Raw genomic sequence first — 66559 nt, 5'->3', positions numbered from 1 at the left:
TCATAACAACTTCAAAAAAGAAAAGCCTAAACTCAACAATTAGAGATGCTTTATTCCAAAGAAGGAAAGACTTTAAAATTACAAATATTAGACAATTGCATTAGTAGTGTAAGTTGATATAGCTCACTCTCTCTTAAAATTACCCATTAAGACAATTATCAGACATTGGAAGTTGAACTTCATGGCCATAAAATGAAGCTTTTAAAAAGCTTAAAAGGGATGTATTATAAATTGTTACGCATTGATAACACGATCAATAGTGTCACAAAAGTTTTCCTTTTAGAGGGTTGCATGTATCATAACGGTTTTAGTTTTTAGTGGAGGAAGGCGGACTAGTTATACACTTATATTACATAATTGTAATTTTCTTGCAATAATATTACTAGACCGTAACATAAGGGTAATTTATAACTTACGCAACTTTCCCAACTGTCACATATTGATTGGTTAATTATCACATTTCTCTTTCACAAGAAATAAAATAAAACACCAAAACAGAGTAAAGAATAACACACAAAACAGAGCAAAAACAGAGGAGAGAAAAGAAAACTTACCGGCGGAAGGCAACAGGGACAATGCCGGCACGATATTCAGCAATCTTAAGAAACATGGGCATAGCGAGGTCAAAATGTGGGCGAGGAGGGTTACACCAACCACCATTATCACTCGGCAGCGCGTAATTTGGCGGGCAAAAATTGGTGGCAGTGATAAGGATGGAAGGACTTCCCGGATGACACCAGCGCGGGTCATCAGCGCACTTAAGCTCGAAGCACGCCCCGCAACTCTGGCCACTGTTGAACAGGGCAGTACTAAGTGCAGCCGTATTCACACCGTACCCTTGACTATACAAGTTACCGTACCCACAAGCACCCCCTACAACACCAAAAAAAAACCAAATAATCCAGTTAGCAATTATGGTTCCATTAAAACAATACTAGTGGTCCGTATGTTCTGGTTTGGAATGTCCCGGTGTTCCCAAACCAAATAGTTAAAAAGAACATACGGACCACTAGCACCCGGGACATAACACTAATAGAGTAATAGGCTAATAGTGTACATACCCATGGTTCCGGAGGCATCAGAGCCACCATAAAAGGTAGCATGAGCGCTTTGCCAACCGCCCCCGGTAAAGACACCAGGGATCCTAGCATGGACGAAAGCAAAATAAGAACATAGAGAGAAAATCAAAGGCAGGATAATAGAGGCCATTAGGAAGAAATAAAGGGGGAGTAGTGGGAAAGTAGTTTGTGTTGTGTTAGAGAGTATGAGGTGGTGGGAGCAAAGGAGTGGCAAGACTACTTATAAAGAGGGAAAAAGGAGTTGATTTTCTTCCGTAATTAATGCTGGTTGGTCACTCTATTTTGTGTAATGTGTAATTTTTATTAATACTTGTAGATTTTTCTTTGCTTTTTTCGATTTTTTTGACTTTTTTTTTAAGATATGAAAGGGCGTAATTTATGGGTGGTTTATATCAATCACACAGCTCCCTCGTACTGAATTGTGACTGTCTGTTTGCCAATAGAGTATACTACCTTTTTTTTTAAAAAAAAAAAAAAATTGCATTTATTAAGCATTTAAAATTGATTACAGTTGCTATTTTTACTTTACTTATTAATTGTTTTGGGCTGAAGTTAGGGTTTTGCTTTTTACGGTGAAGTACTATTCCGTATAGTTTAGAGGACTGTGTCACTTGAATCATTGAATGTCATTTCCACTCATTTGTCAAAAAGTAAACTAGCTTGTAGAGTGCTTTTGCTAACCAAAATTCCTGTGACAATGTTAAAAATTACTCTGTAAAGTAAAAAATTGCTCGGTTACTCCATGTCTTCTTAAACAATTCTTCATTTCGGCCATGAATTCCTGTGACAATATTAAAAATTACGCACTCTGTAAAATAAATAATTGCTCGATTGCTCCATGTCTTCTTAAACAATTCTTCATTTCGGCTATGAATAATGATATGTTCTCTTGAAATTTTAACCAATGTAATTTGGGTTGAAATTCTCTATATGTGAATTATGAATCTATCAGATTTAATCTAACTTTAAAATCTTGTTTAATTCTTTTAATGAAAAAATTTACAAAGTCGGAAGTAAAATAAATAATGAATTGGGATTAGAATTTCAACTTTGAATTTTAATATTTTGGTCATCAATCATGATATGAATTAAATTAAATATTTTTGGTGTGTTTTTCACAATAGTTTAATAATTACTTCGAATTTAAGTGAAAAAAACACATTAAGGGTTTGTTCTCATTGACTGAACTCAGCTAAACTGAACTGATCTGAGTTGAGCTGAACTGAACTGAAATGAATATTTTATAAGAGAAGGAAATTAGGAGCTGAACTGAACTGAACTGAAAATAAACATATGAGAACATGCCCTAAATCCCGTAAAATGTAGGACCATAGCCTATAGGGGTACATGATAAAATCTACTCTATTTAAAATCGCACAAGTTAAGATTGGAGTTAACCATTAATACTTACTCTAGTTTAATATAAACTAGTGAGTAGCCCGGGCGTTGCCCCTGGTTACTACTTTTATAGTTGTACAACTGTTAATTTTAAGAGCATCTAATAGTGTGTATGTGTCTTCATTACTTTATAGTACAATATTATTCATTGTGCAAGGTTAAAACATAATTGACAATTAGTTTAGATGGTTGAACAATAACCTTTCTTTTAAGAGGTCACGTGTTTGAACCTTCTCATCTATATACTTTTTTTCAATATAGTTGAGACAACATGGTGTATTGTTGTTTGTGTGGATGACGTGGCATATTAAGGTATTGAGTGGATGACGTGGCATACTAAGAAATAGAGTAAGTGACGTGGCGAAATAAGGGAGTCTACGTGGCGCATAGATGTTTTTAGTAACGCCTTTTAATAGATTAGTATAGATTTATTGTTAAGGCATAGTAATAGTGGCATAGTGCTAATGTGCTATAGTGGTATGGTGCAATTCTTACGCAATGAAGAATCTATAAAATTACTATGCAAGATCTTCAACGTTCCATTTTAGTTTGATGGCAATTTATCTTTTAGGATGATTCTATTGGCCTTTAATGAAAAACAAAGGTTAGATATGAAATAGAAAGAGATGTATGAAGATAATTGGTTAGGAAGTTTAGTACCAAAAAATGAAAGGGCGTTACCAAAAAGAAGGTAATGTGAATAAGCCTTTGCTTCAGTTACAAGTTGTGCCATGAATGGCAATCGTTACTTGACTTTTCACTTTCCTAGCTAGCTATTTGCCCTTTCCTTTGAATCTTCTTTCAGTAAAAGTTGCAATCCAGGTTTAATTGCAACTGTAAATCGTTCTTTTTTAACCTTTTTCTTAGTTGCCTTCAGGAATCTTTATCATCAACAATAATCTAGTGGTCAAACTCTAGAATGAACACAAAAATGGTGCTCCGATCCCTAATCACACAATTTTTTTAAAAAAATAAAAAATAAAAAGCTAGGAAAAATTCATACTTTGGATTTGATGAAATGTTATGGATTTTAATTTCATACACTATTATTGTCTTCAACACACTTTGTCAACTTGTGTTCTTTTTTTTATTACATAGGAGTATATGATTTATTTATTACATCAAAACAGATACATACGCTACTTCTATGTGTATGAATATGACATGAAAATGATGAATAATGTACACATTATTATATATGGAATAATAAGTTGATATATTCGAAAACGTGTGTCATTATTCGATTACTCCGTATTTGATTTATGCTACCCAAACTCAGCTCATTAACTCTCTTTATATATAGGTGAAATTGTTATTGATGAAACACCTTGAACTAGTCTCTATCCAACTAAGGGTCTGTTCTCTTACGTTGAAATTCAGTTCAGTTCAGTTCAGATGAGTTCAGTTCAGTTCAGCTCCTAATTTCCTTCTCTTATAAAATATTCAGTTCAGTTCAGTTCAGCTGAGTTCAGTTCAGTTCAGCTAAGCTCAGCTCAGTTCAGTTCAGTTCAGTTCAGTTCAGTTCGGTCAATGAGAACAGGCCCTAATAATTGACAAAAGAGAGATGATATGGAGAGACAAGGACCTTACCAGGCCGCCATCAATGAATGGTATAAAAATTAATTAGATTAAAGAGTTCGTTGATGGTAATTTGAGCTACTTAGGATTTAGGGCATAATCATCAATTAGTGACACGTTAACTCCCAGGTTGTCACAAAAGACAAAGCTCTAATCTTTTTTTCACAACATTCAAAAGAGTGAATATGTACTTCACTTGCTTCGTCCAAATAAAGCTAAGTTTTGAAATTGCACTTACGCACCACAAATCTAGAATATAAAGAGACAATTACAAGGGGAAGTCTAACCCTAATAATCAATAAATCTAAACAACTCAACACAAAATATTTGAGTATTTTTTTTCCAATTACTCGGGGGGTGCTTTGTAATCTTTATGTTTCCAAGTACTTATGACGACCTAAGTTGGCTAGCTTAGTGAAAATTAGAGATAGATTATTGCAACTCTAATTTGGCATGCATGATTTAATTTACAGTGCGTCTTGTGTGCGGCTGGCCACATCATGTGACCACTTGTTAAATAACAAAGTAACCCTTATAACATTGACCTGATAATCCCTTGTGATACTGACAAAGTAACCCCTAAGTAACCCCTATAACACTAACGAAGTAACCCCTGTAAAATTAATCGAGTAACCCCTATAACACTAACGAAGTAACCCTCATAATGGATGGCCACACCGTGTGGCCAGCCACATATAAGACTTTGTGTTTAATCTAACATTTCTCCATAAAAACCAAAAGTAAAATTTGAATTTCAACTAAATTTTGGTAAACTAAGGGAACTTTTTCAGCTCAATTAAAGTAATTCTTGATTTGAACATAATATTATATTACATGTGGAATTGATAAAAATAAACACTCACATTAATTATCAAATAATTTTTAGATTTTTGGTAAATTTATACCTTAAGATCGACTTGTTTGGAAGACTAATATAACAATTCACATCAATAGATCTTGTTAGAATTTTGCCATTATAGATTACCTTTTACTACGTAATAATATAACAATTTGATGTCATCAAATACGAAATATCTCATTTATTAATTATTTAAATATCAAAAGAAGAAAACTCAATACGATGTAAAATCAAAGAATCTTATCTCTAGTCATGGAATATATGGTCAATATTATGTTGATCTCTTCAAAATTTTCATGCAACCTCAAGGTGATATTTGCATGGAGGTACCTTCAAAGTGCAAAGTTGTCACTATTAGGGGAAAAAAAAATAGATATGGAGATAAGGATAAGCAAATAAGGTTCCAAATATTTCTTTAGGATAAAAGAAGAAAAATTAAAGAAAAAAATTCTCATGGTTCTTTTTGGTGAGTGAAAAATAAGGTGTTGATTTTATGCCACTTCAAATGAATTTTACCCGCCAAAAATGAGCAAAGAATACCAAAAAGGAACGGTTATTGGTTAAAACTTAAAAATGCTTGTGATTCTAGATAATAGTCGGCTGGGCTTGAGATGGCCCAATATGATATCCTGGCCCACTTTATTTCTCCGCATTCATCGCTCCACGTATTACGCCGTGCATCTACCGTACGTTTCCTACCTTGCTCTTCTCACGTTTTGACATGTCAAAGTTGGTAAGGTTAGTTTGGGATTGTTTCACATTATTTTCCAATTGGTTTTGTAGTTGAATTATTAAAAGTTATTTATAGTCAAATTCAATAATTTATCATATGATATAAAAAAATATATATATATTTGTGTAATTTCAATAAGACATATACTTAGAACAAGAAATCGATTAACTTTTCTTAAATCACAAGAAGGTCAACAAATAGTGAATAAAGTATTATGGAGAAATAACACCATGCAAAGTATCATATTATTATAATGGTTTAGCTAATGAAACAAAAGGATTTGGCTTTCCAATATTAGCTTAGCTTCACTTTAATTTAGACATGACTCATCTTAGTAATCTTGTAATTTTCTTTAAGTTTGACTTCAATACAACAATAATTATATTAGGCCTTTTTTTGAACTAATTTTCAATTTAATTTAGTTCAGTTCAGCTTAATTCATTATCCTATTTTAATTTTTTCCTAGTCAGGCCACTTATTAAACTTAATTTAGTTCATTTTAATTTAACGTACTAGGGCCTAATACTTGACATATAGTCATATACATATTATCCTAATACTTGACATATAGTCATATACATATTATCCTAATACTTGACATATAGTCATATACATATTATCATATATCTTTATCCAACGTGACCATTATTTCCTAACGACAAACTGGGAAATTAAAGTTATACTTTGGATGTATAATTTGTCCCCATATAACTTCATAATATGTATGTGTAATATTACATACATTCCATTGTTGTTAAAGCAAATTGAAAATGAAAGTTCAATATGAAATATGCAAAAACTAACGTGTACTCCATATATTATTCTAAGCATTGCATTCCTCTAAAAGCAACCAACAATAACGGACAACAACTTATCTAAGGTATATTGTCTTCAAAAAAAAAAAAAAAAAAAAAAAAAAAACTTATCTAAGGTATATATCATTTTTTCCAAAAAAAAAAAAAAAAAAAAACAACAAATTCATGGTTCAATGTCTAATAAATATTTGATGCAATGTAAACACCGGTGTTAGGCCCTGTTCTCTTCACCTTAAAAAAATAATATTAAGTAAAAATAATTTCAATTCAGTAAAAATAAGTTCAGTTCAGTAAAAATAATTTCAGTTCAGTAAAAATAAGTTCAGTTCAGTAAAATTCAGTTTTCTTAAAGAAGAATTATAATAGAAAATCAGTAAAAATAATTTTAGTTCAGTAAAAATAATTTCAGTTCAGTATAATTAAGTTCAGTTCAGTAAAAATAAGTTCAGTTCAGTAAAAATAATTTCAGTTCAGCAAAAATAAAATGAATCAAACAGGGCCTTAGTAGAAATGACCTATAATTAGTACTTTAAACTTTCAAAGAAATATAATTCTTTCCAAATATGCTAGAGAACCTAATTAGTACTTCTCTAATGGAAATTTGAAGGCAAGTACAAATATTAATTATATCGTTCATATTATTTTTCAAGTCAGGTAAATACATATTTCAATCGAACACACACAAACTCCTAATCATCACAATTAAATTAAGGAAAATTTACCCAAATTATATCAAGAAACTTCTTTAGTTTATGTATGGGGTGAGAGGAGGTGGCAATTTGAATTAAATTATAAGGGGATGAAAACAGTTGGAGATTATTTAGGTTGGTGTATGATTCTCAAAACTTCAAGTATAGTGAGTACGTGGGAAGTCCTGATACAAAGACAAGTGTCCAATTTTATTAATCTTATCAACCAAATCTAGAAGAAATCATATGATAGGAAGACCAAAATATTATACTCCAAATTTATACTAGTATTTCAACTACAAATTGCCAGCCTCTTTACTTGTTTCATCATCTAACACTTCCACCTTAGCTTCCGGGGATTCTGGGGCTCCCATGACTTAATTTATTATTTAATTTTTTATATTAAAATTGTGGCATGTGAAGTTTCACCCAACATTTTTTGTATAAAATAAATAAATTATCAAAAGTCAATCAGTTGACCCTTTGTTCTTGGTTGTTATTGGAAAGGAAGAGATTGAGATCGGAAAGTAGGCAATTAAGTTTGGATTTAGGTTGTTTTTTCTACTGGTTAATATTTATTTTCTACCTACCAAAAATTAACAAAATAGTTTATAGTTGGAACGTTAATGTATGTAATAGACTAAAATTAGGGTTCAAATAAGTTCAATTCAATAATTATTCTTAACCTTAAAATTAGGGTTGTACACAGTTTGGTTTGAATCGTAACCAAACCAAACTAAACCGCATTTTAGCGGTTTGGTTTGGTTTACGGTTTGTAAAAATACGGTTTGATTTCGATTTTTTGGTAAATAGTTAAAATGGTCCGATTATTTCCAAATTTCCATCCATGATTGGTACGTTAATGTATGTAATAAACTAGTGTGAATAATGTGTGATAAAATAAGTGTATGTGGCTTAGATGCGCTCAAGCACACAACCCATATAAACTTTCATCGACCATATGTCCATATGCTTGTCGAAGCCTTACACGACGACCTTTCTCGTTTTGGTAAGCGGTTGCTTGTTTCCACTCTCATTTAGCCAATTTGAGCAATCTATAATATAATAAGCAATATTGCTATTATTAGTGATTTAATGATAATAGTTTCGTTAGTTTGCTGCATCTAGCTTGTTTTACAAAGTGTTGCTTTGGAACAAAGTATGTATATCTTCTATTACTACTTCGTATTACAAAAGCTTTTCAAGTTGGCAATAACAATTCTTGATCAATTTTCGCATATATGATGTTGGGGATTTTCTAATAAACAAGGGTCACAAAGAAATGGAAATGAAATTATTGGTAAAACCTTCGAGGCGTGAACGGGATCACTTTCCCAAAAGTATAATTCCGACCCTATACTACAACCGGGTATCACGGAAATTACTCAGGAGATACAACGAAGAACAATTACTATCACTTGTAGGATGATAGCAATTCAATGTATAAAAGTGTTTGTGATTTTGTGAAAATGAACAACTGATAATAACTCCCTATGCCAAAGTGATAAGATAGAAATTATATTTCATCTCACAACCTTAATCCATCATATGAGTAGTTTCTCATATATATAAAATAGTAGTATGTCACTACATTTTCCAAACGTAGCAATGCATAAAGTTATGCATTAAACAATGTATTAAGTACATTAAATAATGCATTAAGACATGCATAATGTAACAATGCATTGACTTCCAAATGTTATCAAGAGATATTAAACTGAAACAATGTATCAATACATGTCTTAAACAATGTATTAAGACATGCATTAAACAATGCATTAGTCATCAATTGAAACATAAGCTATTATGCATTAAGTAACGTAATTTCCACACTAATACAAGAGATATCAAATCCTTATGTAGCGGTTGCAACATAATTAGTGACGAATAAGCCACTATTTTCCTTTCTCTTGATTAGTTAAACACTACCACCTTAATCATATGTTGTCTAAGTCATGACACCTTAACCAAATGACTTAAACTTAACATAACATGAATAATAATCAACTAAATACTCTAAAATCTCCAACAATCCTCCCCCATTTAGAGTATTAACAACGATTTATTGCATAAAAACATCATCATCACAAAAACAATCTTATGCATACATGAAAGTGTACAAAGACTTGAACTTCCACTTAGTGCAACATACAATCCAAGAATCCGTATCCATTTAGTATCGTAAAACGTTTGAACCAAAAGCAATACATATTGGATACTTGAAGATATTACACACACAAGATTAATTACTTAAATACATATTAACTTGACACTTAAGCCATGTGTCCATATCTATTCATAAGTACATCAAAGCTATGCCCCAATAGCTTCTTGAAGCGGCTAAACTTCGTACTTATATAGGTAGACTTCCATAACATGCTCCTGTGACCGAGCACTATATCAGAAATTTTATTAAGTTAAAACAACCTCTTTTCATCACAGTAAAACCGGAACTTAATCTTGGATGATTAAACAAGTTCCCAATCATCAAATAAGAGAATTGATCTCATTGAACTTAAGACCCAACGTCTTATTAGGCGTTAAGTTGAGATTCTCCTAATTGTGAATACAATAAGGCTCCAATCTTAAATGATTGCCATCCTTTTATTAACTTCTCTTACCCATGCTTTTGAAGCAACCGGTGAGATCAAACTTCGTACGAAAATAAACAATAGATTTACACTATCCTTGTTAAGTCATTGGATGTAACTATACCTTACACCAATATACCTTAACTCATTATCTTACAATCTCACACTTGGCTATATGCCTTAGCCAAAATTACATTGTTATCCCAATTCATCATTATTAGTGATATTGGCTTTTACAACAAAGGAATCTCATCATGCATTAAAACCCTTAACCACTCTGCTTTTTACTAGCGGAATGTTATGCAATGAACTCCAATGTCTTATAGAATCCGCAATGCAAGTTAACTTTCTTCTTAGATACCCATGAAATCGCACCTCCCCCATGTGAGAATACCCATCTACTTGTGGAGGAATGATCTCTATTCGAGATCCAACTTGCATCCAAATATCCTTCAACAATCAAAGAATACCCACTATAAAACACACCATAACCCATGGTTTCCTTCAAGTACTTATACAAACAATGAACCGTTTAATGTAGCATTCTAGGATTACTAGTAAACCTACTCATTTGACCAATCACATAAGCGATATCTGGCCTAGTACTCGTCATGGCATACAACAAAACATCCTATAACTCTAGCAAATTCTAGTTGTGAAAACTGCATTAACATTACTAGGTAATAACTTTATGCTAGTATCCATAGGTGTTGAATAAAGAAAGGTCGAACTTTTTATTAACATTGAACTTCTTGAGCACTTTCTCAATATAATGAGATTGTGACAAGATGAACTTCTCTTTTTCTTTCTTTATTCTAAAGCCCAAGATGACATCTGATTCTCTCATGTCTTTCATGGAAAACTGTGAACTAAGGAAGGATTTTGTCATTATAACTTGTGACAAATCCATTCCATCCAAAGATCTACATGTCATCTACATATAAACAAATTATGACAGCTTAACCGTTGTCATAAAATAAGCTATACATACACTTGTCTGAGTTGTTCAACTTGAAATCATTAGACAACACAACCTCATCAAACTTTTGATGACATTGCTTAGGTGCTTGTTTTAGCCCATACAAAGATTTAATCAACTTGCAAATTTTTTTTTCTTCTAGACATTTCACAACAAACCCTCTCGGTTGTTGCATGGAAACCTCTTCCCCTATATCTCAATTCAAGAACGTTGTCTTGACATCCAAAACATGAATCATAAGATTATAAATAGCTACAATAGCCACATATAATTTATAATGGAGATTATATCATTAAGTGCATGCCATTAACCAGGCTATATATTAACCATTTTCAAGTTTCTTGAAAATTCATTCACGCTTAATTAATGTACACTCAAGAGGTAAGTTAACTATAAACCAAAATAATTTCCGCATGATAAATTTCTTATTATAAATTTCCACATTCCAATTGGAACACGTTAATAACTTAAGTCCTCAATCAAACTCAAAGAATCATCCTCCACATTGAACACATGTGGAAACACAGTCATACAGTTATTTGATCCTTTAATCAAACATACATGATCATTCGAGCCAACATTTGTTCACCAGCTCCAGTTTTCCTAGGTTGTGACGATATGAAAACTTTTCTCTAATTGAGATTCAGCATCTAGGCCTTGATCAAATATACTTTGACCAATTATGCAAACAATGGTACTTGGAGTTACATTCCTTGATCTAGAAACTCATGAGTGTATATTCTCATCACTTATTGCATCAACCAACCAATACTTTTGTGTTTTATGGCTTAAAACCTATAGGATTTGTTATGAACCACATATCCTATATAGATGCATTCAACTTCCCTTTTACCCAACTTCACAATCGGGTTTTGGCATTTCAACTATTGCCTTACCTTCCCCAAACCTTGAGAAAACTCAAGTTTGATTTTCTTTAGTACCATAAACATGAGGTCATCATTCCAACTTAGTTGAAATTATATTAGAATAAATCAAGTTGTTAAAACAACTCTTCCCCAAATTCATCACTTCAACCTAAATAGAGTATCATGGATTTAACCACTCTTAGAAATTTCTATTCTTCAAACTTTCAGTTATACCATTGTGACATAGCATATACAAGCTTTAAACATTTCATGTATAAATTCTATAGATTGGAAATTTCTTGGTTCATAGTACTCACTACCATTAAAGTTTAAATCTTTAACTTGTCATGTATAACTTTAGACTACATCATGAAAATGTACGTCACAAAGTCCTTGTCTTAAGCATACATAACTTTTGTCTAATACATGCATACCCTTTTATAACCAAGAGTATAAACTCATAATCACAATTATCACATTCAAATAACTTGAATAAATTTCACGAACAATATCAACAAACACTTCATTACACTATACCAAAGAGGCATAGAATAACATCAATAATTAAATTAAACATTGACGTAATTCATTATAATAATAATTTCAATACAAAATCCTTATGTCATAGACCATGACACTCATTGCATACCTTCACTCTATAAAACCGTAGAAAATTCTTTATTGTAAATTAAACACCAATTCTTGACATATAACTCATAAACCTCTAAACCAAGGAATTATATATTCATAATTATTTCACTATAACTGCAACACAATTTGTTCTTGCAATTTTATTATTCTATTTTACCATAGAATAATAAATTGAATCAAATTAATCATTAACATATGTCAACATTACTTTATATCAAGACAACAAGGCATTAATAAACCTGATAATTATAACAAGGCTGAATATTCTACACACATATTAATCAAAAGATTATACTTTGCCATGAAAAACAATACCGTCAAACCACAAAGTGACATATAACAACTGTCGGCATACATGCACATACACCTTTGTCAAAAATAACTGACTACTTGAATTAATTCATGCATATAAACTTACAATCCCAAAAACGAAAACAAGGCCATTCAACCTTTCATGGATAAGTACTACAAATCGGAGTATGACATTATAATACAGCCAATAGCCTTATAGCCACATCGCTTAAAGGAACATAATCATCATACATGAGTAATCGCCATACATGAAACGACATCAATAATTAGGCCGTACAAATTAAAGTACAAGCTATCAACTATAAGCGCATGTAACAAGATGAGATAATACATACTTTGTATAACAAATAATCATGGCTATTAAACAGTCCATACATAGCAAGCATTAACCATCTAGAAAATGTATTAACTATACCCAGAAAAACATCTAAACTATTATGCTTCATAAACTATAATACCAATGTAAAACAAACAGTGATTCAATTCACACCCATTTCATGAACTATAATAATTAGTTCATTCATTAACAATGCTAAATTACATGGTTTTAACCAACCATCTTTAATGGGCATAATTACATGACAACTTATCTCTAATACTAATCAAGACACAAACAATAAACTTAGAATAAACATGTCAAGAATTAACCATAGAGATAAATAATCAGATATATAAAACACAAATAAGAAACCTCTTACTTGAATGGAGTGACTTTCATGATATAACTCACTAGAGAAATTCTTACATCAAACTCTCTTTCTTGTAGTCCCTCAAGAAACACCATCTTCGTTTCCATCTCCATACAAGATCTACACCCTCGAACTTGTCCAATTTCTGAAAATTCGTCATTATTGTTTTCACATTTGCCATCTTTGTAGAGATTATACTTTTGGACTGTTGGGGATTTTCTAATAAACAAGGGTCACAAAGAAATGGAAATGAAATTATTGGTAAAACCTTCGAGGCGTGAATGGGATCACTTTCCCAAAAGTATAATTCCGACCCTATACTACAACCGGGTATCACGGAAATTACTCAAGAGATACAACGAAGAACAATTACTATCACTTGTAGGATGATAGCAATTCAATGTATAAAAGTGTTTGTGATTTTGTGAAAATGAACAACTGATAATAACTCCCTATGCCAAAGTGATAAGATAGAAATTATATTTCATCTCACAACCTTAATCCATCATATGAGTAGTTTCTCATATATATAAAATAGTAGTATGTCACTACATTTTCCAAACGTAGCAATGCATAAAGTTATGCATTAAACAATGTATTAAGTACATTAAGTAATGCATTAAGACATGCATAATGTAACAATGCATTGACTTCCAAATGTTATCAAGAGATATTAAACTGAAACAATGTATCAATACATGTCTTAAACAATGTATTAAGACATGCATTAAACAATGCATTAGTCATCAATTGAAACATAAGCTATTATGCATTAAGTAACGTAATTGCCACACTAATACAAGAGATATCAAATCCTTATGTAGCGGTTGCAACATAATTAGTGACGAATAAGCCACTATTTTCCTTTCTCTTGATTAGTTAAACACTACCACCTTAATCATATGTTGTCTAAGTCATGACACCTTAACCAAATGACTTAAACTTAACATAACATGAATAATAATCAACTAAATACTCTAAAATCTCCAACATATGATGCGTACGTAACGCTATTATGAGTTCATAAATGATGAAAAGAACACGAACTAGTTAATATTCCATATTGCCTACTTTATGATACATAATTAATGTAAGCATCAATAAAATTGCTAGACTTGTACGCAACGTATAAATTGTCATGTATGTTGAAAATCATATTCCATCATCAATAATTTGCCATAGGGCTTAACAATTATAATAACCTTACAATGCATGGTCTTGTACTTATAGAGTATATGATTGTATTTATTGTCATTAATTGCTTGAATTTCTCTGAGATACAATAGTTTATTGGGGTATTATTTATTACTCTGTATTTGTCAATGTTATACTTATAGTAAGAATAAAAACTATATAGGTCTTTTGGTCCAATACTTACAGGCCAAATATATACTTTAAAAAGTGGGTACGAAGGAGGTAATTGTAAAAGGATTTCCAAACTAGTGGGATTTGTGATAAAAAGTCTTATCAAGTGAGTCAAGTCTTATCATTTAATAGGGGAAAAATAGTTTAAAAAATTAAATCAACAAAACTTCTACGTGCTTCGTATACAAGCTTTAATTTCTTGGTTTTTTTTTTTTTTAAAAAAAAACTCGGTAGACTGTAGTACATTATCTACCATAGTACCATATACAATAATACAAGTAATTGTTTAGATGCCAACTAAATTTTAGATGATAAAGTCTAAGTCACTTGAATTTGTGGTTCTTGATCTTTACACCGCACAAAAAATGTACATATATACAAAGTATATTATTTTCAATGATAGAGTTTTAATACATGTGTAAGATAAAAAACCGTGAGGGTTGAGTTCTGATCAGGTCTTTCTCCCTACCTTTAAAAAAAAAAAAAAATACGTGTGTATAGATGTATTGATATATAGAAGGATTTTTTCCTTCAGAGTTTCTTCAAAGTGACAAAAGATTCAACTTGCCAACATATGATAGCCAAGATGAAGTTATTGCTTAACAGACGCATTTTATACATGTCTCATAACTTTCTTCACAATTTGAGCAAAGTATGTCTTATTACCCTCAATTATTAATGTCACCATTAGTAAAATTAAGCTCTTTTCTACTATCTCTCTCTTCTTCTTCTTCTTCTCCATCATTTTTTTTTTTAAAATTAGCTAACAAAAATTTTAATCCAAACATAATATAAGCAGACATGTTACATGATTGCCTTGTCAAAAGGGATCATTTAATACACGCATGTTTCCCCTTTTACTATAATCTATTCTCTCTAATAATTTACACTATAGCAATCACTAATCATTAAAAAATATTGGTTCCAAGTTTCTTAAACAAGCAATTATGGAATCATATCTTCAGATTTTCTACCCACTTTTATTTTTTCCTATGTATGGATTATTGGACGGACCAAACGGGTCCACATGATCCATATAACTCTCCCCATTTCATCCAGACCAAACACAAAATATTATGTAGTCTATTATAATATAAGTGGGGTTTTTTGAAAAATTATAAATTCTATACTATAAGAAGTGAGTTAATAATTTATTAAATAATAAAGGTTGTGAAAGAATGGAAATGGATAATTATAGGAGTAGGTCTCATTATAGAAAATAAATTAATACTTAGAAATGTAATACGTATAATATATACCAAGGATGGAGAAGAGAGGTATAATTAAAAACAGTAGAAAGTTCAGAAAAAGATCAAAATATTAGAGGAACAAAAACCTAACATAGCCAAGTTAAGATTTGAACAATATCGGGTCAGGCCAATGAATTAAGATACGGAGGGTAAGAAAAACAAGTTTCGTTGATATATGATAGTAACTTGTAGTTTCGTTGATATCCTAAGTGTGGGTAGTATAATTGTAGGAGAAAAAATAAAAATCAGACTTTGTATCTTCACCTTCATAAAACCTTTTGATTGAGCCGATAACATTTTGGTACTGTAAAAATTAGGAGTCTTTGATTTATAAACAATTAAGGTTGAGTTATTACCAATCAACAACATCTAATCACCCAAATCATCAACCTTCGTAACACTTCTCATTGCCACTACGATCAAGTTTATAGACCTTTAAATGACTAGTAAAAATATAAACTTTAATCTTCGTCACCCTCTAGCATCATCCTCATCAGTCATCACCCCAATCGATAAAAACATCCCCGCCTTATTTCTTTCTCTGGTTTTAAGAGCATCATCCTCATCAGTCATCACCCCAATCGATAAAAACATCCCCATATCTAATGTAGTACGAAGTATGTCGTAGTACCAATACTAAATCGCCGGCTAACTACACCATATAACATTCAACTAGCATTTCGGACGACATGGAGTGCTAAGGCTTGGCCTACACAGGTGAATATGGGCTACATTTACAAATTGTATTAACATCACAACAAATGAGCAATTGTGTTATGATGCAAAAACAACACTAATTGTATGGGATGATATCTGGGTATGACCGATATCTTGTAAAAGCACGTGACTAAACTTTGAACAATTGTGAGAAGGCGCCGATATGAGCCAGAAAGCAGACATATCGGCTTGTCGGAATTCGGCACGTGGCAACAGAAGCTCGACACTTGGCACAGGAGGCTTTGCATGGATGAGAGCCACCTGTCAAGGTGGATCATTATAAATAGTAGGTAAGACCTCATTAATAAGGGCATTAATTACTCTCTCTCTCTACTTTCTCTCTCTTACTTATCTTCTTCTCTTAAACATTTTCTAACTTTGTCATCGGAGTGGCTATCCCCGGTCCACCCCGGGGTTAGCTAATTTCTTCTTATTGTGTAGGTTCTCAGCTTGCCGATAGGAGTATCAGGATCTCAGGTCCGAGTTCTTGGGGGAATCAGATTCAGACAGAAACAATTTGGCGCTAGAAGGAGGGGCCATTGATCACTTCTATCGCCTAAGAACCTCACACAAAACATATATCTAACAACGATAATCATGGCCGGAAACAATGAAATACCAGTAGAACAACCTCAGGTGGAAATAGTGGATGAAACCCATGCCTTAGAGGGTAACCAGTTTCACATGCCGATAACCTCCTCCGCAGGTGGAGGGGAGGCGGAAGATCCTATGGCGGCATTCACGCCAGATGAATTGGAAACGGCAGCAAGGGTGATGAGTGCAATGAGTAGGAAGAGAAAGGAGGCTGAGGCGGCACAGGCTGAAAGGGGGGCCGCTCAGGCCGATAGAGGAGCACCGCACCGTAACTAGGAGGAGAAACACAATCAGCTGATGAACTCGCCGAGGAGATCCCGACATGAATCGTCGATAAGATCGCACACAATGTCACGGCGGGTTGAACAATCCTCAAGTCGCACCGTGAGTACCAGAACCCAACAGCAGAGAAGTTCGCAGGTAGATGGGCAGGCAGTGCGAACAGTGGTACAGTTAAGGGCGTCCCCGTTTGCCCAGCATATTTTGGACCAGCCAATGGAAAAGGTGAAAATGCCGACTTGTAGGTATGATGGAAGAGGGGATCCGGCAAGATTCATAACGTCCTATGAGGGGCACATGATGCTGTATACCAACTCGGATGCAGTCTGGTGTAAGGTCTTTCCGACTACTTTGATGGGGGCTGCAGCCGATTGGTTTAACAACCTTGAAGTTGGGTCGGTAGATAGTTTTGGAAGATTGACTGAGATGTTTGTGGGTCAGTATGTCAGCAACAGTGTGAGGCAGAGAACCTCTGGAGAATTGATGGCCGTGGAGCAGAAACCAGATGAATCTTTGAGGGATTACATTAGGCGGTTTAACAATGAGGCAAACACCATCCCAAAACTGCAACAAGAAATAGCTGTGATGGCTTTAATGAATGGCTTGGTTGATTCTGATTTCAAACGGTACCTTACAAGGAAAAATTTGCCGACATTAGCAGCGGCATTTAGCAAAGCTCATGATTACATAAAGAGTGAAGAATTAATGAAGGCAGGTAGTAGACATGTCGTTGCCGGAAAGGGGCAAAGTCAGTATGAAGGGACATCGTCTGGAGGAAATAGGCCGAGAGCTCCTGCCCCGGGAAGGGGAGGAGGAAGCCGGCAAGATTCCAGACCGACAAGGCTGCCAATGAGATATAGCACCTACACTCCACTGAATACACCAAGGGCAGCAATCTACTCAGTAAATCAGAACAGAGAGGATTGGTCAAAGCCGATTCCCATGAAGGCAAGGCCAAGGGATGTGAAGAAGTATTGTATGTACCATAGGGATGTGGGGCATTATACGGAGGAGTGTACGCAATTGAAGGACAACATTGAGGAATTGATCAGAAAAGGGCATTTAACACAGTACCGGTTGAATGCAGGCAGGAATCAGCAACCGGCACAAGCAGTTGAGAGGCAACGGATGGAGGCAAGGCCTGAAAGGGCGCAAGGAGGAATAGTCCGACAAGGGGATGCAGGAATACCACCGTTATCTACTGGAAGGGTAGATGTGATAACGGGGGGACCAATTCATGGAGGGACAATTAGTGGAGCAAAGAAGCATTTGGCTGAGCACCGTCATTTGGTTTGTGCTTTGGATGTAGACAACCGTCCTCGGCCAGCGTCAATACCCCAGGTAATGTTCACGGAAGAAGATGCACGGGGTGTAGTGTTCCCGCATGATGATCCGTTAGTCCTGATAACCAAGATAAATGGGGCTGACGTCAAAAGAGTGCTGGTAGATGGAGGTAGTTCAGCAAATGTGTTGTTTATGCAAGCTTTCAATGAGATGAATATAGGAAGGCAATACCTGAAACCGGTATCATATCCTGTAATCGGGTTTAATGGGTCGACCGTAAGGCCAGAAGGGAGTATTGTGTTACCGGTAAGGCTGGGTGATGGGCCACAGGCAAGAGATGTGATGGCAGAGTTTCTGGTGGTGGATGTTAAGTCAGCTTACAACGCAATTATCGGCAAACCGATAATACATGATATGCAGGCCGTTGTATCAACTTACCATCTGGCAATAGCTTATGTGTCGAATTTAGGAGCTGTAGAGAAGGTGTATGGGGGTCAGGTTATGTCAAAAGCCTGCTATGTGACAGCTTTGAAGAATCCAGTTGGTAGTGCTACGCTACCATGTAATCCGATAAGGGAAGGTGGGCCGACAGTTCAGGATTTAACCATGAAAAACTTTGATGCAAGGCCTGAGGAAACACCAAGGCCGTTACCAGGGGGAGAAACTGTCCAAATTGAATTACAACCAGGCGACCCGAGCAGAACAGTGAAGGTTGGGGCAGATATGGATGTGGATACAAGGTGTAATCTGATAAGCTTGTTGCGTGAGAACGCAGATGTCTTTGCATTCTCAGCAAGTGAGATGCCGGGAATACATCCAGAGGTGATGGAGCATAAGTTGAATGTTGACAGAAAATTCAGACCGATAAGGCAAAAGAAACGCAATTTCTCAACTGAGAAAATAGAAGCAATTCAGGCTGAGGTAAATAAGCTCTTAGCGGCAGGGTTCATTGAGCCTTGCACATATCCAGAGTGGTTGGCGAACGTAGTAATGGTGAAAAAGCCGACAGGGAAGTGGCGAATGTGTGTGGATTTTACAGATTTAAATAAAGCTTGCCCTAAGGATTGCTACCCATTACCCCGGATAGACAGGCTGGTAGACTCAACCTCTGGTCATGCTATGCTTAGTTTTCTGGATGTGTTTTCAGGATATCATCAGGTCAGCATGCATAAGGCTGACAGGAATAAAACGGCTTTTATAACAGATGTCGGTGTATATTGTTATAAGGCAATGCCGTTTGGGTTGAAAAATGCAGGGGCAACCTATCAGAAGTTGGTGGACAAGATATTTGAGAAGCAGAAAGGTCGGAATGTTGAGGTGTATGTGGATGATACGATAGTGAAGAGTAAAGAAAAAGGGGACCATATAGCGGATCTGAGGGAAACATTTGAGACGTTAAGGAAATATCAGATGAAGCTGAATCCGGAGAAGTGCGTGTTTGGGGTCAGATCAGGGAAGTTTTTGGGCTTTATGGTCAGTGAACGGGGAATAGATGCAAATCCAGATAAGGTGAATGCGGTACTTCAAATGAAACAACCAAAAACCATTCGTGATATACAGAGACTGACCGGCAGGATGGCAGGATTAACCAGATTTATCAGCAAGTCAGCTGATAAGGCACTCCCGTTCTTCATGATATTAAGAAAGAATAAGGCATTCGAGTGGGGAAAGGAACAAAGTGATGCCCTGGAAGTAGTAAGGAATCATCTTAGATCTCTTCCCACAATTGCCCGGCCCGAGAAGGGAGAAGTGTTGCAATTATATATCTCGGCATCGCCAAAAACGGTGGCAGCCGTTTTGTTAGTGGAAAGGAAGAAGCGACAGCAGCCGATATACTTTGTCAGTCATGTATTGAATGCGGCAGAACGCAGATATTCAGTGATAGAGAAAATGGCGTTAGCAGTAGTAGTGGCAGCCAGGAAGTTGAGGCCTTACTTCGATGCACATCCAATAGAGGTGCTAACCAATCACCCCTTAGAGAAATCACTGCATAAAATGGATACATCTGGTAGATTACTGGCATGGGCAGTTGAGTTGTCGGAGTATGAAATAAGCTACAACCCTAGAACATCAATTAAGGCTCAAGCATTATCGGATTTCATTGTTGAAACCACATACACCGATGAGGAGGAAGAATTGGGAACATGGCAGGTATCAGTTGATGGATCAGCTACAGCAACGGGGGCAGGGGATGGAATTGTGATAACGGCTCCAGACGGGAAAATGTTTGAATATGCCATGAAGTTCAAGTTCAAGGCAACCAATAATGAAGCCGAGTATGAAGCTGCAGTAGCTGGGATGCAGCTGTCAATAGCAGCAGAGGCAAAACGACTAGTTTTAACAACTGACTCTCAGCTGGTATCAAGTCAATTCAAAGGCGAGTATGAAACTCGAGAGCCGGCAATGGTGAAGTATTTGGAGAAAATGAAACAGTTAGCAGCACAATTGCAATACTTTGAGATAAAACTGGTTCCGAGATTGAAAAATGCTCAAGCGGATGCGCTGGCAAGATTGGCAAGTTCAAGTTTTAACGACTTGGAAAGGACGGTCATGGTGGAGGTTTTAAAGCAGAGAAGCATAGATGAGATGTCGGCAGAAGTTTTGTGTGTTGATGTTGGGGACCAGTGGTATGATAAAATACTAGCATACCTCGTCCATGGTGTGGGGCCGACGGATAAGGGGGAGTTGAAAAGACTAAGGAAAGATAGCGTGTGGTTTGTCATATACCAAGGTCAGTTATACAAAAGGGGATTTTCACTGCCGTTACAAAGGTGTATAACGGATTTTGAATCAGCAAGGTTATTAGAAGAATTGCATGAAGGTAGCTGTGGTAATCATCTCGGAGCAAGAGCCCTGTCCAGAGAGGCAATGAGAAGGGGGTACTACTGGCCGACAATGAATGCAGATGCAATAGCTTATGTCAAAAGATGTGAGAAGTGTCAAAAGTTTGGTCCAATTATCAACTTACCACCTAATGATCTGACTCCGATATTAAATCCAATCCCATTTGCCCAATGGGGAATGGATATAGTTGGCCCGTTCCCATCGGCCACGGGTGGAAGGAAATTTCTGATAGTGGGGATAGACTATTTCACAAAGTGGATTGAGGCAGAACCGGTAGCAAAGATAACGTCATCAGAAGTGAAGAAGTTTATATGGAAAAGTATCTTCACGAGATTTGGGTTGCCGATGGCGATGGTTTTTTATCATGGAACCCAATTCGATTGTAAGCCAGTCAAAGATCTCTTGATGATGTACAGGGTGAAATTTGCTTATGCAGCAGTATGCCATCCACAGTCTAACGGCCAGGCAGAAGCAGCAAATAAGCAAATAATAGCGGCGATTAAAAAGAAGATTGAGGATGCCAAGGGTTTGTGGGCAGATTTGATACCAGAGATATTGTGGGCAAACAGGACAACAATTAGAGAGGCCACAGGTGAATCACCATATACTTTAGTTTTTGGAACAGAAGCTGTGATACCAGCAGAGGTTGGGTTGCCGACATTTAGAGTTTAGCATTACTGTGAAGACCAAAATGATTTACTTCTACGACAACAGTTAGACTTCTTGCCAGAGCTCAGAGAAAAAGCAGCAGTTAAGTCAGCTGCATTTAAGGAAAGAATGTCGAGGGCCTACAACAGAAGAGTATCTCATCGACCGTTAACTGTGGGAGATCTAGTACTGCGAAGAACAGCGGCAACCGGTAAGGGAAATGAAGATGGAAAGCTGACTGCAAGTTGGGAAGGACCTTATCGGATTAGAGATGTCGTCATCCAAGGATCGTTTTATCTAGAAACTTTGGATGGGACACCCTTAAAAAATGTATGGAACTCAGCTTTATTGAAAAAATACTACGTTTAATGTACAATTTCCATGTGAAACTGATATCAAAAAGGATATCAGCGATGAATGAAGAAGTATTCAAACAACATGTGTTGGAATAGGCATCCTCCATTTAACAGACCACCGTTAAATGGGACGGACAGCTCAAAACCGCTTCCGTGAAGTTAATAGATATACAACATGATCAGTTGTATACGTTAACTCACGAGGTTGCTGGTTCAAAATATAATACCGGCCAAATCAATTCGAGTATACACCGATATGAGGCGTAGCTCAGAAAGTGATCGCCGAGAGGGTACCTAACTGGCTGAAACAACAAAGCAGTCAGTGACCGATGTTATAATCTGGACCAGCAACGAATGATTACTGCTCAGTGTACATAGCTCTAACACGAACTATGTACACTGGGGGGGGGGGTAAGGAATGATATGATATCTATAATGCATTGGTAATTTTTAAAAAAATAATTTTTAATTCGTCGGGTAATGATATGGTATCTTCATAAGCTAACGATTGTTGAAAGTTGTCGGATATCAGACAAGCCATCGGGTAAATCTTTATTTTTTGCAAATTGTCTTTTGCATATTGTGAATTACAAGGCAACATAGTTATGATAACATTGTTAGAATAAGCAAATTAGAAAGTGATAAGCAAAGATAACACAGTTACGATAAGGGGTGTTAAAATTTGCAGACAGTTAACAAACAACGAAAATAAAAATAAGTTTACATGACAGGTAAAGTTGACAATCGACAGGCATCACCACAAAAAAGGGGGATATGCCGATAAAAAAGCATTGTCAAAATAAATGTTAACACATACAAAAGGCAATAAAAGAGAGTTACAGTTGATAAGGCCCAATAACACAAGACCCACAAGAAGATGTCGGTGATGATTGCCCGTCCCTTCAAGCTCGTGCATTCTCAGGCACTGGGGAGTTTAAAATGCTGGGATCTTCAGGGCCGTCATCAGCACTGGGCACCAAATTGTACAAGTCCTCTTCAGAGAATTGCTGTGTCTCGAAGCCGGAAGGGATTTTGTGAGCTTCCTCGTTGAAAGCTTTTTCAACTTTTGCCCAATCTTCCTTCTTCCAACCGGCAGCATGAGCCACACATCTCTGAGCAGCAGTCCAACCTCCATCGAAACGATCTTGGAGCTTGGAGCAGAACTCGTTTGAAGCTAAATAACGGCCCACGGCTCTCTGACGAATACCAGGCTTATCAGCTTCCATTTGTTTAACCTTCTCCTCAAGGTTTTTTATTTTAGCTCTGGCATCGCCGAGATCCTTCTCAACTGAAGGAAGGCGCTTAATGGCCTTATCTTTTTCAGCAATTTGAGTCTTCAGACTCTGCAATTCCAATTCCAAGCCAGCAACCTTCTCAGCCTTAATCTTCAATTCCGACATCTCCTTGTCGTCTCTTTCTTTTATTTTCTTTAAGTCATCCAAGGCCCTCTCAGCATTATTGATGATTTCTTGCATAGCGTTCTGGCTGGAGGAGGCTTGATGGTGCTTCTCTTGATAATAACGGTACATCTCCACAAGCTCCGTACCAGACATGACGGCCTGCGAACAGGAAGATATTTACAAATAAGGATAAACAAAAACTAGGAAATAAACAATAAAAATGCGTAAACCGCATAACGATATGCAAAAAAGAAAACAGATCAGTTAAGGTCAATAGCAAAATAAGTATACCTTCATTATGTTGTGCATATGAGCAGCGGCGAGGGGGCCGATTGGACCAGCAGGTCTGTCCATTGGAAGAGTAAGGTTACTCAGAAGCCGGTAACCAAGGGTCCCACCCTGCATTGGATCGTCGGTAATCATTGATTCAATCCGACCGACATCCATGTTGGGCTGCCAACGGTCCCCAGAATGGCCAGCAGGAACAGCGAAGCCTCTTAGGACTTCATCCGGAAACCTGCCGGAAACTCTTTCTATCCACTGATTGGACCGGTAGGTTAAAGCCGGTATGCTTGAATCAGATCCAACAGTGGTAGGGGCGACTGTGGTGGTTGGTTGAGGTTGACGAGGAGACTCAGCAGTAGTGAGATCCTCGATTTCAATCCCTTGAATAACCTTCTTAACGATGGCTTCAGGGCTTTTCGTTGTTTTGGTGAGAGGAGACTTCTCGGTCTCCGGTTTGTCCTTCTTCTTCTCACCTCGCCCTTCAACTTGCCTGGGGCTCGAAATCACCACACCACCACCACGCCGATTGGCGAGGGATGTTAGCTTTCTCTTCTTGGCGTTGTCGTCAGCCATTAACTCAGCTCTCCTCTTAGCACTAACAGCAGGTGCACGGCCGCAAATTGAGGCTAAGGTGTCGTAAGAAGCTGTAGCTTTGGGGCAACGCCTGAGAACCCTCTTTCCGTTTGCTGATAGGCCCAACAACTTGTTGTCCAACTTGTCAGTACCTAAAAACAAAGGACATGAAAAACAATAATAAGCTACGAGTAAACAACATCAAAAATAAGATGAAAAATAAAAACTTAGTGAGATAAGTAATACCGTGTTGGTCAGTCCAACAGAGACCGACACGGGATAACGGTGCGTTGCCCAGAATGTAACTCACATTCGGCACCCACACCGCAGGAACTAGACGAACCTTGCCGTCACCCTCATCAAATTCAGAGATGTCAAAGTGATTGACAGCCCTTTCTTCATGTTTACCGAGATCTCTCTCGGGGATCGAGTCGAAATGAGGATGAGGCCTGAAAAAAGTTCTCCTCAAACGAAAGTCCTCTGGGACCGACATAAAGAAAAACCTATCTTTCCAACCCTTGCAGCTGGATAGCTTAGGATGAACGGTGTACTTATGGGGTTGAGTGTATAACGACCACCACCCATCCGACTGACCATCCCTCTTCAGGGTAATTAACCGTCTAAATACGTTAAGGGTTAGAGGGAAATTCCGATATAGCATGACCCAGACCGTAGCAATAACGGCGCGAATTGTTTGAGGAGTTAACTGAACCAGACAAACATTCCAGGCCTTTAAAATTTTAGCAACGAAGGGATGTAGAGGAAAACGGAGGCCAAAATCAAAATGCTTCATATAAACGGCCATAGAACCAACCGGGCAATCCAACACAAAAGCCCCAGACGGAGGAAGAGATAACTCATATCCATCAGGTAGGTTAAAGAACCTTTTTGCACGACGGCAGTAATCTCTTTCAATTGCCGTTTTCCTAAAAGCATCACTTATTTTTGCCTTCGCAACTTTCCCATTGTTAGCAAGAACAATAGGTTGTCGGAACTCAGCCCTATCTGTCTCGGAGTTATAACCCTCATCCAGATTTTCTTCCTGGATAACTTCTGCCGTCATATCAACAATATCCTCCCTGCTCTCATTATTGACACTATCTTCTTGAGTATCTTCATCTCCTAAAACCGAATTAACAGCTGATTCATGAACGGGAGATGACGGACCTTCTTGGGTATTTACAGGAATCTCATCTCCTTGTTCCTCTTCGGAAGAACTCACGACTTGTCCTTGACCAGGCCTTTTACTGGATTCAGCCGCCTTTGCGGCTTCGGCAGCCCTAGCGGCTTCAGCAGCCTTAGCGGCTTTAGCAGCCTCGGCGGCTTTAGCAGCCTCAGCGGCTTCACGGGCAGCAGCTCGAGGCTGGTAACTGGTACTCTTTACCCTTGGCATTGTGTTTATACCTATATTGCCAACGTTAGTGCCGTATTGATTAAAATACCGCCTCCCGGCAAAGCTGCGTAAGTGATAACGAACACTAACAGGCTCAACATCAAGAATTTCGGTATCGGCAGGGATATCAGGGTTAGTAGGGTAATAAGCACGTTCACGATGAACAATGGTCCTATGTAACATAAAAGCGCGTTTTTCTTCTTCAGAAGATAACGTCTCAAATGGGTAATCTATATTATCAGAAAGGGAGGATGAATTACCCTGATTACTACCGGTTTCTTTGCCTAGGGATTGTCTAATTAAACGACGCCTAGAAGTACTAAGGTTAGGAAAGTTCTCTTCAACACTATCTTCAGACATTTAATTAAAAATAAGAAAATAAAAACAACATGCAAAATCAGAGGTTAGGGTACGACGATACCTTCGACGGAAATCGTTGATTTGGTGTCTTTAAGTGATAAGAAACGACGAAGAAGAAAAGCACGCCTGAAGTACTGAAGTGCGCAGACCGAAGACAAAGAAGAAAAGAAAGGTAGGAACTTTGGTCGAGAAAATTAGCTCTGGGAGAAAACTTAGAAAAAATGGGAAATAAGAAGAAATGGCATAATTTTGATCTAAAAAGGGGAAACTGAATGGCCAGTTTGAAGTGAAAGGCGGTTCAGAGATCCGACGGATCTCAATCGACAGCCAATTTCAAAAAGCAGCGGCGGGATTTATGACACGTGTATGATTTTCCCTCTCAAAAAAAAAAAAAAAAAAAAAGCACGGTTACGTTACCATAACGTGCATTTTATACAAAGTAGACCTTGTCTGCTGTCGGCACACAAGGTCACTTGGGGGGGAAAACGGACTTTTTCGCTCTCATATATTCTGTAACAAGTAGACCTTGTCTGCTGTCGGCACACAAGGTCACTTAGGGGGGAAAACGGAGTTTTTCGCTCCCAGGTATTTTGTAACAAGTAGACCTTGTCTGCTGTCGGCACACAAGGTCACTTGGGGGGGGGAAACGGAGTTTTTCGCTCTCATATATTCTGAAACAAGTACACCTTGTCTGCTATCGGCACACAAGGTCACTTGGGGGGGAAAAAGGAGTCACTAGAATTTAACAAAGTAATGCGTCGAGGAGGTATAAAACGAGGAGGTATAAAAAGTATAAATTTAAAAGCTAATACCAAAGATAATGCGAATGGATACAATATGGGATTATAAAACTATACAACAGTTGTCCTGAAAGTTACAACAAAAAAATTAATAATAATAAATTAAAATAAATCTTCTCAGCAAAAGAATATAGAGCTTAAAAATAGAGGCAAATCTTCTAAGTACAAAATGCGAGTCTCTGAGGTGTCCTCAAGCTTCGTCCGATGCAGTGTTTGAGTATAAGCCAAGCGGGTATAACGAACTGCAGCAACGACAAGGTCAGCAATAAAGTTTTGTTAATGCACAGTGCTTGACAGAGTACAAGAAACGTTATCACATGAAACTTCCAACATAAGGTAAAATTTGAAAAATGAGAAGTGGAACCCAAAATTTGTCTAGCTAGGTTAAGTTTATTGGCTACATTAACTGAGAACGATGATGTATGATCATGCGTTCTCACTTGGGGGGCTAATTGTATGGGATGATATCTGGGTATGACCGATATCTTGTAAAAGCACGTGACTAAACTTTGAACAATTGTGAGAAGGCGCCGATATGAGCCAGAAAGCAGACATATCGGCTTGTCGGAATTCGGCACGTGGCAACAAAAGCTCGACACTTGGCACAGGAGGCTTTGCATGGATGAGAGCCACCTGTCAAGGTGGATCATTATAAATAGTAGGTAAGACCTCATTAATAAGGGCATTAATTACTCTCTCTCTCTCTCTCTCTACTTTCTCTCTCTTACTTATCTTCTTCTCTTAAACATTTTCTGACTTTGTCATCGGAGTGGCTATCCCCGGTCCACCCCGGGGTTAGCTAATTTCTTCTTATTGTGTAGGTTCTCAGCTTGCCGATAGGAGTATCAGGATCTCAGGTCCGAGTTCTTGGGGGAATCAGATTCAGACAGAAACACTAATATAGTACGAACTAGTTGTAAAACTGCAAGTCTTATTGGGCTATTCCTACCAAATAATTTGTGTGCTTCATTATTCTAGGCCCATAGTACCATGTACCAAGTAAAACAGCCCAATTCAATCTTGGAAACTTGTTAGACTTCAGTTTGGATAACTTTTTTTTTTTTCCCTCCTTTTTAAAAGTATCTCAAAATGTTATAAACACCGATGCTTAAGTTATGGCCCATTAGGCCACGGATTCTTTGTTAGTCATGTTGTAAGAGGTGATCAAAAGCAGCCCAATCCGATCCGACCCCAAAAAATACCCTGATTTGGGTAGACTTCTAGGGCCTCTCCTTATAACTAGCAATTCAAGGTTTACAAATTACAATTCTATATTTTAATTTTTCTTATACCACACATGATTGTAATACCTTCATTCCTATTTTTTCTTTTTCCCATTTAGAAACTTTTTGTGAGATAATTCTAATCAATTCATCCAAAATTATATGTAACTATTGTCATCTGAAGTATTTATTCGTGAAGAATGATACAATTGCTGTTTTCAGTAGAAAATTTGGGAATATTCCAAAACAAAATCGCCTCATTTATTTGATTAGTACTCCGTATTATCTAATGGCAATTAAACATAATTTAAATTTGTGTTTTTTTCCTGCTTTAATTTGTTTAGTCTAACTTTATGTATGTATTTAGTTCTATACCCTAAACATTAATATATGAATTGAATAGTACAACTATTTTTTTGACCTTTGAAAGGTCAAAATCCTAAACCTTTATTTTCGGAATTCTAACTCTTAGATGAAGTTCTAATAGCTTGAATAAGTTGAATGGTAGCTGTCTCAAGTGAGTCAAAGGAGGAAAGACATTATCATTATTAATATCCATGTTGATAGTTTCTCCAATAAAAGTTTCTATAGAAGGAAATTATAAATTTTCCAACATCTCTTTCCGCACACTCTAATTACCTTTTTGTTTTATCTCTTAAATTACGTCTCATATTATAAATAACATTATTTTACACACACATTCTTTGTATCTGATCCAATTAGCTAGTTATGCGTTTCACTATCTCCCCTCTATCAAAATTTAAAGCTAAACAATAACACTCTAAGGCCTCGTTCTTTAGAGCTGCTTTGCTCTGCTCTGCTGAAATTTGCTCTGCTCTGCTGAAATCTGCTTCTGTTCTGTTTCAATCTGCTCTGCTCTGCCCTGCTCTGCTTAAAAATAATACTTAAAAATAGCTGCTTCAATCTGCCCTGCTCTGCTTCAATCTGCTCTGCTCTGCTGAAATCTGCTTTGTTATGTTCTGTTCTGCCCAAAAGCTCAAAAGAATAGGACCTAATTAGAGTATACAAAAAAGAAAGAAGATAGTACATGATGTGAGAGAAATATGGATAGTGATCATTGACCCTTTTAAGCTATGAGGTTATGAGCATATACTCAAGGATTCCTTTCAAAAAGTGATGGACCATGTCCATACCCAATACTTGATGATTGCAACCAACGAGCCGATAAGATAGGAGGATAATTCAAGACACTTTTGTCATTACTAATATCTCATTACTCTCTTTACCACATATTCAAACTTTCGTGTCCCAATATATTTTTCCTAGGTACCAAAATTTATTTATAATTCCTAATAGAAAGCTCTAGATTTTTCCTTATAATATCACTTTAGCAAATTTGTCGAACCACCTATTTTTGCTATTAATAATAACATTATAATATAATTATTTTATGTTGTTCATAATTTTCATTTGTTTTAAGGTTGTCGTATATGCTTGCTATCTTGTCTTTATGATAAACTGATAAGTGATAATCTCCCCTACTTGTGTGCTTTCCTTTTCTTAAGCTAACGATCATGCTCCACTTTTTGACATAAACATCACTTTATTTAATTTTTTTAAAAATAGAATTTTATGCTTATAAATTGCTGCGTGTCCGCCATGTATGGTCAAGCTAGAGGTCTCAAATAAATTTTTTTGATGCACATACCCTTTTTCATCTAGAACAACACATAAATGGTTATGTATCATCCTTTAAAAATTAAAATATAATCATACAATCATATTGACTTTGTATCTAAATTTTACACGATTCAAAGTGTTGTACATAAAAAAATTTATAAATGGACTGTCATTTTAACTTTTGCATTTTTTTTATAATTATAATATATAAATAAGATATTGTTAGATTTATCTCAATTTTTAATTATCAGGGTGTGTTCAGTTCACCTGATTTTCACTAATTTAAACTTATCTAAACTTATATGATCTTATCTGAACTTATAGGCCTTATTAAAGCTTAGTTTAGTTGTAATTTGTACTTGGGGAACCCTTATCAGAACTTATTAAACCTGAACTGAATTTATTTGAACTTATTACATTTGAAATAAGTGAAAATAAGGTGAATAAAACAGACCATAAACAACACACAAATTTCAGACAATTTTTCGGTCATTAATTTATAATCCAAAATAAGTTTTTTTAAACAAAATATGTTTTTCCCCTACAGAATAAGTTGAATTATGTACACCGAAAAAAAAATTAGTTGAATTATAACCTAATATCATTTTTGTCGAACTTTTTAATAATTTGAGTGGAACATCTAATGTTTAAGTGTTTGACATACATATTAATCAAGGGTTGTTACATGGTACACTCCAAAATATTCACTCAAATACGTAGTACAAAAGAGTGATTCTCCAAAAAAAAAAAAAAGGAGTGAGAATTATTGTTACAAATACATAATAAAAATCCCAAAATTAAGAAGAAAAGAAGACGAAATTCAACGGAGTAAAAATTAGAAATAGTAAAGGCAAAAAGTTTCCAAAAATGTCATTGTTTAGTCCTGATTTATCTCCACAACACTATCCAAACCAACACTCTCAAATAAAGAAACCACGATAATGCCGGGGCTTAAACCCATTATTAGAGGCTTACAATATTTTTTAGATTAGAAAATTTAGGCATTTAGCAAGAAGTGGTCTGAAAAATAAAATCAAAAATTAAAGTAAACCACTTTATTTTAAAAAATTTACCGGATGATAAAAATAAGTCGATAACCAACCTATAACCGTTTGACCGGCAATAACCGGTTATGTGGCTGAGAGATTTGGTTGGGGTTTAAGCAGTTTTTTTGTTGGGTAATTTAAATCCCCCCCTTCCCCTCACACCCCGGGGTTTTTGTACACCCTTCTCTGTCCCCACAACCAAACCCCTCTTCTAGAGAGAGAATTTTACATTTTTTTAGAGGGAGAAACAAACTAACATTAACAATTTAACTTCTTTTTTTAAATTTTTATTTCTTCTTCGTTAATTGAAATGAAATGAATCAATGGATGAATTCATGAATGAATGATCATACATAACATAATTTCTTAGAAGAAAGAGAGAAAGATTGACGTATCTTCTTTGAGATTTTTTCATTGTAATAATAATTTTTTAAAAAATCGATTTTTCTATTTTTTTTATTTGATTATCAGTTGTAGATTAGGTAGTTATTCTTTGATCGAAGAACGAAGATCGGTTCGTTTTTTTGATAATCAGGTTCGTTTCTATTTTTTTATTTTTTTTTGGTTGAATTTCGCGGTTTTCTTCGGTGATTGTGCATGATTTTGATCTAACATGCTGAATTTGTTGGAATTGTAACTGTTTGATTTGAGGTTTTGGTGAATTTGTGCTGAATTTTGAGTTTTATTTGTGAAATGTTTCTCAGATTGGTTGATTTGGATTGTTGATCAAATGATCATTGTGTTCGAATTTTGTCATTTTGATCTGTAATTGCTTTTTATGTTGATGATCAAGTTGTTAGGATCCGGAATTCGTAAATTTGTTGCGTAATTCTGTTGCTTTTACGCTCTCATGTACTTTTTTCGTGGCTTCTGTTGGAAGCAATTGATCAAAAAATTTATAATTCTTCAATTTCTGGTGGTTTTAAGAGAGGGTTTTGTAATTCTGAGGATTTTCGTGTTAGATTTTATTACTTTATTTGATCATAACAGAATAGACATTTAAGAATATTATGATCTAATTTTTGATTTTTTGTAAGAAAAAATTAATGCTAAGTTTTAATGATGCCTGATTTGGAAACTTGGATTAAATTATGTTATGCAGACTTTACAGATTGTATAGAATTTATGGAATAACTTCTGGTTTTATTGACTCATTCATTGATTTTGTTGTCACACAGGATATTCCTACCATTTGTGAATTTCTGTAGTTTTTTCCTGGTATGTATGTCTGAAAAATGGTGTTGTTAAAGAGAACTTTGGATCATGGTGTTAATGGATACCGTTCGCCTGCTATCCCTAGAGCTCCTAGATCCATACGGGTAAGTTTGTTTGATTGTGTTGTGGTAAATTACTGTATTGCTTTCGTTGCTCGATTTTGATGTATAAGTACAATTGGTTGCAGAAACGGGGTTTTCGTCAGAAGACACCTGAAAATGGAGGCCAAGTATGTGCATTTGAGTTGTTGGCCACGGTTGCTGGAAAGTTGCTAGAAGAGAGTGAGTGCTCTTCTGCTTCTAGTAGTGCAGCTGTTGGATTTGATCAGTGCAGAATTGATAAGGACGTTGTTGTTAAGAAGGAGCCTTTGGATGTTGATAAAACACTGGGAGGCGAACATGATGATCAGGGTAGCTCTGAAGGCAGTGTCTTTTTCTCTGGTCTTCAGAGGGATTCATGTAAAGGGAAGCTTGAAAAAGTGAATGAAGTTACCGGGAAGCACGCTTCTCCTTTTGCAAGCTCTGCGTGCTCTGAGAAGGTTGATTCTGATTCAAAGTTGGTGACCCAGAATATCAACAGCATATTTGTAAATCATTCTTGTAAAGTAGATGGGAGTTCCCTAAAATGTGGGGAGTCTGATGACACTAATTTAGAAAATGGGTTCATTAGGAAACTATATGCTAATGGGGGTGCTTCTGGAGTTAACGCTACAGCTAACAAGTCGTCTGCACCAACCAACTCTGAAGAAAATGTTAACTTGACCCTTGGTAGGGGTGATAATCCTAATGTTTCGTCTCTGAAACAGGGGAATGATGTAAAAATAAACTGTAAAGATGATGATGAGATTCTTTCTCAGTGCTCTAAACCTAACGACATAATGAAGGCATTCAGGTCACCTGCGTGTGTTGAAGACAACAAGCTTTTGTCTTCCAAATACTGGAAGACGGCTCCAAAACTGAAGGATTATGAACCTTCTAACACAGGTTCGTTAATTGTTTTGTACTGTTGAATGGATTTGATCATTCTAGAAGGGAATTTTATGCTAACAACAATTTGTTTTAATTTTTGGCACTCTAGATGGTGGATTAAAGAACAATGACACTAGTAAGAGGCCCTCTTATGAGATAGACAGGTCTCAGCGTAATACTCCATTCAAGAAACGAAGGTTACTTGATCGAAGCTCGGTGGTGACATATGATGGAGGCATAAGCTGTGAAAGTGTTTCTAACTCACCTGAGAAGGGCGTAGAAGATGAGAAGAATGCTTCAGCTGGAAAGCTTCTTGAAGGTTTTTTTTTTTCATTACAATCATCTATATTGTTTAGCTTGTTGTAGTTCCAGTTTTAGTAAAGAGCAAATTCTGATTGGATGTATCAATTTCTTTATTATGCAGGAAAAGGGACACCATCTTCAGGTCTTTGCCGCCAAAAATCTTGCAATTCTAGAAACTCTCAAGGTACCAATGAGGTTTTTTTTATAGTTGTATTTAACGTATTGAGTATTAATTGTTTGCCTTGTGAGAATTTCTTACATGTAATGTGTTTTTAATTCAGTGCGACTTAGCATTAAGTCCTTCAAAGTACCAGAGCTTTTCATTGAGGTTCCGGAGAGTACAACTGTTGGTTCACTCAAGGTATGCAACTGAGTTATTGTTTGCAACATTTATTTTTAAAATTGGGATGTGGTGTCTGTATATGTTTGGAAAGTGCACTGGCAGTTTAATTGTTTCCATCTTGTTTTTCATTCTGTTTTCATGATTTGTTACTCTATACTTCCAATAATTGTATGTAGTTTTTGCATGAAGACTTAATTATTTCTGATTTTACCTGGTTAATGATGCTGGACGGTTTTTATGATTGATAATATTTGATCATTTGTGATTACTCCACAGAGAACTGTATTAGAGGCTGTGACAGCTATTCTTGGCGGAGGCTTGCGTGTTGGTGTACTTCTCCAAGGAAAGACGATTCGAGATGACAACAGAACTTTACTCCAGTCTGGTTTATCCCAAATTGATGATATGGATACAATTGGGTTTATGCTAGAGCCAAATAGTCCAACTCAACCTTCTCCACTTAAATGCTCTGAAGAACCTCCTTCTCCAGTTCCATGTGACTCACCTAAATTTGTAAATAGGTACTTGACAGTGGAATTTGTTTTTCTTCTATCACTCACTTTATGTTTAGATGGCGATGTTAGCCTCTGACTGTATTATTGTTGGTGCTCTGCAGGTCTCAAGTTAACCCTAACGGCGATAGTTTTGCTATCAAAACACCGGAAAAACCTTTTTTAACTGATTCAATTAAACCATCTGGAAGTATCAAGGACTTAGTTTCATATCCTTCAACTGAATTGACTGACAAAACTGTTTCCAAATCTAAAGCTATAGTGCCTGTTCCTGAAGAAAGCATGGAAGCTCTAGCTGTAGTGCCTATGAACCAAAGATCCAAGCGTTCAGATATTGGACAGCGTCGTACTAGGCGACCCTTCTCAGTTTCTGAGGTAGAAGCACTTGTTCGAGCAGTGGAGAAACTTGGAACTGGAAGGTACATGACTTTTATTCCTCTTCCCTCCCCAATGGAGGAGGTTGTGGGACTATTATCATATTTTTATTCTTAAGTCTACATTATGCAGTTAAAAATTTCCTAATGCCAATCTTCATACCTCACAGGTGGCGTGATGTTAAACTGTGCGCCTTTGAGAATGCTAAGCATCGAACTTATGTTGATTTGAAGGTAAGAGTCTATTTTGCTATAATTGTATAATTTTCTAACATGCTATTTTAGATATTATTGAATGGTTTAATTAGCTCATTGTCGCATAATGTTTTAGCTCAAAAGTATTTGAATTGATTAACAATTTAACATAGACATAGACATGTATGGGTCCTGACTTTTTGAGTTATAGTTCTCCTTACGCAGTTGTGGTCCAAACATTGCTTTCACTGTTCTGATTCCTTCTGTTGGCACTTATGGTTCCATCTTTTAGGGACTCAAGCAACCTTAACTTCACTTGTACATAACTTTCTTGACAGTGATTGGCTAACTCCTCATTGACAAGATAATGTTTAATTAATTAGTCATACATTATTAAATGTAATTGAAATTTATACTCTTTATTTTGAATTTATGGTTGATAATTTATTATGTGTGAGTTGTTAATGAGACATGAATCTAAGCTTAGCTCCAAAACCCTTGTGGGGGTGAAAAGCCTGTGATCCACATGGTTTTGTATTCTTGTTATTAAGACAACCTACGATTTGTGTTTTATGAAGAGCATATGCTTATCCTTTCATTTCTCACATGATCTGAGTTGGATTTATTATTTATTTCTTTTTGCTAATTTCGCGATCTTTTATATCTTTATTTAGGATAAGTGGAAAACACTGGTTCACACGGCAAGAATCTCACCACAGCAAAGGAGAGGGGAGCCAGTTCCGCAAGATCTTTTGGACAGGGTTTTAGCCGCACAGTCTTACTGGTCTGAGCATCAGGCTAAGCAACATGGAAAGCAACAACAGCAACAGGGTATACTTGCTAAACTTACAGACTCCGTAAGACCGTAACTGGGAAAGCTCGAATATTTTTTTTAGTTTGTAGATTCTAATTGTTGTGTAGAAAAATGGGGAAAAAAAAGAATTTGATAGGTATAAGTACAACAACTTACAGGGGGTAAAGAAAAATTATTGTAGAAATTTTACAGAACATTCATGTAGTCAATTATTTGTCACATTTTTTTACCATTATTCATTGCCATTGGCTCACAATTAGTGGAGAAGCTTTTGGCCCCTTTGTAAATGATTTGTAACAGAATAAGAGGGTTTTTCCAAATTGGAAATCCCATTGTTCTTTGATTTTTGTAAACACTACATATTATATATAGAGGAAATTTTTAACGAATTTGAGGATTCAGTATCATTATTGCTAACTTTAAATTTGTTACGGAGTCTTTATTTTTGGCGAGCCATATTAAGGCGATGTGTATATGAGATTTGAACAATCAAGATTAGTTAGTTGACATTTCTTGAATTAATTATTGTAATCTATAAGGTCTAAGGAGTATTACTTAATTACACTAGGTTGGTTGAATGGTTCTTTGATTGTCATTGCATATATTCCGTGAAGATAGGGATTAGGGAAGATGCTGATTTTGTGTTGAAAATAACGTGGAAAAACAAACTTGTAGTTGACGTAATCCAATAATCAATTTGTAATTTGGACATGTGGTTTTTAATGGTCAACTGCGTAAAGTATTACGTAAAGCAATTCAGAAACAGAAGGTTGTTTAAAACTCAAAATTCTCTAATAATGTCTGAGGTGATATTAATTTATCACTAATTAAAGGATTAATTTCACTGGCTGAATAAGAAAAGATAATTGATACTTCGTTTTATTTAAAGAGGCTAATTAATTGTGGGTTAAATTCCACCTTAATGTGATCCCGGTTTTTGATCAGTAGGTACACCAAAATGGACTGAAAAGAGGGTAAAAGCAAAATTGATCTTTACTCCACCATCATTATTTTTTATTATTTTGTGTTTTAATTTTTAAAAATCCAAACAATGTTGAATGTTATTATGAATTAATTAGTATCACAGTATAACTACTAAAGTTACTACAATGATATCGATATCGTAGTCTTTTGTACGTGCACATTTGCTAATGCGATTTTCTCTTAAAATTCTTTAGTTGTACGGTATATATTAGTGGAAAAAAATTAGTAATAATAAATTATTAAATGATACCAGGCGATTCAAATAAGATTTAACATGATTATGAGTACGAAGTAATTTATGCAATTTTAAAAAATTATCTCGTCTTATGAATATAATAGTAAGATTTCAAAAAAAAAAAAAGTAATTAATTTATACTCCACAAGTCGACATAAACAACCACATAAATATTTACTTATGACCACACATACACGCACAGAGCGCGCGGTTGATATATGCTTACTTCAATTCTGTAAATATATATTCCCATAAAATTAAACTTAGATTATGATCGATGATGACTTAAATATTATACGATGCATGTTACTTGCAAACGTTGTAAAATAAATGGATATAATTTCACATGAAACAGGAAGGTGATCGATAATAAATGATGAGGTTACATAAATAGAATATTATAGAAAAAATAATAATGGTTTGTAATATTAGGTTTAGAGTGGCGTCTGGATGACCAAGTTAAAAAGAGAGGAAGAAAAGCTAAAAACGAAACGCGGCAGTTGGTCAATTAGCTGGTAAGCTAAGCATCTTTAAGCAACACTACATTCTACATCTACAATTCTACATATATAGATTGCCATCAATATGAGATCACCGCTCTTCATTCCTCTCTCCTTCCATGTTACGCCATGTGATTCTTTTTTCTTTCTTTTAATACTTCGTATCTCCTTTTTATGTAATATTTTTTTTTTATGTAATTTTTTCTACGTCATCTATTCATGATACCATGACTGTTAATGTTTCATTTTAACCATTAATATGTTTAAGTTTTTAATATAAAAAAAAAAAAAAAAGTAATATCAATCAATATCATGATTGTTAATGGCTTAATGCATCATATTAACCATACATTAATATCTTTGATTTTTATTAAGGTATAAAAATGTGGATTATATTACTCTAATTTCCTTAGATAATGTTGGATCTCACACGATGTGATATAAGAGTATATATATAAGTCAATCAGGATCAAGGGAAAAAATATCCAAATTAAGGGAATTGAATTACTCCATATAAGTTTCCTCAAAAAAAAAAAAAAAAAAGTACTCCATATAAGGGCATGTATGTTCTCTTTAGATTATTTTCAGTTCAGTTCAACTCTAATAAGTTCAATTCAGTTCAGTTCTTTATTTCCTTCTCTCATAAAATATTCAGTCCAGTTCAGTTAAGTTTCAGTAAGTTCAGTGTAGCTCTGTTCAGTCAATCAGAACAGGCCCTAAGTAACTCAAAAAAGATATTAAATCAAAGTGATAATTCGTTTTATTAATTCAAAATTTATGACAATGTTGTCAAGCAATTTTATTTTTTTTTTCAATCACAAAAACATTATCAAGTTAAAAAAATATATTAAATTGGACCAATAATTAAAACCTTATATTTGCCCTTTTAATTGGAACCAATCATGTTATCTCAAACATCTAAGATGGTTCCCAGTGAGAAGGGAGGGCCATATGCATGTATAAAGGTTTCTTGTGAACTGAGACTTCGTAACTGTTTTTTCTTCTTCTTTAAAAGAATAATTATATAAAAAAAGAGGGAATTAAATTAATATTCCAACGAATTATATTCAATTGCTTTTTTTTTTTTTTTTTTTTTTTTTTTTCCCTTTCATATCTTTTTTTGGGTTCTAAAATTGTAACGTAAACCAGATTGGCAAAACAGGTGCTAGCACATGCACAAGCCATAATCAGAGATTAATTCATGGACCATATTATATAAAGTGTGTAGTATATATGAATTAATTGGTAACAAAAACAAATGTATATAGTGTAGTTTAATTTAGTAGGAAGTCACATTACAACTAGTTAAGTACCAGTCTGGCAATTCTATTTCCAACCCGTATAAGCTGCCTTTGTAAAGGAAGTATCAAACTTACATCAATTGGAGCCACCACAAAAACCAAATCTAGATCTATTTTTTTAAGGTGCGTATCCAATATCAATACTATATTATTGTATAACAATCTTACATACCTTCTTTGGCAAGGTTCGACAATTACTAAGGTAAAAATGATAAAAATGTGGTTTAATATACTAAAATTTTACAGAAATTAGAGCTTTAGGTAATGTAAACGCTGTTAATAATAAAGCATTTGAGGTAGAATTAGTTTTTTGCGGTAAGATATATAAGAAAGAAGGTAGTGAGCTCTAAAGAATAAACTTGGAAAATAGTTCACTTTATATTAATCTACTCCGTACCAATTAGTTATAATGTACTAACACTATTTTTAAAAAACTATTGAGAATTAATTTATTGCCCCTAACAAGTAACAACTATTACGATGACTAGCGACTACTCCCTCAGTTCCTTAATTTTTACTCCCTCAGCATTATTGAGCAAAAGCCAACACAAAACATTTGACAATGATATCATTTTTCCAATTCTAATTTTCTACATTCATAACATGGGTCGATTTTTTTTCTTCAGTTAGGTCGGTTTTTGACATCTTGATTATTACTTACTCTTTAATCTCCTTACTCAATGTGATGGATTTGATAGGGAGAAAAACACAATGCTAGAGCCATGCAAGCTTAATCCGAATTACAGCCCAAACTAAGCTGATTTGAAGAGAGCCCAACTTAGCAAGTGTAATTTTTTGGCATGAAGCCCAATCAAATTTAGGAAGGTTTTATTTTTGGGCTTTTTCCTGAGCCCAATAATTTATTCGTATATGGGCTGGATCAGAAATGCCCAAGCCCAACTTATAACCTGGTCCACACGCGCAAATGATTGTTCAATTAGCCATCCTTCTTCCAATGTTCAGCGTGGAAATGTCTAACAGAAGACTGACTAGTGAATAGTGACTACATACAGAGTACTTGTATAACACATCTCCTTCACGGCTCCGGAAAACGTACACATAAAATGATTGTATGTGGGCCACCCACATACAACCATTTTTGGCAGCCTCTAATTGGTTTGCATTTTGGAGCTCACCTTTTTTCCCTCTTATTTTTTTCCTTTCTTTTGATGTGGCATACATACAATGGTATTATATGTAGCATCACTCCACGGCTCCACATAAATACATAACTAGCTCTCCTTAAAGTTAGGGATCGAATCTCACCAAAATTATTGTAGTTTGATTTTCCTTCATTCCCTCTCCAAGTACGAGTCTTTTCCTCACCATGTAATAAACTATGTAAACAAGATTAGAGAGAGCACAAAGTTTTAGGAAATAATTATTTGCCGCATATTGCTGATGCCTGATAGCTTGAATTATTTTCCACCATTTTTTTATAATAAAAATCTTTTTAAGGAAATCTATAACATTTAAAAAATAATATTTCATTCCTTTTTTTAATATTACAGCATGAAAATGTCACTCTTTTTAGAATATGATTTAGGCCTATTCTGATTGACTGAATTGAGCTGAACTGAACTGAACTTATTGGAGCTGAACTGAACTTATTGGAGCTAAACTGAACTGAACTTATTGGAGCTAAACATAACTGAATATTTTATAAGAGAAGGAAATTAAGATAAGAACTGAACTGAACCGAAGATAATCTTAAGGCCTGTTCTCTTCAGCTTATTTTCAGTTCAGTTCAGCTCCAATAAGTTCAGTTCAATTCTTATCTTAATTTCCTTCTCATAAAATAATCAGTTTAATTCAATTCAGCTCTAATAAGTTCAATTCAGTTCAGTTCAGTTCAACTTAATTCAGTCAATCAGAACATGCTCTTAAAACCTTAAATACCTTTAATTATACCCGTAATTTTACAAATCACAATGTATGATTAAAAAGAAGTGCTTAGTGTTTAAAATGCAAAACATTGCAATTAAAGTGCAGGGATTAGTGAGTTGAATGATTTGACACCAAAATTATAAATAATCTAAGTAAATGCTAATCATTCCTCTTTAGCAAAAAGAACAATATAAAAAAAAACCAAATGCAGTAAACGAATAATTAGTGGCTAACCACAGACGTCAAAAAATAATATTTTTTAGTGCGCTTAAGAAAGTGAGCCACTCGCTAATTGTAATTAAGTTAATAATAAAACTCCAAAATCAAAGCAAATATAATGGGGGACTGAGTCATTCAGTTTATATAATACCGAATCTTTGAATAATAAAATAAAAACTATGTTTATTTTCTGAGGATATCGTCAATCAAACAATACCGCTTTTATTTTCTTTCTAGATCCTTTTTTCTGTATCTCTCTCAAGGGTTTTAGCTCGGAAAGTTGACTCTTTTAAATTTCTTTCTATCCCCTTTCAAGTATTTATGTTCAGGTATTTATATCTTCTCAAGAATATTTTTTTCTTTGTTTATTATTATTACTTGCATTTTTTTTAAAGAAATTATTACTTGTATTTTGAATATTGTTATTTAGAAGTTATATTGGGTTTTAAGCTGAGATTTGTATGAAATTAGCTGAGATTTTGTATTGGGTTTCCTTTATTTTTATTTTTGCTTGTATAATTTTTTAAGTTTTAAGCTCATTTATTGGGTTTAAGTTGAGATTTGTGTGATATAATTTTGAAGCTAATTTCTGTAGTTTTTTACTATATTTGTTGGGCATTAAGCTGATATTTGTGTAATATAAGCTGAATTTTGAACTGGGTATATCTAATTTCTGTATTTTGATTGATTTACTGTAATTTATTTAATTTTTTTTATGAGGTTTAAGCTGAGATTTGTGTGCAATATCTGAATTTGTCAGCTGAGTATTTTTGTTTACAAGATTTCTGTTGAATTAATTTGTCTTGTCAGTTGAAGTGGATTAATTGTGTTGAAATATTGATGTATAATCCTTCATTAGGGTTGTATGGAGGTTATTTTTATTAGAAAAAGTTGCTGATTTTGTTTACTTGTCATTTTTCATGTTGCTGTGATTCATATTGGTTATAGTTTGTGCATATGGATCCACAATTAGAAGAGTTATATGGGACTTTGCATCGAATCAAGTTCAATGATCAGAAGGTTCCGATTTTAGCAAGTAACAATCATTTTGATACTGCAAAAGTGCAAGATCCCAATTTGAATTTGAGTTTTGCAAATCCTCCATTGATTCACCAAAATCCGAATTTTAATGTGGGTGTACCATCAGTAGGTCAGGAAAGTGATTCATCCCTTCACGAAGATTATGATCTTAGTGATGTTGTTCTTAAGTACATCACTCAAGTCCTGATGGAAGAGGACGAGGAAGAGAAAACCCGTTCACATCACGAGCCTTCAGCTCTTGAAGCAACAGAGAAAACATTGTATGAGGTCATAGGGAAGCAGTATCCTTCACCACAAAACCTATATAACTTGCCTAATACTAAGCATGATAGCTGGAATGTCAATGGTGCTGGCAGTTTGATCACTGATAGTTACAGTGGAGCGAGTAGTAGTAGCGACCTTGTGCACTCTAATTTGCCTGTTAATCCTTATGAATATAACCCTGTACCTATAGTTGATTTTTCCAAGCCTTCCTCAAACCTGTCATTGCAAACATCATACAGCTCATCAAATAGCTCAGGAAGGCAATATGATGTTCATTTTAATTATGATTCACCATATAGTACAGCGAGTAATCCTTTTGGTTTAGCAGATGCAACAGCGGAATCTCCTGTGAGTGCCCTTAATGTGTCTGAGATATTCAATGATAGTCAGTCGATGTTGCAGTTTCAAAAAGGGCTCAAGGAAGCGAGTAAGTTTCTTCCTAATGTTCTTCTGTCCAAAGATTTGATGAACAATGGCTCCTCTCAGAAGCTAGTGGGTGCAGCTTCCCGTGATTCAGTAATTAAACTGGAAAACATACATAAGAACGAGATTCCAGCAGAGTTGTTGATTGGAACGAAACACCGCAATCGAGATGAGTTTCAGTTAGAGGAAAGGAGGGGAAACAAACAGTCAGCTGTTTCCCATGCTTCTGATGAGGCAGTTATGAGATCGGAAATGTTTGATAAGGTGTTATTGTGTAGTGGAGGTAAAAATGATGCTGCACTTCGGGAAGTTTTACAGAGTGGACTAAACAAAAATGCACAAAATTCTCAGCCAAAGGGATCTAGTGGTGGGAGAGGACGTGGGAGGAGACAAGGCAGCAGGAGAGAGGTAATAGATTTAAGATCACTCTTAAGCCTGTGTGCACAAGCTGTTGGATCAAATGATCAAAGGAACGCAAATGACTTGCTTAAGCAAATTAGACAATATTCTTCTCCCACGGGAGATGGAAATCAAAGAATGGCACACTATTTTGCAGATGGATTAGAGGCACGCCTTGCTGGTGTTGGAACTCCTATATATAGTTGTCTTCTCACTGGTCCAGCATCTGCTGTTGATATCTTGAGAGCTTACCACATGTTTTTAGCCGTATGCCCTTTTAAGAAAATTGGCAATTTCTTCTCTAATAGAACGATTACAGCAGTGGCAGAGAAAGCTACACGACTTCATATAATTGATATTGGTATAGTCTACGGTTTTCAATGGCCTTGTCTATTTCAGCGCCTTTCATCAAGACCTGGTGGCCCCCCCAAAATTCGTATTACTGGAGTTGATCTTCCACAACCAGGGTTCCGGCCTGCCAAACGGGTAGAAGAGACAGGACGTCGTTTGAAGAATTATGCAGAGTCATTTAATATACCATTTGAGTTCAATGCTGTTGCAAAGAAGTGGGAAACACTTACTGTTGAAGATCTGAAGATTGATAGTGATGAGGTGCTTGTTGTGAACTGTATGTTCAGATTAAAGTATGTACCTGAGGAAACAGCAATGGTGGAATGCCCAAGAGATATGGTTCTTAACCTCATTAAACAGATAAAACCAGCTATCTTCATACACGGTGTAGTTAATGGGGCTTTCAATTCCCCCTTTTTCATTACTCGATTTCGTGAGGCTCTTTTCCATTTCTCAACTCTGTTTGATATGCTTGAGACTAATCTTCCCCGGGATATTCAAGAAAGGATACTGATTGAGAGAGAGATATTTGGGCGACAAGCGATGAATGTGATTGCCTGTGAGGGTTTAGAAAGAATAGAAAGGCCCGAGACATACAAGCAGTGGCAAGTCCGAAATGAAAGGGCTGGATTCAGACAGCTGCCTTTAAACCCCGAGATATTGAATATGGCAAAAAAGAGGGTGAAATCTGTGTATCATAAAGATTACTCCATTGATGAAGACGGGCATTGGTTGTTGCAGGGATGGAAGGGTAGAATTGTCTATGCTCTCTCAACTTGGAAGCCTGTCTATGAAGATCTTTTAGGTGCTAATGAAGGTTGATCAAGAATTTTTATGCAGAAGCCAGACTCGTGCTAAAGTGTGACAAATATCATTGTATGCATCTCAGTTCTCAGTTCATATGACTTGGTAAAAGGCCAATCAATGTGCATTTGTCCGCTTAATTTGTTCACCTAGCCTTTTATGTACTCCCTAAACATTTTCTGCTTTGCAGGTCAAGGAGAAATGAAGCCGCTGCTTACCAATTACCATGCATCAAGTGTGTGGCACTGTGATAGTTGAGAAGCGCTACTTTGCCCTGTTGATGCACAGTTCATCGTCATGCACAGTACATCTTCTTGGGAGTTAACTCTGAGATTGTATTGCAGAGACCTTTTTGTTTTTGGTTTGGGAGATTACTCTTATTGGAGGTGGTGGTCCTGGCGATTTAGGCAAAACTAATGTCAGCCAACGTGAAGCTACCAACCTTTACCCTTTAAAACAGTTTAGCATTATACGAGCAACAACAATCTTTTGCTGAAGGATTCCAAAGTTGGACAATGTGACCCTTCAAGCGCAACCCATCATACAGCTTAAGAAAGCCAGGGGAATTGAACTGCTGTATTTTCTGCTATTTTTTGAGGTTTTTCTGAGGAAATCTTCTTTTGTTTTTATTTTTGCTTTATAGGAGAAAAACCATATGAAAGCGTATGGCTTATATACGAGTTGCATTGCATTAGTGTCAATGCACGTACCTAGGAAGTACTACTGTTTTTAGTTTTTTTTTTTTCCAATGCAATAGAGCAGCTAGTAGAAATCTGGAAATGTCTGTATCTTTCTCTTGTAAGTTCAAGTTTTTTGTTGGGTAACCAATAACATTTGAATTTGTATCATCTGACTTTATGTGCTTAAAAAATTTCACAGTAAAGAAGCCTTTTTACTACTCATATTTGCTTTTTCATTATTGCTTTGATGAGGGTAACCAAGTTATTTTACAACAACAATTAACTTCGAATAAGGAAAAGTTTTTCTCTTTTATTAGGGCGGAGGGTGACTAATCCCCTAAAAATTGGTATAGACTATTGAAGTCTATTTTGCGTTTGAATGTGCTTTTATTTTGATTCGTACGAAACTTGCAATCAAATTTCTAAATAACGAGTTCCAAACATCCTAATCAAATTGGGTTTAGCATAATTAACTAAGAGCATAAATAGGAGTATTTTTCAAATCATGTACTCTAAACAATACGAGTACTTCATTTTGTAAGGCAAATACTAACAAGCGACCCGGAATAGCAAGGTGGTAGCGTCGTACCAATAACCATCTTTCGAGTCGCGAGTAGTAGCTCTAATACTTGGTAGGCTAATTAAGTTAAACAGTCCAACTGCAAAGCTCGCCGAAAGAAGAGAGTGATGAGCGGAGCAGGAGTTCCAGACTTCTTCTACAGAGAAGCTCAACGACTTGGCTATGTTGCTCGTTCTGCTTTCAAGGTTCTTTTTTTTTTTCACAATTTCATACAATATATAATACTTGTACATTACATTCAAATTTGCTCTAATTTTTGTCCTTTTTTCTGGGTGAATTTAATTGAAGAGCAGTTACTGCAATTGCAAGAGAAATACAAGTTGATTAAGCCAGGTTCATCTGTGCTTGATCTGGGTTGTGCTCCTGGCGCTTGGCTTCAGGTGTTTTTTTGCTCCGTTCTCTTTCAGACATTTCGTCGAACATATGGTGTGCATTATTTTCCTTATTATTTTTGTATAACAGGTAGCTTGTCAAAGTTTGGGTCCTCTCAAAAATGGTGGGACTGTTGTGGGTATTGACTTAAAGGTAAATTCATCTTCTGGGTTAATTTCTATGTATATTATTTACTTGTATTAATGATATCTTGTTATGATATTGGAGTTTTTGAAATGTGATTAATCTTTGGTGTTTTGCACAGAGCAGAAGGTGAAAGTTCCCTCTACTTATTGTGATGCTAGGGTTCAAACTGTTTGTGGTGATGCTATGACCCTTTCTAGGGACCATATCAGGTCACTGTCCCCTAAGGTATGTCATGCTTCTATGTTTTGTCACTCTGTTAGCTTACATAATTTTGCATGAAACTATTGTAGTTTGTGACTGTTAAACTTGGAGCTAAGGGTTGAGGATTGGAGTAATATTGCGATAATCATCATATGTATAATGTATTTCATGCTAAAGAATCATATAGCTGATAATATTATCCCTAATTTGGAACAGAACTTGAGTCCTATTCAATTAACAGACTAATATATGATCATCGCGTCAAGTTTTTGAGGTTGAGAACCAACAGTTGTACAATTCAAAGCATTAAACCTGTCATTGGTTGGTTTATGCAGAAGGGATTTTCAGTCATTCTATCAGATATGTGTCCCTTAGTCTCTGGAATCAAGTCGAAAGATGCAGCCTTGTCGGCTGAGTTAGGCATGCGAGCCCTTGACCTGGCTGTTGGAAGTGCCGCTCTTACCCAAGAAGATGCCGAGTCTGAGACGAAAGAAGAGGCTGAGGACAAGGGCATATTGCTTCCTGGTGGCAACCTTGTCATTAAGCTTTTGGAGGGTGAAGATATGAAAGGTTTGTTTCCAAATTTTGAAGCTTCTCCTTGCAGCTATATGCTGTTCTTACATCAGTTTTGTGTTCTCGTAGAATTTGGTCAAATTTGCAAACCAATCTTCAAAAAAGCGTCGTGGTTGAGACCCAAAGCTACAAGATCAACTTCAAGAGAAATATATTTGATTTGTCAAGGACTGCGCCCATGAAGTTTGGAATTTCTAAAAGGGTCAGATTTTGTAATACTCCGTAGGAAATTTATGGCTTTTGTGTAGGTTCTTTTGGTTTATTGACAGGCTATTTGAGGACAAAATTCCAATTTACAAACAGAAAATTCAGACAAATAAATCATTGTATAAATGTATAATGGCTTTTGTGTAGGCTCTGTGAGTTTATTGGCAGACCAATTTGAGGAAAGAATTCCAATTCAAACATACAAGAAATTCAGACAAATGAATTATCATGTGTATACATTGTGCAAAACTAATTTCATCTACATTTTTCGTGTCACAGATTTTCTAGTTTTTTACTATACAAAATTCCACTATACAAATTTACTCGCTATCTATATATGACCTTGACATACTGCCGTTGCTCACTCTTGGATACTCAACCCGAATAGCCTCAACGAATATATGTTCGCCCCAATGACCACAAACCAGTTTCTTTGACTGGAGCCTGAAAAAATTTCAAGAAAAAAAATTAGCAGCCTGATTCTATTAAAACTCAGTTATTCTGCAGCATTCCAAGTTCCAACATACCGGTGTTTTAACAGAAGGGAAGATATTCCAAAATCTAAGGGTCTCATCTCCTGCCCCAGTAACTATTGTCTGCAGAATCAGAAATACTGCATTAGTGGATAATACAATGCGAATTTAAGAAAAATTATGCAACGTAATTGAATAACATCCTGCAAACAACAGAACTGTATTACCTGACCATCAGGGGAAACAGCGAGATAAAGAACACGCAAACTATGTCCCGTTAGTGTAGCAACCTTTGCAAGTGAAGGATACTTCCACACCATAATCTGATTCTGAGAATACCCATGGGTGCTTACTAGTTCATTCACATTCTTACTCCATGCAAGATTGCACACCTTCATTCAATATCAATGCAGAAATTTAGTACCTTTTGGTGTAAACAACAAATATTCTAGGACAAGTACAATACAGATATGACCATACCTGACTTCCTGTATCAATGCTGTTTATCTGATTCCCATTTGTAGTATTCCAAAATCGAATACAACGGTCTGCAGTTCCGCCACCAGAAGCAAGATGACCGCTTTGGTGGGGTGACCAAGCTATGGCCTTCACGGCCGCTGTATGCTCAGTCAGTTTCAGAACTGGCTGCTGAGAATGCTGGTTCCATACCAATAGCTGATTTTTTTCATGAAATTTGCAATCAGTCAGCTTTCAGAATATCTTTATAAACCACTTCCTATTTGAAAATTGAATACTATCGAATTACCTGATTGTCATTGCCTCCTGATGCAAGTTCCCTATCATCATGAGACCATTTTAACCCACACACCTAAAGATTTTCATAAACAACAAACATTTATCATCAGATTAATCAAATTCGCTGCAACGATAAAAGTTTAGCACTCTATATTCCAGTAAGAGACAAAATGTTGCCTTTACCTCAGATTTATGTCCAACAAGCTTGCTAACATAGTCATTCGAGACACGAAGATCGTGTTGAAGTATGTTCCTGTCTCTACTTCCAGAGGCTAATATACGCGAACTCCATGCCAAAACACCAGCTCTTGTTTGATGACCACTCAAAGTTCTGACCTTTTTGCATTGAGTTCCATCCCATACCTAATCCAGATCAACCGTTGTTACACATTCATGTCTACATTAAAACTTTACTTAAAATGAATAAAGACTGATTCTAGCACAATCACTTGCCTGAACTTGACCACTAGTTGTTCCAACTGAAACATAGGAGCCCTCTTTTGTCCATTGAACAGCACAGACACCATCATTTGGTCCCAAATCACATAATTTTGTCACCTAAATTACATATTGGAAGAAACCCATCTTTAGTACAGCACAAACAATTGCAACTCAAAGTACACTCAAGATACATCACCGCGATTTCTAAGACTCAATAGCTTGAGAAAGCGTAAATTGACCTAATGTTGGAGCATAGAATTGGATCATAGCTAATAAGTGATCAAATTAGCTCAACCATAGATTAAGATCTACTACCTACCTCACAAATGCACCAAATTTGATTGTGATTTGGAATTCAATTATCACTAACTTAAAATAAGTGCAACATTTACTAGCACAAGACTACTTACTTTGCTGTTAGTTGCATTCCACAAGTACACACAGGTACCAAGTCCAACAGCAAGCAAATTTTGAGATGACCAATCAACCAAATTCAAGTAGAAATCATCCTGTAATGAAGGAGCATCCAAAACCTAAAATCCAAACATAATTTCTTCAATTAACAATAAAGTCACTAATAAAATCAGTCAATCAAATACATATACAAAAAATCCTTAAAATAAAATATACCTTATGGGGTGTCTTGGGCACCCTCCTAGGAGGCTTAGGAGGGGTAGAGACTTCACTAGAAAACCCGGAATCGCGGCCGAGGGCTGAAGGTGAGAAAGCTGAATTAGGGGAAGAATACTCCATCTTGAACCTCAGCATATTCTTGTTAGGACTACTGATAGGTGAGCCTGCAGCAGAACAAGGAGAAGCAACAAAATCAGCACCAAACAATTCTTGTTTTAACAACCTAGTATAAGCCTCATGATTCCCCCCTTCTTTTTTAGCATTAGGAGAAGATGATGATGATGATTTCTCAATCAACCCAAATGTATGAAGCCTTGAAGAAGATCTGCAAGGTATAAATCTGTCACTGCAAATCGATTTCTTCGATGTGGGCGACGATGTTGCTGATGATAAGCTAGTGATTGATCTAGGAGATGAAACTGATCTAGGAGATGATAAACATAGATTTGATCGAAATGGGGTTGTTTCAATTGCTGTTTTTGAGGTTGGTGTTCTTTGAGTTTCCAATCTTAAGGATGTTTGTGACATCCCAGATGGAAGATTAATCCCACTTTTCCTCCTTTGTTCTAACTCCATTTTTTTTATTTTGTTCTTGAATTTCTCAGCAAAAAGATTGAATTTTTTTTCTGGGGTGAAATTAAAATGCCACTCTCTCTGCAAAATGATGAATTAATCAAGCAAAGAGAGGGCAATTTAATTTAATTATTAGGGTTTAATCAATTTGTAACGGTCAGTAAGTGAAGGGTTTAAGGTAAGAAATGAAGCTGAGAATTTTACAGTAAAAAGAGGGAAAGAAAATAAAGAGGTTTGGTATTGAGGTTTTAAAGGATGAGAGACTCCAACGGTCGAATTTTGTGAATCGTAGCTACAAGCTTGATTTGTTTTTTGTATTTTTTTTTATCCTTTTGGTGTATTGGGCCCACACAATTAGGTAGCCGTTGGTTGGAGCTGGATTTTGGTTACTGTTAATGTTTATGATTCACCTAATTAAAGATTATTTTTTATTGAGTTAGTAACTTGGTAATATATAACCCGATCTTGACCTTAAATGAAGAAAATATACCCTAATTCTTACAAAAAAAAGAAACTGCCTTTGTTATTGTTAGAATAATTCTTTTTTTTTTTTTTTTTAGGAAGACGAAAGGGGAAAGACAAATCATCAATGTTTATAAAAATGCTAAAAAAAAAAAAAACTCATTAGAGTACAAAATTACATTGGATAATCGACAATCAAAAGTGTTGAGCTTCTCATGTATGTCGGGAATTTCCGCATTTGTAACTTGACATCTACCCTATTGAGAGTATTGACAAAACTAAATCTTGACTAAACGTGTGTCAAGCTATATTTAATTTCTAGCTAAAATGATGTTGCCAATTGATTAAGTTGACTAACAAGAAACACAAACTTCCTTTATACATCTATGATCAATGATTCACTCCTACTCGAGGACCTTTTCATCTGGTGCACACTAGTGGTTATAGCGTATACCTGAACTTGTATCTCCGAAGCCAATCTTCACCCTTTTCTTCATAATCCATTTTGGTGAAAGTTTGCTCTGGAAAATGCAAAGCAGCAGCATACGAAGAAGCCCCTCGCCATGCATCAAAAATAGGATCGTTTGCCCTAATCACTCTGATAGGAGTCCCACAAGGCCGAATCATGCGGACTCCAGCTTCCAAACGCTCACTCAAGCCGGGGAATTGAGAACTTCCACCCGTCAAGAGGATAGAGCTGGTCAACTTCTCCTCCAAACCTTGGCCCTTGGGTGAAAATCTTCTCATAGAGATACCAACCATCTCATCCAATCCAGACTGGTCAATCCCAACTATATTAGGGTTGAATAGAATTTCTGGGCATCGGAACCTTTCAACCCCCATTATAATCTGGAAATCCTCCTTAGTAAGAGGACGAGCACGTGGAACATCAGCAGGTTGACACAATCCAGAGTCTGGTTTTGGAGTGAAGGTCGGGTCAATATCCTGCAACAAATTTAAAAATAAATATATATAAGAACTGCAGCAGCCACTTAAAATATATTTGCTCAGACTGAACATGACACCTCAACTTGCCTGGAGTCTAGAAGAGATGCGTGCTAACTCTGTCTCATCTACATCAGGACCCTCATCCTCATCATCATTATCTTTACTCATTAATTTGTAGAGTTGCCAATCTTCATCTCTAGCGCCAAAAGTGTCTTCACCTTTCCCTCGATCAAAAGCAGCTGTTGTTAATAGGCGCATTCTCTCTTTCTTTGCAGCATTCATTCTCTCACCGCGACCGACACCACCAGATGTAGAATTTCCATTTGTGTTGTTTCCATTCGTCTTTAATAGCTTCTTCTGTTCAACTTTTTCTGAAAGCTCTTTATATTTGGTTCGCAACTTCTCCAAGTACATCTCAGGGTTTTCTCTGCATCAAAATTATGGAAATTTGGATCATGGAGTTATTGATATTCTAGTTACAATTGGAGTGCAGAAGATGACTGCACACCCCACTGAAAAGCAATCAAGCAGTCCAAACAAATGGCATAGCAGTATAGCGTGCATGGATTTCCCATAATCAAAAGCTGAGCTCGCCACAGCACTTTAACTTACATTAGTATCTTAATGCAGAATCATGATGAGAAAAGTGGTAATTTAACTCTGCCATCCAATTAGGCTTTCCCAAAAAAAAATAATAAATAAAAAATAAATAAAAAAAAAACAAAAAAAAAAACCAGAAAGGTAGCAACATACAAACGCTTTTCTTCCTCTAGTTGATTTTGCTTCTCTCTTTGTAATTCCTCTTCAGCACGTTTCTGTCTAGCTCTCTGACGACCCTCAGCTGTAGTCTTAAGAAAGATCTGCTTCTTCTTCTCCTTCAGCTACAACCAAACAACAGGCAACAGTAAATAAAGAGAACCAAATATGAAAAGATCAACACTATGGAGATCAGCTGATTTATATAAGTGGCAATCCTGACATCAAGATCCTTAATTATACAAATGGATTAAGCTTACAAATAAATCAATTTCACCATATAGCTCAACCAAAAGATAATGGATTTAGAGGGTACCAAAAGGTTAGGTAGGTCAAATAACTCAATTCCTTTCATATTCATGTTTCAGCCACACCCACAAGACAGGACAAGTCAACAAGTCTAGCCATCAATGCAGCACAAACTATACATGACACTAAAGCTAACCTGCTTTGGAGTCAGCATGTTATCAAGGATTATAACAAGTGGAAACTAATGCAGCACAAATATAGATGACACTAAAGCTTACCTGATCTGGAGTCAGCATGTTTTCAGGGATATCAACAAGTGGAAACTTTTCAGCTGTTGCTGCCTCTGCCTTCTCCTCCAGTTCAACTTGTTCACGCTTAGTTTTTCGCAAAGATTGGTTCACCTTAGCAACAGAAGATTCTATTTCCTGTTTAGACACATAGCCAGTACTTGAAAGAAATGCTGGAACGGCATCCTCATCTACATTCTCCAGCTGCCTCAGAAGAAAATCCAAACCACGCAGCTCATTTTCCAATTCATTAATTCGTGATGCCCTCTTTGCCTCAGCCATTTCCCGCAATCGTTGACCTTGTCTCTCTTTGATAGCAGCCTTTCTTGCAATCTCCTCTTCAGAAGGTTGCTCCTCTACAGGTGGAGGAGTAAATGGAAGTTGCCAACATCTAGTCTTTTCTTCAGCTTCTTTAGTTTCATTCTGTTACAATTACCAAAATATATATAAGAATAAACTAGTGTTTGAGAGAGAGAGAGAGAGAGAGAGCACTACCTGAAATAACTTAACCTCTGAAGCGTAGTCTTGAGCAATGTAACCGTGTTCCATTTTTAAGTCTTCAACTTTCTCCCATGTAAGCTTAGCCCTGTCACAACTCACAAATGATGACAACCTGAAAGCTAACTTGTAAACACAAGACTAACTAAAATAATGAAATATGCTTACAAGTGCTGTGGATATTTTAGGGAAAGAAGCTGCTTCATGTAATCAGTAACATGGTATCCACCAACATTACTTCGGCAGCATGCTTCGAAAACAGGCTCTCCTTCAACAAACTATAGACAGAATTACAAAAAACATCAACAGAAATAAGAATGCAACTATCATCAAACAGAAAAGGTGCAAAAAATTTGATGCTCGTCTGCAGCTAAAGAATTTTACAAGCAATTGTAAGTTAAAACCATGAGAAGGAAAAAAAATACTACAACCAACATTTAGTTAAAGTTACACCATTTTGACTTTTTGCACTATTCACATATTAACTCTGGCCTTGACTCTTTTACTAATATAATGTATATTTTCATTACTCTTTTGCATTATTGGAATCAATGTATTATTTTCAAAATATTCAGCTAATATGGAGTAGATAATTAGAAATATTAATTGTCAAAGTTGTTCATCGTCAAATAGGGTAAGTCTTATGCAATCATTTCTAATTTATTAGTTTATTACACACTTGCCCCAAAATCCAGCACAATACGTATGAAAAGAGGAGAATGAGAGGAAGCAATACTTTTAGTAGCACTCTTCATTTTCCCCAAAGGTATCTAAGTGACATTGTTGAGATCAGAATTTGATAAATAGCATACTTACCACAGCTTTTTTAAATTTTGTCTTCCACTCACTATGTGCATTAGTGAAAAAGGTGTGACCATGTATCTTATGCAAATAACTCTACCAACTCTACACATCTGAAACCTTGATGGTCAATTAGTTGTACTTGTGTCTAGATTAGCTTTTCTTTAAAAAAAATTACACCCATCAGAAATTAAGGGTAAGGCCAGGGTCTTTGAAAGGAAAATGGAAAAGATGGGAGGAACCGGGGGTTTTATAATATCACAAGCATTGATGCGTCAAAGTGAAAGCCCCCAGGGTTATTAAACGTAAATCTGTGCAAATGTTTGACATGGGCTCAGTAAGTCCTAGAGTGCTACCATGGTATAAACTGAAGTGTGCCTATGATCAGAGTAGTATCAGACAGCAGAACCCGGAAAGAGGTTACTGTCATCCTCCATTTTCCAAAATGTCTTTTAAAGTAATGCACATTTATTATGGAGCACCAAGGCAATAAGGATATCCTTGTGCCTTGCCTTCAGAAGCCTTGGTGTGCCTAATTTAATGGAAAAAAAATATGGGAAAAATAAATTATCCACCTAGGTCTGCCTCACCAAAAATAAAAGTGGCCATGTCGTCTCACACTTTAGTGCCTAGGTCGGCCTATTCATACACTGTAGTTGACTACTATATTGGAGGTTGCATAGCAAGGCTAACAAAAACATTACAAGGGTGTATCCTTTTCAAGCTTCAACCAAGATACTCAATAGAACTAATCATACACATGGAGCCAACCACAAGTTGACAATTTTAGCTGTAGAAAGAAAGGACTTTATATGCTTTCATATATTTAGAAAGAAAAAAAACAAATTAGGCAACCACTTACTGGTATGACATGGCTGGTATTGAATCCACTGCAAACAGCAAGGCCTTCTTTGTCACAAACACCAAGTCGCTGATTATATGTGTAACTAAACGCAGCATCAACACCAAATGCTGGGAAATGAAAGAAGTGATCAGAAAACTCAAGAAAGAGGATCAGGCTTCACCATTCTCTCACAGAAGCAGTCTAAAGGTTGTGTAACAACAGTGAAATTGAGTACAATACTTGTGCTCTATACTACGTATCAGTCTACTAAGGTGAACAGTAATGATGTTCGGAAACATGGACAAAACAAACCATGACTCTATCAGTGCTGCCACCGTTAAATACTTCCTGTAATAAAAGAAGATGCACAATTATTTAAATAAAGACTATAGATGGTTCCCGTACCCACAGAAGGAACTCCATAAGATTCAAAAAGAAGCTCTGCCATTCTACAGCGTGATGAAACTGGATTGCATGGACATTCTGTGATTAATACAGGATGATCAACCTGCACTGTCCCCAAAAGAATAATCAGAATTAAGTATTGATCTTAAGTCAAACTATAGGGAGAAAATCAGTCAATTCTTCATCAAACTGTGCTAAAAGGCAAACACCAATGTCCAATGCCGAAAATTCTAATTTGCTATTGTTAAGAAAACAAGTTTTGAAGAAGTGACTTTGTATGCCAAGTAACATAGAATATGGTTAAGAACAACATATGAAACCTTCAGGTCTTCAACACAGCCTTCAAGATTTAGTCTCTTGGGCTCATTTCATGCAAAGGCACTTCACAGTTCACACTGGTATTTGTCATTAATGAAGAGCTAAATTAAAACATTTCTTACTTGTCCCCAAGGAAAATTTATGCACAGCACTGGAAACATGAAGATATTAATCCAGACAGTTATAGAAAAAGGCATGATTACTAAACTTCAGAACGATCCTCATGTTCCTACCTCCTTCTAGCTATACAAATAATTAACCTTCCCTTTAACAAATTTGGGTCAGAGCCTCAGGAGTGATCTACTAATACGATAGGAAACTTTTGGCCATACCTTATGCACAAATAAAGAGGAGCAAAGACAGCCAAAAGCCAGAATGTCAAAGCTGGATTGAGGAAGGAAAGCTCATATTGGCATCATAAAGCAGATTCCATATTCAAGTGCTGTTAAGGCTACAAAATGAGAAGAATAGGAGAGAGCACCTATAGAGTCAAAAGGTCATGAGCCAGTGGCTATGGGGAAGGAAGTGTCTAAGTTAGGAGCTATTGATAGCGACGAACTTTCACGTGGTGCACTCTAAATAACCAGGCTCCACTTAAATCATTGTTTCTTTTAGGAATACAAGTAAGATGGAAGTAGGAACCAGATAGTCATATAACCCTTATTCCCCATAAGGGCACAAAAGCCAAGATATTAACCATCACATTAGTACACAGGATTACAACCACCATTTTATACATACACTACTACAGAGGTGATGCCATCCACAGCCAAGTAACAGAAATCATACGTGCAGGGAAAGTAGAATGTCTTTTATAGATACTCCCCTTCCAGCACAAGCATATCACTAAAGCCTCTAAAGCAAGCAAGCGAGGAAAAAATATGGACAAACACGCTAAGTAATTACTTAAAACACAAAAGATATGGATGATCAATTTAATGACATGGAGGCAATCATCATACCCCAGGCCCATCAACGCCCAACCGGTCAAATCCAAAGTCAAGAATCTGGAGAAAAAAAAAAGTTAGCAGTATATGCATTAGTGACTTGACAGCAATAACTTAATCAATATTCCGTACATTGCATAGCAAGTTCCTAATCTCTCCTGTCAAAATTATAGAAAATTACCAATAAAAATGAATTTTGGCCAATAAATAACAAACAACAACAATGCTGAACAGGATTGACGACAAGCCAAATTCAGAGCATCTGTGAGAATTCAGGCAGTTAAGGTGTGGTCTGCTCAAAATATACAACTTATCACAGAAAAATTAAGTTATAATAAGTTCTATTTGCAGCTACAATAAGGTTAAATAAATTAATATAAGTTTTGATAGTTCCAATAAATTTTGATAAGCTGATAAAACAACACTCTTTCAAGTCCCATTTATCAGCCAACAGCAGACGACAACTGTACAAATACTTTGATTAAGTATAGGTAACCTAAAACAAAACAAGCCAAACAATACAACAACATGGCCAACGAGCCTGTAAAAAATCTTGAAGACAGAAATCATACTGTCAAAACCAAGTAAACTTCAAGAGCCACAATAACATTTTTTAGAAAATCTTCAATATAAACATTGAAATTAAACCTTTTTTTTCCCTCCATCAGTCCATCTTGAAGTCGGGATAAAAGATAGAAATTTTTGCATGTATTGCCTCAAAAAGGTATAGAGGGGTCTAAATGTCTAAGATAAGAAGATTAAGAACCCTAAAAACCAGTCAGCAGGATGCAGAGAAAACATAATATAAGATGACATCACTAATGGCACATAGATCAGCAAACCTACTTGTCTTGCAAAGCGACTAAATCAGGGTAATAATTCTCTCTGAAGGTTTAAACTGCAGCAAAGAATGTGAAGATAAACTCTAATAGAATATAGATAAAGCTTACATATTCCATAATCTCAAACTGATAAACAACATTGTTATCAAATGCTGACCGCGGTCCTGAACGAGTACAATCAAAATATTTCAGCAACGTAGTATCATGATCGCCAACAACAGAGACAGTTTCTCCTGCAACAAAATCCAGACTAAACAGATCAGTCAGGCAGTCACATAACACTCAACACGGCATAATTTTATGAACACTATAAAGAGGCAACTACTAACATTAGTCAGCAACAAACATACACACACATGAAGGACCTTCACATAATAAACAACATTGCAATTTTCACTACAGATGTGACAAATGCACAAGCGCACGCACACACCTAACACAGTTAGTACGATCAACAACATACACGTCACATCGCAACTAAATTCAAAATTTAGGCAAATTAGTGTAACAATAGCATCTTTGATTTCAGATATTCAATCTAAACTCTTAAAAGAGGATAGAAATCCAACCTTACAATCCAATTGCAACAAATAATCTACTACAATAGATGATGTAATTTCATGAAAATCCTCACTAAGCTTAATTTCACAAACACAATTGCTAAATTGAAATTTCAAAAGCACTACAAAAATGCATAAACATTAATTACTCTAACCAAAGCTCCAAAAAAGGGGAAATGAACCTGTAGATTTGTGGCGAGGCCTCTGAACAATGTTGCGAAAAATTACCCTAGGATCAGACTCACCAGCCCATCTAAAACAACCAAACAAAAATCCATGAATTAAGAATTGAAATTAGGGCAAAAAGGGGGAGAAATTAGGGTTTAAGGGAGATACCCAATGCGAAAATAGGAACCGCCATTGTCGATGACAATTGGGACGGTTGAAGGAAACGATCTGTAATCTGTTTGCCTTTCAATTTTGCTGATGAATGGCATTCTCTTTTTTCTTTCAAAGTTTTGTGCTTCTTCTCCAGTGGAGCTTTCAAATTTGTCGAAGCTACTGGAAAAGAAGGAAAGGAGACTAAACTAGTTCATCGCTTCATGCTCGTGAAGTCGTAAGTATGAATTTTTATCGACCCAACCCTTGAATGAACCGTCTAGACCGGTTTCGGTTTTTTGAACCCGCTTCAATCGGAAATGTAACGATGTTAATTCCGTTTCGCATTAGTTGCAACACTTTTCATTTTCAGTCGTTTTATATTGGTTGCAACACTACTATGTTAGGAAAGGATCCACTATTATTTTATAATTTCTCTTTCCCACTAATCCCACCTTCACAAATATTTTACTCTGTATTATTTCTCTTTCCTGCCAAGTGCCAACCCCACCCACACTACTTTTTTATTATTTCTATCTCTTATTAACAATACTTTATAAGTCTAGTCTAGTCTATAATTTTCTTAAACTATGAGTCAAGCCTAGTCTATAATTTTCTTAAACTATGAGTCAAGCCTACTGTTGCAACTAATGCGAAACGGAGGGAGTAACTTTTATCATTACTTTGTATAAAGTATTAAGCTAAATTTAGTCTAGTGGGAAATATTGCACCTTCCAACCTTAAGGTTGTTAGATTCAATCTCCACTGAAGGTAAAAATGGCTTTGGGTCGTGCGGTGTCGTGCCTCGTGCCGGGCCCACGTGCTTTGGGGTTGGTTAGGCCCAGCCAATGAATTTTGGGTTCTAACCGAAGTTTTCAAAAGGTTGGCCCGTGCATGGCCTAGGCCCGCGTGCCATCATGTCGGGTTGTGCTGAGCTTGTGTGTCTAAGCAAAATTGTATTTTTTTTTTCATGTTTTGTCGGGTCGGGCCTTTCTTTTTTTGGGTTGGGCCATGCCGAGCCGTGGCTTGGCCCTGCCATTTTTAAATAGAGGCACTATGAGGGTAGGGATTAGGGATCCCTTACCCTTCTCCCTCTCTAACAAAGTGTAATTTGAGGTACGATTGAACACGCGGTCCTTCCTACCAAGTGCAATTTCAATCACCACTTCACCAACAGCCAATTAATAGGTTTATTCTATAATCAAATTAAAATCATAGTACACGATTACACTCATTTATTTTATATGTTTTAATAGTAAGATATGGAAAAGGTCCCTCTCCTATCACATTTTGGTGGGTGTGTGTGTGTGTGTGTGTGTGTGTGTGTGTGTGTGTTGAGAATCGAACACCCATCACTTGAGGGATAGAGGAACTAACAATCCCTCCAACTATTAAATCCTCTACAAATTTAATAGTTGTGACTTTGTGTCAGTTGTGTGCATTTGATTGGACTAGTGGAGAAGCAATGGGCAACAGGGGCGGATACAGGTTGGGTTCAAGTGGGTTCATTGAACCCACTGAATTTTTGAAAAAAAATTAAAAGTGTTTTTTTTATTAAAAAAAAAGAAAAAAGTGTTAAATAGAATATTTTCAGACTAATAATCTACATGTTAATGTTCAGCCTAGTGGTGATTTCCCCATGCGCGTCTTTCCTTCCCCCCCTTATAAAGTGACACAGGTTCGAACCCTCCCACAACTTTTTTTTTTAAGTTCAGTATTTTTTTATTGATTGAAATATTGAATACTTAGATTGTTGGGGTTTATAATTAATAAATTGATGATTATTTTAAAATTAATTTGATGTCTTAAATTGATGATTATTCTTAAATTAATTTGTACTCTGTAAGTGTGTAGTTGATTTATTGTATGATTGTTGTTTGATTTCAGTTTGTAAATGAGTTTAGAGTCTTTTTGGAAACGTGTGGGAAAGTCACAAAAATCCTCTGCTTGTTTAGCCACTTTTCTTGAAAGAGACTTATTTGCTAGAGTTAGTGATGATGATGTATTGATACGCTTCCAAAGTATGAAAACTCGAAGAATGCTTTTGTAGGTTTTTTTTTTAAATTAATTTTTTTTTACCATTTTTCTAAGTGTAATCCATTTGTAATCCGAAATTTGAACAAATGTATTGAATATTTAATTAATGTATTCGCGTTCCTTTTTTTTTTCCGATTCCGAACCCACTGTTCGGAAATCCTGGATACGCCACTGATGGACAATCAGCAATGTAAAGGTATAAAGGCTGTTTCAATCATCTTCCCCTATTTTTAGTGGTACGGTAGGTCGGTAGCATACAATGCAAGCATATGGTAGTGCTTTTGCTTGTGAGTTGAGTTGTGACTTAATGGCAAACGAGCTAACGCTGATATACCACAATACACACTTAAAAAGGCCAGTGCGATGTTGCGAGCCTGTGATACTCATTACCGGGCCACAGAGAGGGTATACAGTGACTTTTAATACTGGGCCATGCTTGATTACTTAGAGCCTTAGAGGGCAATATACATTCTCTATACTGAAATAATTGACAAAGTCAAATTTAATATATATGTCAATGCACTAGTTTGACCTTAAATATATGATTAAATATTCGTAAATTATTTATGGTAAAAGGTTGGTAATATGAAAATTTAAATTAATGGCTATTTAACAATATAATTCATGATAAAAACACATTTTTACTCCGTAATATGTTACCCATATTACGAGTAACATAACTATGATATTGTTTATGGGGTGAAGGGAGTACTAGAGTGATAAAATGTTTTGAGCCCTAGGTCATATTGTCTTCACCTTATTACTCTATAATTGGTTTTTTAAACGTAATAAAGAAAATATTTAAATTATTTTATAATCTGTAAGAGTTATTTAATTCAATAAAAATATTATAATCACAGTTCAACAAAAATAAAGTGAATAAAATATGACCTTGGACTAGCGTTGCGTCTAGCATATGAAAAATTGGGGACTTGAAGAGTGGGATATGGATTAACTATTAATAATTGGTTGTTTAAAGTTCATGAATGAAGATAATATGGAGTAGAAGTTAGATAGCTCCCTCTACCATGATTACCTCTAAATGGCAACCAGTGAGTAGCCCTCAATATTTTATTATTGTATAATATTATTTATAGTGCAAGGTTAAAACATAATTGACAATTAGTTTAGATAGTCGAACAAAAACCTTTCTTTTAAGAGCCTAAGTGTTCGGACCTTGCAAAACAATTGTTTTCAATGCAAAAAGGCATAAATAAATTGCCAATAATGCCCAATTGGCAATTGCCCATACCAATGTGTCACTCATTCCACCCAACGTCTCTCTAGTCCAATATTCAACGGACTAAAACCATTTTTCTGAACATCACATGGCCCACCAAAATTACTCCCCAATTTTTTTTATTAAATAAAATGCCAACGTGGAATTTCTCATTCAAACCCTCACACTTTCCCGCCTAAACCTGAATCTTCCGCCATAAGTCGATCTCAAAAAATTATTTAATTTTATTTCTCAAAATTAGGGCGGCCAGCTTGCCCTATAAGCTACTCCCACATCACACAAACTCATTTCTTCACATTTTCCCGCCCTTTCCAAATATTCCCCTATTTATACCAAAACCCCTTAATTCCTAGTACCATTCATCTCCCACTATTTTTCTACCACTACAGGTTGTGAATTTGTTGGAAAATCATCGGTAGTCATTCATGGAAGGGAAAGAAAATATTCGAGTCGAGTTCGAGTCGGATTGCCGGACACCAAGGCACGGCAAAATTCCAGCAGCATTGGTATGTCCCCCACCTCCGCGAAAGAAGAGAGTATACGCAAATCAATCGGTTGTTCCACCTAAAGGTGGATATTTTCAGCCCCCTGATTTAGAGCTGATTTTTACTTGTTCCCCTGTTAAACAACAGGGTAAATTTGTTGGATGTAGATAGTGAATTAATTTTTTTTTTTTTAATTAATTTTTCTTGGAAGAAGAAATTAATTTAGGCTTGTATTGGGTAATTTTGTATTCTAAATAATGTAGTAAATACTTAATATTGCCTCTGTTTAATTTTTACAAATGTTATGTAAGTAGAATTGGTAGTACAATTTTAGTAATGTTATTATTGTGTTCTTTATTGAAATTATTATGTTTGTGAATTTTTTTTTTTAGAAAGATGATTAGAAATTGTACCAGCAGTACAACTGGAAGATCCAGTAAATAAATTGTCAGTTTTTATGTTTGGTGATTATAGACAAAGGCGCAAACTTGGTCCACTCTTCATTTTTTTCTTGCTGAAACATTTATAATTTTGTGTTTTCAAGAGTACCAAAACGTTGAGCATCAACCAGCATTTCCGTCTTTTCAAATCAGTGGGTTGGAGGGAAATCAGCTCATTAAAAACATACTCGTACTAAAGAGTAGGGTCTGTTCTCTTACGTTGAAGTTCAGTTCAGTTGAGTTCAGTTCAGCTCAATTCAGTTCCGTTCAGTTCAGTTCAGCTCCTAATTTCCTTCTCTTATAAAATATTCATTTCAGTTCAGTTCAGTTCAGCTGAGTTCAGTTCAGTTCAGTTCAGCTGAGTTCAGTCAATGAGAACAGACCCTTAGATTTAATTAAACAGCTAAATTGCCTCATGCCACTGATCTGAAATAAGTTGGTCACATTAACTTGAGATATTTACCAATTTCGGTAATTGTTAACAATTAGCACTCTAGCCCATCAATTTAGATAGCAAGTTAGGTTGAGTTGGGACTTGGAGTCACTGTGGGTTCACAACGGACCAGATCAATAGAGGATTACCCTAGGCCAGAACAAGTTGGGTTGATGCAAGTTGCGACTAGCGAGTCGATATAGGGCAGACCAATAAACGAGCAAAGAAAAAGTGTTGGAGTGTAACCTTTTCAATCCATGTAATGTCATACTCTATACATTGATAAAACCTAGAAAGTTAAATCCATACTTTATAATGCTAATAGGCTACTTTTTTTTTTTTTTTTTTTTTTTTTTTTTGGGTGAAAATTTGTCATACGAGTATATTTTAGGATGAAACTTCATGATGACGGGTGCAGCCCAAACCCATAATTAACAAAAACTAACCACGAAGAGAGACAAAAAGTAAATACAATAATAATTCTAGCATCTAGCCTTCTACTAGGTTATTAGTTTTGTGGACATTATCCGTCTACTTTAAATGGAGATCATTTTATATCATTTAACAGTGTATTACTAATTGTTATTATTGGAATTACCTTTTAATTTTCCAAACGGTAACAATGTTACATCTTACATGCAAAGTTTAAAAGGATTGTAGTCTATCACAATCAACTTGTATTAAAAAAAAAAAATGTTAACATCGATTAAAATTTAAAACCCCATAAGACATTCACAAGTAAAGGTTCAACTTCTAACGTTTGTTGTAGGTGGTAGCTAGGGGTGGTAATTTGGGTAGCTGGTAGGGTTCGGGTTAAATTTTTTGTCGATTTTGAATTGTGCTTAAAAACTATCAAAAGTAGTGTAAACTTAATTTTATTACAAAATACGATTTTTGGGTCGAATTTGGTTCAAGTCGAGTCAGGGATTGCCAGCCCTAGTGATAGCATGTGATCATTAACCAAGTAAAACTGTACAAGACTATACTTTTTTTTTTTTTGTTTTTTTTGTACAAGACTATACAAATTATGTATTAGACTTGAGAAATCTGATTATATGTGCAAATCATGTAGGTCACAGTCCTCAAAAAAAAAATCATGTAGGTCACAAGTCATAGCTCTCAACAACCAATTGAATTAATGAAGGGATTACCGCAAAAATGGGTTAGAAATTGAAGTTTTCGTGGGACAATAAAGATGCAATCAACTTACCATATTTTATAATTAATTTTTTTACATCATATATATCTAACAAGGTACATATAGTTATTGAGTTCAATATGCATGATCACCGTATATTAGGGTTTAGCTTGGACATTTAATTAAGTAGGAGAACAAGCAGGATGGAAGTGGTTTGCTTGTTCCTTTAGTAGATATAGCCTTTTGTATTCAGAATATATAACAAACAAATTAAACAGTGTATTGTGTATATATGTTGGGGAGTCGTTTTAATTTGTTCGAGAGATTATACACATGAGTTGCAAACTTGTGATAAAGCTTTGCTAGTAGCAATTACGCTAAAGGGGATTTTTAGGGAAAATATATCCATTCAAACACATTCATCATAATCTAATTTCACCATATGAATATCCTAAGCAAGTAAAAACACAAATTAGCTTATTAATAGAATATTTGAACTTGTAAATTTGAACTGATTTATGCTCACTTAGGGCCTGTTCACATTTACTGAACTGATTGGAGCTGAAATGAATATTTTATGAGAGAAGAAAATTAGGAGCTGAGCTGAACTGATTGGAGCTGAACTAAACTGAACTAAACTGAAATTAAGTAAATATGAATAGACCCTTACTTCGAAGGATGTGTGATTTATTGCTATGAGAGTATGAGTAGTGTCTTTTACAGTAATTGATTTTGAATCCAACTCTATATTGTTTCTCTATTAGAAAACATGATCATCATATTGATGAAAAAACAGAATATATTCCAAACATAAAAACTATTGCTTGAAACAGAAAAGGTGTCAGAATAAGAAATTTGATCAGGAAAATGAGTGAAGTAAAATAAAATGTAGGTTTATAGGTGGATTTTGTACCAAACATACATAAAAAAAAGTCTTTGTCAGTGTAGGTGAAAGCTGGGCATGTCTCAAATAGTACGTAACACTTTTGTACTAATTGGGCCACCTAACCGCTCCATTGGGCTTTTCACTGATTTGCATAATTGCGCATCGGATTCCCTTTTTACCTTTTCATGGGTCCAATGGACCAATGGGCCCATCATTTCATGCCAATTAGTAAGGGTCAAATCTCTTCGGATTATTTTCACTTCAGTTCGGTTTCAATAAGGCCCTGTTTGATTCACCTTAATTTTGCTGAACTGAAATTATTTTTACTGAACTGAACTTATTTTTACTGAACTGAAATTATTTTTTACTGATTTTCTATTATAATTCTTCTTTAAGAAAACTGAATTTTACTGAACTGAAATTATTTTTACTGAACTGAAATTAATTTTACTGAACTGAACTTATTTTTACTGAACTGAAATTATTTTTACTTAATATTATTTTTTTAAAGTGAAGAGAACAGGGCCTAAGTTCAGTTCAATTCTTAATTTTCTTCTATCATAAAATATTCAATTCAGTTCAGTTCAGCTCCAATAAATTCAGTTCAGTTCTTAATTTCCTTCTCTCATAAATTATTCAGTTTAGTTCAGTTCAGCTCCAATAAGTTCAGTTCAGTCAATCAGAACAGGCCTTAAATTTGTCCAATGTAACTAGAGCTGTCAATTCCTGATTTGATTCGAACCCGACATGAAATTACTGACCAAAATCAAGCGACCCAAACTTAACCCGATCAAACCCATATATCATATTATGTTATGAAATTAATATTTTTTTACAACATTTAAGATAGTTTCTTTTACACGACCCAAGATTTAACCTGAACTCAACTCATTGGTCCGAATTGTTAGGTCAAAATATAAGTAATGTAACTATGTAAGTGAAGTGGTTGCACTTGTTGGTGTTGAAGTTGTATATTTGTCTTAGTTAAAAAAAAAATAAGAAACATTTTTAAATACAACGGTTTGGTCTATTGAAACTTAAAACAAGTGTAGCATGAATGCTAGCCTAGCAGAAAGGAGAGCATTTTTCAATCATGAAGTTAGAGAATCAATTTCAACTCGATCAATTTGAAGGAGAGGATCCATTACTGTTCCCCAAACTCTCAAAAATTGTCTCGTCTGCTAATTCGAATAGGGTTTCTTCCATCTTATAACACTAGTAGAAAAATTGAAAAAGACAGCGCTCAATGGCCACCGGTTTTTAAAAACCGGTGGCAAAAAGAAGTGGAAAAATGGGCGGGATTGTGGGGTTATATTATTGCCACCGGTTCAAACCGAACCGGTGGTTAAAACATTAATCCCACCGGTTCAAACCGGTGGCCTTCTTAAAAATAAAAAAACCGCCCCACCCCTTTATAAACTCCAAACCCTAACTACACTCCTCCTATGCGCCTCTTTCCTCCTCACTCTCCTCTCCTCTCCTCTCCTCTTTCTCGTCTCTTTCTCTTTCCTCCTCACAGATCTTGCTCGTCCCTCATCACTCTCCTCTCCTCTTTCTCTTTCCTCCTCACTCTCCTCTCCTCTCCTCTTTCTCTTTCCTT

General features: G+C 35.6%; 6 protein-coding genes and 1 pseudogene across 9 annotated transcripts in view; 4 read left to right on the top strand and 3 right to left on the bottom strand.

The window, feature by feature from the left end:
• Nucleotides 1–1451, bottom strand: part of LOC145593821 (expansin-A4-like) — a 2891-nt gene extending 1440 nt beyond the window's left edge. Inside the window, exons 1-2 of the mRNA XM_081650189.1 lie at nt 1062–1451; nt 555–873 (exon numbers count right to left, since the gene is read on the bottom strand). Of these exons, the coding sequence (XP_081506315.1) occupies nt 555–873; nt 1062–1209 (467 nt within the window). The 5' untranslated portion in view covers nt 1210–1451. The remainder of the gene's footprint in view (nt 1–554; nt 874–1061) is intronic.
• A 15717-nt stretch (nt 1452–17168) lies between these two features.
• LOC145596152 (uncharacterized) lies at nt 17169–22589 on the top strand. Its single transcript, XM_081652575.1, has 7 exons — nt 17169–17433; nt 17770–18565; nt 18653–19750; nt 19876–19886; nt 19984–20246; nt 20880–22010; nt 22287–22589. Exons 1-7 carry the CDS (start codon nt 17169–17171, stop codon nt 22587–22589), a joined length of 3867 nt encoding a protein of 1288 aa, XP_081508701.1.
• A 9865-nt stretch (nt 22590–32454) lies between these two features.
• On the top strand, nt 32455–36410 carry LOC145595140 (telomere repeat-binding protein 3-like). The gene is made up of 9 exons (XM_081651510.1): nt 32455–32616; nt 32700–33495; nt 33590–33799; nt 33905–33967; nt 34065–34144; nt 34403–34647; nt 34743–35057; nt 35183–35246; nt 35882–36410. Exons 1-9 carry the CDS (start codon nt 32533–32535, stop codon nt 36074–36076), a joined length of 2052 nt encoding a protein of 683 aa, XP_081507636.1. The 5' UTR covers nt 32455–32532; the 3' UTR covers nt 36077–36410.
• A 4888-nt stretch (nt 36411–41298) lies between these two features.
• On the top strand, nt 41299–45331 carry LOC145595393 (scarecrow-like protein 33 pseudogene; annotated as a pseudogene). 2 transcript variants are annotated; one of them, XR_014102943.1, is made up of 3 exons: nt 41299–41476; nt 42096–44501; nt 44620–45331. The product of XR_014102943.1 is annotated as a scarecrow-like protein 33 pseudogene, transcript variant X2 (transcript). The 2 variants fall into 2 exon arrangements; XR_014102942.1 differs by having other exon boundaries at nt 42096–44534.
• Nucleotides 45332–45793: 462 nt separating this feature from the next.
• LOC145595137 (uncharacterized) lies at nt 45794–47290 on the top strand. The gene is made up of 6 exons (XM_081651507.1): nt 45794–45874; nt 45983–46069; nt 46152–46214; nt 46332–46433; nt 46745–46979; nt 47052–47290. The coding sequence occupies exons 1-6, from the start codon at nt 45797–45799 to the stop codon at nt 47162–47164; spliced, it is 678 nt and encodes a 225-aa protein (XP_081507633.1). The 5' UTR covers nt 45794–45796; the 3' UTR covers nt 47165–47290.
• A 72-nt stretch (nt 47291–47362) lies between these two features.
• On the bottom strand, nt 47363–50287 carry LOC145595136 (B-type cell cycle switch protein ccs52B-like). Its single transcript, XM_081651506.1, has 9 exons — nt 49490–50287; nt 49270–49392; nt 48872–48976; nt 48602–48781; nt 48429–48491; nt 48143–48337; nt 47890–48054; nt 47717–47785; nt 47363–47633 (listed from the first exon to the last, which is right to left on the bottom strand). Exons 1-9 carry the CDS (start codon nt 50066–50068, stop codon nt 47580–47582), a joined length of 1533 nt encoding a protein of 510 aa, XP_081507632.1. The 5' UTR covers nt 50069–50287; the 3' UTR covers nt 47363–47579.
• Nucleotides 50288–50661: 374 nt separating this feature from the next.
• On the bottom strand, nt 50662–58463 carry LOC145595135 (actin-related protein 5-like). Of its 2 annotated transcripts, XM_081651502.1 has the most exons (12): nt 58319–58463; nt 58165–58235; nt 57531–57655; nt 56596–56640; nt 55316–55418; nt 54929–55038; nt 53434–53543; nt 53263–53353; nt 52759–53190; nt 52229–52356; nt 51563–51902; nt 50662–51472 (listed from the first exon to the last, which is right to left on the bottom strand). In XM_081651502.1, the coding sequence occupies exons 1-12, from the start codon at nt 58417–58419 to the stop codon at nt 50969–50971; spliced, it is 2160 nt and encodes a 719-aa protein (XP_081507628.1). In that variant the 5' UTR covers nt 58420–58463; the 3' UTR covers nt 50662–50968. The 2 variants fall into 2 exon arrangements, with proteins under 2 accessions (XP_081507628.1, XP_081507629.1); XM_081651503.1 differs by lacking the exons at nt 58165–58235; nt 58319–58463 and having other exon boundaries at nt 50664–51472; nt 55316–55423; nt 57531–57625.
• Between the last annotated feature and the right edge of the window lie 8096 nt (nt 58464–66559).

Source organism: Chenopodium album, chromosome 19, assembly GCF_948465745.1.
Source record: "Chenopodium album chromosome 19, dcCheAlbu1.1, whole genome shotgun sequence".
NCBI classification, from domain to species: Eukaryota; Viridiplantae; Streptophyta; class Magnoliopsida; order Caryophyllales; family Amaranthaceae; genus Chenopodium; species Chenopodium album.
This window is presented reverse-complemented; position numbering and strand designations above follow the sequence as displayed.

What these genes read in the sequence shown, in the direction of transcription:
- LOC145596152 (XM_081652575.1), top strand. Translation starts at nt 17,169, where the DNA reads ATGGCCGGAAACAATGAAATACCAGTAGAACAACCTCAGGTGGAAATA. An exon ending in CCGGCACAAGCAGTTGAGAG is followed by an intron (nt 18,566 to 18,652) that starts GCAACGGATGGA and finishes ATCTACTGGAAG; the next exon opens with GGTAGATGTGATAACGGGGG. An exon ending in TGAAATTTGCTTATGCAGCA is followed by an intron (nt 22,011 to 22,286) that starts GTATGCCATCCA and finishes CTACGACAACAG; the next exon opens with TTAGACTTCTTGCCAGAGCT.
- LOC145595140 (XM_081651510.1), top strand. Translation starts at nt 32,533, where the DNA reads ATGGTGTTGTTAAAGAGAACTTTGGATCATGGTGTTAATGGATACCGT. An exon ending in TTATGAACCTTCTAACACAG is followed by an intron (nt 33,496 to 33,589) that starts GTTCGTTAATTG and finishes TTGGCACTCTAG; the next exon opens with ATGGTGGATTAAAGAACAAT. An exon ending in TCACCTAAATTTGTAAATAG is followed by an intron (nt 34,648 to 34,742) that starts GTACTTGACAGT and finishes GGTGCTCTGCAG; the next exon opens with GTCTCAAGTTAACCCTAACG.
- LOC145595137 (XM_081651507.1), top strand. Translation starts at nt 45,797, where the DNA reads ATGAGCGGAGCAGGAGTTCCAGACTTCTTCTACAGAGAAGCTCAACGA. An exon ending in TCAGGTCACTGTCCCCTAAG is followed by an intron (nt 46,434 to 46,744) that starts GTATGTCATGCT and finishes TGGTTTATGCAG; the next exon opens with AAGGGATTTTCAGTCATTCT. An exon ending in GGAGGGTGAAGATATGAAAG is followed by an intron (nt 46,980 to 47,051) that starts GTTTGTTTCCAA and finishes GTGTTCTCGTAG; the next exon opens with AATTTGGTCAAATTTGCAAA.
- LOC145595136 (XM_081651506.1), bottom strand. Translation starts at nt 50,068, where the DNA reads ATGGAGTTAGAACAAAGGAGGAAAAGTGGGATTAATCTTCCATCTGGG. An exon ending in GGAATGCAACTAACAGCAAA is followed by an intron (nt 48,977 to 49,269) that starts GTAAGTAGTCTT and finishes TATGTAATTTAG; the next exon opens with GTGACAAAATTATGTGATTT. An exon ending in CTGTTTCCCCTGATGGTCAG is followed by an intron (nt 47,786 to 47,889) that starts GTAATACAGTTC and finishes CTGATTCTGCAG; the next exon opens with ACAATAGTTACTGGGGCAGG.
- LOC145595135 (XM_081651502.1), bottom strand. Translation starts at nt 58,419, where the DNA reads ATGCCATTCATCAGCAAAATTGAAAGGCAAACAGATTACAGATCGTTT. An exon ending in TGGGCGTTGATGGGCCTGGG is followed by an intron (nt 55,419 to 56,595) that starts GTATGATGATTG and finishes GGGACAGTGCAG; the next exon opens with GTTGATCATCCTGTATTAAT. An exon ending in CAGAGGTTAAGTTATTTCAG is followed by an intron (nt 53,191 to 53,262) that starts GTAGTGCTCTCT and finishes TAATTGTAACAG; the next exon opens with AATGAAACTAAAGAAGCTGA.